Source organism: Cnephaeus nilssonii, assembly GCF_951640355.1.
Source record: "Cnephaeus nilssonii genome assembly, chromosome: 7".
Classification (NCBI taxonomy): domain Eukaryota; kingdom Metazoa; phylum Chordata; class Mammalia; order Chiroptera; family Vespertilionidae; genus Cnephaeus; species Cnephaeus nilssonii.
The window spans coordinates 68,630,629-68,702,717 of NC_137078.1; positions in this window are offsets into that span (position 1 = coordinate 68,630,629).

Here is a 72,089-nt window from a genome sequence, read left to right on the forward strand (position 1 = left end):
CTACATAAAACTAAACCATTTTTGCCCAGTGAAGGAAACCATCAACAAAATGAAAAGACAACTTACTGAGACAACATACTCACTAATGATAAATCTGATAAGGGGTTAATTATCCAAAATAAATAAAGGGCTCACATAACCTAATGCCAAAAAAATTCAAACAATCAGATTCAAAAATGGGCAGAGGACATGAATAGACATTTCTCCAAAGAAGGCAAATAGATGGCCAACAGATATATGAAAAGATGCTCAATATCACTAATCATCAAGGAGATGTAAATTAAAATCACAATGAGCTATCACCTCACATCTGTAAGAATGGATACCGTCGATAAGTCAACAAACAAGTGATGGCCAGATGTGGAGAAAAGGGAACCCTCATGTACTACTGATAGGATTATAAATTGATGCAGCCACTATAGAAAACAGTATGAAGGTTCCTCAAAAAACTAAAAATAGAACTACCCTATGACTTAGCAATTCCAATTCTGGGTATTTATCTGAAGAATTCCCCTTTGTTTTAAATCAAGAGATGTTGCTTTGCTGATTTAAAAAGAAAAATCAAAAAGCTATATGTCCATAACTTTGCTCTTTAAAAATAAGTTCATGGATGCCTTAGCTGGTTTGGCTCAGTAGATAGAGCCTCGGCCTGTGAACAAAAGGGTCCCAGGTTCGAATCCAGTCAAGGGCACATACCTCGGTTGCAGGGTTTTCCTCAGCCTGAGCCCTGATCAGGGCTCACACAGGAGGCAATCAATGGATGTGTCTCTCTCACATGGGTGTTTCTCTCTGTCTTTCCCACTCTCTTCCACTTTCTCTAAATATCAATGGAATCCTCGGGGGAGGATAAAAAAATTTTTTTTTTAAATAAAGAAATTCAGGGAGAAGGAAGATGGTGGCATAGATACAGAACAACCATCATCCAGAACCGCTGGAAAACTGGCTGAATGGAAGTCCTACTACTAGAGAAATAAGGAAGAAAGCACACTGAGACTGATAGGAGGTGCAGAGGTACGAAATGGGCTGGTCCAGTACCAAGTGTGCCGCTTTTTTTTTTTTTTTAATATATTTTATTGATTTTTTACAGAGAGGAAGAGAGAGGGATAGAGAGTCAGAAACATCGATGAGAGAGAAACATCGATCAGCTGCCTCTTGCACACCCCCTACTGGGGATGTGCCCGCAACCAAGGTACATGCCCTTGACCGGAATCGAACCTGGGACCCTTGATTCCGCAGGTTGACGCTCTATCCACTGAGCCAAACCGGTTTCGGCCCAAGTGTGCCGCTTTTTTAATCAGGATGGAGAACCTCTCTGCACAGGCCATGCAGAGGAGCAAGGGGTCCCAGCCCCACACCAGACCCCAAGGGGTCCCAAAGCTAGGAAAAGAAGTCCCTATGGGCAGTAAGGATTACAGGCTGTAAAACCCAATGCAGATTGGGGCTCAGTAACACAGAGGCTGCTGGAGACCCAGCTGTTCCTCTTAAAAGACCTATACCACAAACTGAACTTACAAGGTCCTGCTTCCTCTGAGCTCCAACACCAGGGCAAGGCTCTAAGGGACACAGACACACATGATGAGGAACTGGATTGTTTGGCATCAGAGCAGGAATTCAGGGGCAGCTTTCTCCCAGACGGGGGTGCTCACAGGGATCATTGTTCTGATGACGGGACCTCCCCAGTCGCAGGGCTGACTGCCAGCCATTTCTGTTTGTTCTGCCCTGGTGATTCCCTAAGACTCTGGCTCATCCAATTTACAGCCCCACCTTAGCTGTGTACAGCTGCTTTTGCATATGGATGGCCTGTTCTTGCTCAGGCTAAAATCTCTCAAACCAATTGCGGCTGGGTCAGGGAGCCCCAAACCTATCAATAAAAGGCCCAAGAGCCAGCACCAGCACCAGCCTGCCTTGCTTCATAGCTGGGCCTCACCTGGGCACTTCCATACCCAATACAAAAAGGAGGAATCTGCAAATCTCTCTGTAGCTCCAGCTGGGTGGCCCCAGGCAGTAGGTGACTTTGCACCTCCCTAGAGACCAAAAAGCCAGTGTACCCAGTGGTCAGTGTCAGAACATACCAGATTACAACTCTACACATCCGTAAGCAACACACTCAAGGGGCAGACTCAGTGAGCACCAAAGCTCCACGGAAGCAAGTCCTGCTCCATAGGGGTATCTTCTGCACAGCAGCTCTCCCACTGTAGTCATAACTGGTCCTCACAGCCAATTGGCCTGGAGTTCAATTCCTCTCAGTGACACCAACAGCAATCAAGTCTTAACTACAAGACTGTGCTCACAGCCCACAAAGGGGTGCACCTAGAGCTCCCAGTTCAGGTTACTGGGGAAGCTGAGCCACTAGGCCCTATACATGGCCACTCTACCAACTCAAGGAGACATAGCAACTCTACCCAATGCATAAAAACAAACACAGGGAAGCAGCCAAAATGTGGAGACAAAGAAACATGTCACAAATGAAAGAAATGAAAGAAAGCAAACTACTGGATATAGAGTTCAAAACCATGTTTATAAGGTTACTCAAGAATCTTCTAGAAACCTCCAAAAAAGATGAAAAAGGACCAGTCAGAAATTAAGTATACACTGTCTGAAATAAAGAATAGCATACAGGGATTCAACAGTAGAGTAGAGGATTCTGAGAATCAAATCAATGATTTGAAATATGAGGAAGCAAAAAACACCCAACCAGAAAAGAAAAAAGAGAAAAGAATCCTAAAATATGAAGATAGTGTAAGGAGTCTCTGGGACAACTTCAAGTATACTAACACTCGCATCATGGGGATGCCAGAAGAAGAGAGAGAGCAAGATATTGAAAACCTACTTGAAGAAATAGTGACAGAGTACTTCCCCTACCTGGTGACAGAAATACAGAAATAGACTTGCAAGTGCAGAAAGCACAAAGAGTCCCAAACAAGAGGAACCCAAAGAGGACCACACCAAGACACACCATAATTAAAATGCCAAGGGCTAAAGACAAAGAAAGAATCTTAAAAGCAGCAAGAGAAAAGCAGTTAGTTACCTACAAGGGAATGCCCATACGACTGTCAGCTGATTTGTCAACAGAAACTATGCAGTAGAGAAGGGAGTGGCAAGAAATATTCAAAGTGATGAATATCAACCAAGATTACTCTATCCAGCAAAGCTATCATTTAGAATTGAAGGTCAGATAAAGAGCTCCACAGACAAGAAAAAGCTAAAGGAGTTCATCACGACCAAACCAGTATTATATGAAATGTTAAAGGGTATTCTTTAAGAAGAGGAAGAAGAAGAAGAAAAAGATAAAAAATATAAACAACAAAATGGCAACAAATACATACCTATCAACAATTGAGTCTAAAAATCAAAATAAACAAATAAGAAATTGAATGAACAGAATAAACTGGTGAATAAAATAGAATTAGAGGCATGGAAATGGAACAGACTGACGATTTTCAGAGGGAAGGGGGTGTAGAGGCAGAAAGAGATTAAACAAAGATCTTATATGCATATATGCATTACCTATGGACCCAGACAATAGGGTGGCGAAGGCCTGGGGTGGGGTTGGAACTGTGTGGAGGAGGACAATGGGGGGGAAAAAGAGGGACATCTGTAATGATCTCAACAATAAAGATTTTAAAAAAAGAAGTACAAATTGGTAGTTGCAAAATAGTCATGGGGAAGTAAAGTTCAGCATAGGGAATATAGTTAATAATATTGTAATAACTATATATGGTGCCAGGTAGATACTGGAAATAATGGGGGAACACTTTATAAAGTATATGATTGTCTCACCCAGTGGTCGGCAAACCACGGCTCATGAGCCACATGCGGCTCTTTGGCCCCTTGAGTGTTCTAACACCACTTCTTCAAAATACACTCACCCAGGCCGAAAACCGACTTCTGCACATGGGCCACGAAGTTTCAATCGCACTGTACATGCGTGCCCACACGTGGTATTTTGTGGAAGAGCCACACTCAAGGAGCCAAAGAGCCGCATGTGGCTCGCGAGCCTCGGTTTGCCGACCACTGGTCTAACCAATATGCTGTATACCTGAAACTAATCCTATCTAATAAAGAGGGAATATGCTAATTGACCATCACTCCATCACAAAGATGGCTGCACCCACTGCTGAGGCCAAGTTCCCATAAGGAGCCTTAACGAGCAATCAACAGGGACCTGAGGCTATGCCCTCCCCCGCCCCCTTGGGGCTTGAAAGGGGATCTCAGGCCGCATCCCCCCACCCAGCAGGGCTTGACAGGGGACCTCAAGTTGCGCTTCCCTGATGCTGGGCTAGGGGACCTCAGGCTGCTCTCCCCCCGCCCCAGCGCCAGGCCGGGGGACCTCAGGCCGCACCCCCCACCAGGTGGGGCTTGACAGGGGACCTCAGGCCATGCCCCCCACCCAGCAGGACTTGACAGGGGACCTCAAGGTGCGCTTCCTGTCCTGGTACTGGGCTAGGGGAGCTCAGGCTGCTCCCCCCACCCCAGCGCCAGGCCGGGGGACCTCAGGCTGCACCCCCCACCTGGCAGGGCTTGACAGGGGACCTCAAGGTGTGCTTCCCATCCTGGGGCTGGGCTAGGGGACCTCAGGCCATGCCCCCCACCAGGTGGGGCTTGACAGGGGACCTCAAGCCACACCTCCTGCCTTGGCACCAGGCCAGGGGACCTGAGGCCACACACCCCCACCCAGCAGGGCTTGGTGGGGGACCTCAAGGTGCGCTTCCTGTCCTGGTGCTGGGCTAGGGGACCTCAGGCTGCTCCCACCACCCCAGTGCCAGGACTGGGGACCTCAGGCCGTGCCCCCCACCAGATGGGGCTTGACAGGGGACCTCAGGCCGCAACCCCTTCCCCAGCACTGGGCCAGGGGACCTGAGGCTGCGCCCCTGCTTGGTGGGGCTTCACAGGGGACCTCAGGCCGTGCTCCCCACCCAGCAGGGCTTGATGGGGGACCTCAAGGTGCATCCCCAGTGCTGGGTCGGGGGAACTCAGGCTGCGTCCCCCACCCAGCGGGGCTTGATGTGGGACCTCAGGCCATGCCCCCCACCCAGCGGGGCTTGACAGGGGATCTCAGACCGTGTCCCCCACAAGGCACGTGCCCCGCCCCGGTCTGGGCTGGGGTACCTCAGGCCAGCCCCCCGTCCTGGCGCCGGGCCAGGGGACCTGAGGCTATGTGCCCTGCCCAGCAGGGCTTGACAAGTGTGGGACTGGCCGAGTCTGGATCTAGCCCAATGGGGGGGGGGGGGGGGGGGCGGCCGGGTCTGGGTCTCATGTGATTTTGAGGCACATGTGAGTGTGTTAGAGAGTGGGAATTTTTAAGCATGCTTCCTCCTACTCGACTTGGCCTTGCCCATTCCAGAGAGGCCGTGGACTATGCCCCAGATAGAGTTGTCAGTGCTGACACCAGGCCAGGCCTTGAAATATGGTCTCATGGCCCCTTCCCAGCATGTAAGCCTTCTTTCATAGATCACTGTCAGCTTTCTTAAGAACAAGATGACCCTGTAAATAACATGGCCATCAAGGGCATGACCCTGACGTTACTTGGGAAAAACTGTTTTGTCTTGGGTTGCTTGCTCTGCAAAAACAGGATGTGGTAAATGTGCTTAAAAGTGGTCCTGCACAAAGGGTCGGGGCTGCTCTCTGGACTCCCTGCATGGAGAAAGGCAGAGCAGTCACCAGCCGGCTAATAAAGGCTCCCTACATTTTAATTTGGTCTGGACTCCAGTGGTCATTCACTCGCGTTCGCTCCATAACAGGTGGGCGGGGACTTGACTTTGGGTCCCATAGTGCGCCCCAGACTCTGACAGGAGGAAGGTTTTCATATATATTTTACTAATTTTCTTTCATCTCTAACACTTCTATTATAGAGAAAGGGCAAATAGCAATATTATTTCCTCTAATTAATCCCTGTTTAATGTGCATGAATTTCGTGCACCGGGCCACTAGTATAAAATAATATTGAATGTAAACTGTAATTAAAAAATAAAATGTTTAAAAAAGAAAAAAAAGAAGCTTAGCCCTAGGCGGTTTGGCTCAGTGGATAGAATGTCTGCCTGCTGACCAAAGGATCCCAGGTTCGATTAAAGTCAAGGGCATGTACCTCAGTTTCAGGGTCCTCCCTCGGCCAGGCCCTGGTCAGGGCTAATGCAGGAGGCAATCAATCGATGTGTTTCTCTCACATTGATATTTCTCTCTGTCTTTCCCTCTTCCACTCTCTCTAAAAATCAATGGAAAAATATCCTCGGGTGAGGATTAAAAATAAAATAAAATAAAATAAATAAGAAGTTCAAATATAAAATACCATTCTAATCAGCTCTATTATCCTGAAATGTTCCAGAAAGCCCCAAAATATTATCACTTCACAGTTATCTCCTCACAGAAGCCACAGACCGTACAGTAGTTGAATAATATAAATACAAGAGAGCATCTTAAAAACTCAGGCACTTTTAAATTCTTTCCTGGTGATTATGCCTTCAATAATATAATTTTCTATTTCTTTCTTTCCTAAAAGAGTAATTGCATGATATACTTATAATGGACATACTTAGAGAGTGAGGAGTTGGGGGGCAGTTGGAAATCATGTTAAATCTCTTACTTCTAAATATACTGTACTTATAAACTTGTAATGGTAAATGTGCAAAATTAGAAAAGCTGTACACAAAATAATTTGAATATATGTAAGAATTTGATAAGTATGGTTCAAATAAAGCTTAAACAGTTTGAAATACTTACTTTCTTTATTTAAATGCCACATAATTATTTACATTTATGACTAATTAAAACTTTATAAAACTTGCTTTATAAAAATAGCATCAGAATTAAGAAATTTGGTGATTCCCATCCATGATTACTTTATTTTTCATCAGAAGCAGTTTTCTTAGATTTAGAAAACTAATATGAAAAAAAATGGATTTTAAGCCCTTATTTATCATTTTTAAAACTCTGAGGTATTTAAAAGTCAAACTTGATTTTTAGGAAATTCCATATACATAGGTATTTTTAAAATTATATTTCCTAGACTATTTCTTCTCTTTGGCATTAAATATTTATAATACTCAAGATAGCTGGCAGTAGTAGTAAGCAGCATATCCACTTTAGACCTGAAATGCTTAAGAACCAGAGATTTCTATTGGCCTACCAAACAGGTAACACCTGAGTAATAAAAAGAGGGAAAATGTTGTTGTTTTTTTAAATGGAAGGCAGAAGGAACCAAAGATCTAGGATTTATTCTATAGGCCAATCTCTTCTACTTAACCACAGCAATGAAAGGATAGACAAAGTCTAGAGCAGAAAAAAAAAAAAAATCCAGAAAGCTAGAGATTAAAAGTTTACAGATTTTACTAATTTCTAGTTTCTTTTAAATAGAGAATGGATTGATACGTAAAAAGATAAAGAGCTTGAAAACATTAAAATCAGCAATATAATAACATTTACCTTGCTAGAGCAGAAGCAAAGGAATTTATCTATTCTGACAATACTTAACCCTCTTTTTGAAAACCAATTTTATTGAAACTTCTAAAGTTCCAAAGTATGTACTGTTCAAAGCAGATACTGACAGGATAAGGGTGCTTTTGTCACTCTAATAAGAAAATTCATTCTCACAGTTTTAAGTGCAGAGGTAGTGTTTTCAAGGGTGGTTGGCAACGTTTTTTTAATTGCTCGTTTTAAATTGTTGACAATATTACAGATGTCCCACATTCTTACCCCTGCCTCCCTCCACCCTGCACCTGATGCCCTAGGCCCATGGTCGGCAAACTGCGGTTCGCGAGCCACACGCGGCTCTTTGGCCCCTTGAGTGTGGCTCTTCCACAAAATACCACGGCCTGGACGAGTCTATTTTGAAGAAGTGGCGTTAGAAGAAGTTTAAGTTTAAAAATTTGGCTCTCAAAAGAAATTTCAATCGTTGTACTGTTGATATTTGGCTCTGTTGACTAATGAGTTTGCCAACCACTGCCTTAGGCCTTCACCACATTATTGTCTGTGTCTATGGGCTATGCATATATGAATATATATTCATTGGTTGATCTCTTCCCATCCTTCCATCCTCCTCCCCTCTGAGATCTATCAGTCTGTTCCATAGATGCATGCCTCTGGTCCTATTTTGTTCCTCATTTTATTTTGTTCTTCAGATTAAACTTACAAGTGTGATTGTGGTATTTGTCTTTCTCTGACTGGCTTATTTTGCTTAGCATAATAATCTCCAGATCCATCCATGTTGTTGCAAAGAAAAGATTTCCTTCTTTTATACAGTCACATAGTATTCCATTGTGTAAATGTACCACAACTCTTTGATCCACTCATCTACTGATGGGCACTTGTACTGTTTCCAGATCTTAGCTATTGTAAATAGAACATAGGGGTGCATATCTTCTTTCTGATTGGTGTTTCCAGATTCTTAGGATGTATACCCAGAAGTGGGATCACTGGGTCAAAGGCAGTTCCATTTTTAATTTGAGGAAATTCCATACTATTTTCCACAGTGGCTGCACCAGTATAAATTCCCACCAACAGTGCACATTCTCTCCAGCACTCGTGGTGGGCATGAGGTGATATACCCTCCTGGTTTTTATCTGCATCTCTCTGATGAGTAGTAACACTGAACATCTTTTCATGTCTATTGGCCATCAGAATGTCCTCTTTGGAGAAGTGTCTATTTAGATCCTTTGCCCATTTTTTAATTGGGTTGTCTTCTCAGTGTTGTTTTATTAGTTTTTCCTTATGTATTTTGAAAAGTAACCCCTTATATTTGCAAATATGTTTTCCCATATAGTTGGCTGCCTTTTCATTTTGTTGATAGCTTGTTTTTTTTGTTTTGTTTTGTTTTGCTCTGCAAGTGTTTCAATTTGATGTAGTCCCGTTTGTTTGAAAGTACAGATGTACAAATAGTAAAGAAAAATTTCTCACTCATTCTCTCCTTGTTTGAGAAGATATTCTGGTTCACTAATTAGTTAAAACACTCATTGAGGACATAACACTTCATATTTTTAAAAAATATATGCAAAACCTCGATTTCTATTGAGATCCTTAATTGAAGAAATTTAGCCAATTAAAAAAACTACTGATCTAGTCACAAAACACAAATCTCCAAGTGACAGAAAAGATATAATCAGTGTAACACAATTTAAAATTAGTCCTAACTCTGCAAATGTTTATGTAAAACAAAGGAAAATATCTCTTTCTTAGGACCTTACTAAATAAGCTTCTAGGAATTAATAAAAAGAGTAACTTAGATCATAATTCCCTCCTCAAAATATAGGGGAAAGTTGTTTTTACAAAGTTGAATCTTAGACTACTTTTATATTAAAAGACCCACTCTCTTCAGAGAAAAGAACAAACATTATCCAACCCCTTTATTAAACCACTTGATTCTTCATCCAGTTCTATAAGAGTGACGTTGAGCTTCATATCAAAGACCCCACAAAACGATATACCTAAACTGAGATAAGGCCTTTCAGTCTTTTATAGGAAAGTTCAAAACATTTTCAACCATTTTTATCAGGCTGCAAACATTTCATTAGGATCTCTCATAATCATTGCTATTCTTGTGGTGGACACTGGTAATGACATTAGTAAAATAGAAAGTTAGAATAATACTGCTTTGGATAATATTTCCAATTTTAATTAAAAGTATTTTAAGTTCTTAATGTATTTATGACATTAGAACACAAGTCCCAACCATACACATTTATAAAGTTGCTTTCCCCCAGTACCTGGGGTAGCTACATGATCAGACAGGCTCTGTAAACATATATGAAGCTGCATGTCTCAAGGAATAGAAAGTATTAATTAATCCAGTGAGTTAGTTAGAATTTCTACTCTATCATGTAAATTATTTACATCTTCAGAACCCTACTGAGTAAAGATTTAGTATCACCATTTTAAAGATGAATAAAACTGAGGCTCGGAGAAGCACTATTATACAATAAGTGATAAAGTTGTAATTTTAAATCTTATCTGTTTAATTCTAAAACCCATGTCACATTTACTCTGTCATGTTTCCTAAAGAGACAGACACCTCCAAATGAAGTTTTAAATGAGCTTATTCCATCATCAATTCACCAATTCTGTTTGTATTGTATTCAATTTAGGAAATTTTGTTTTGTAAAATATCAAAATTTTCTCCATATTCCCCTTCATTTGTGTCAACATCCTCAGCTTCCAATAGCCTAAATTCAAATATTTAAATCATAAAAATGTATAGATAAAAAAAATGTTTCATTCATTTGGCCCACAAATAGATATCAAATGCCTACTACCCAGCAAGAATATGTTAACTGCTATTTTTGTCTCTACTACCTATCACTAATTTACTCCATGAGTATATAGAGATGTCTAAGATGAGAAACTTCATTAACCCCATGATTAGAGTAATTAGAAACAAATGAGCACTTATTAATACATTTGTCTGAAAACTAAGGTATGTATTACCTCTTCCTCTAAGTAAGAATATTGGTGTTATTTTAAGTTCTTGGTGTGCCATCCCCTCCTATCATTAAGGAGATTTTATATCCAGGAAATAAAGCCAGGAGGCAGAGTAGAGTAGTCCTATCAGTATGGAAGTTAGAGCCAGGAGGACTTGGGTTATTATTGGTTGTGAAATCTTAGCTACACTACTTAATCTTTCTGAACCCTAATTTTCTCAGATGTAAAACTTCAATAATCATATCCCCTTGCAAGAATTTTGTGAGAATTAAACAAGATATATATAAAAAGCCTGAAAGAAACAAATGGCAAAATATTGGCTTACTGAAATAACTAACTTTAATTTAAATCACTAAAATACCTGATTATTTAGTTAACTATAAGCTTTCTTTTTTAAGAGTCAAGTTGTTGGACAGGGAGAAAAATTCTGACATTCATGTCCTTGTTTTAAAGTACAATATTTAAAAGAAGAAACCTTTTTTTGTCAATATGACCTTCCTAAGTTATCTATATGCTTGACCAAAAAAGTTTGTGCCCCTGTACTCCTTCAATAAATCCTTAAAATACACTTTATATAAGACATGTCCCATGAACACAATTCGGACAATTCTACATTCTCCAGAACTTGATGTCTACCTTTCTTCTGATAGCAAATCAATTATATCAATGAAGAAAAATTAAAAAGAAGAATGTCTAATATTACTTTATGTTTAAAGCTTGCTTTTATATGTAAAGTATATATAATACATTTGAATTATTTTATATTCAACCTTCGGTGGAACTAGGGAAATATTTATTAGGCTTTTCAGATATATTATCTCTATTATTACAACTATCCTACAAATATTCTTCATTTTTCAGAGGAAGAAACTGATCAGAATATTTGAATCCAAGGTCAACATCTAGTAAGTAACAGAAACAGAATTTAAACAAGGATCTGAGCCATATTTCTTTCCTCTTCTCCTTTGCTAATGTATGCTTAGCTTAGAATATTTCCTGTACAGCAGGAATTTTCATAGTGGCTATTATTTCTTCAGTATGTTGTATATTTCAATACAAATAGAAAGCCAAATAATAAATCTAAATAATGCTAAAATGGCCAAAAAAACTACCATCTTACTAATTATTTGCAGATCTTAAGCAAGTTGCTTAACTTGCCTGTGCCAAAACTTCTTCACGTATTTATTAAATAGAGATACTACCTTAGAAAGTAGTTATAATGCTGAAGTAGATTAAGACATATAAAGCACTTAGTACAATGTCTGCCACATAATAAACACTCCATAAATGTTAGCTATTGCTAATTAGATGAAAATTCACCTGAAGGACATATTTTGTATCAGATTACTTCAGCCAGCAATACTGATAGCTGGACACCTAATCCAAAATCAGTCAATCCTACACTGGCTTATCATCTATGACATGACCTGATGGGAAAAGATGATGTGTGTCAATCAGATTCTCTCTCTCTCTCTCTCTCTCTCTCTCTCTCTCTCTCTCTCTCTCTCTCTCAATAATATATTAAGACACAAAGATTAATCCAGTTAATAGTAATTCAGAAGATAAATGGTTTGGCTCCTGCCTTGATCAATTTTCACTCATTGAGGTTACCAATAATGCTAAATCTAATGTTTCAGTCATCCTTTCAATACCACTAGGCAGCATTCAATCTGTTGAGTAGGCCATTTATCTTGAAACATTCGTTTGGTTGCCCTCTATCTCTCTGGTTGTACATTCTCAGTCTCTTTGGAAGGCACTAAAATATTGCAGCTACTCAACATTTCATCCCAGGCCTCTTCTCACCACACTCTTTACTCTCCCTCTTGGGAATTTCACCCACACTATGAGTTCAGTAATTATTTCTATGCTAGCTCAGACTTTTCGTGTTCATTCAACTGCCTTGTCAATCTCTCCACTTATTTGGATATCTCAAAGATAACTCAGACTCAATATGTCCAAAACCAAACTCATGATCTTCCCTCTCAAACCTAGGCCAGGTTCCTCCCAAAGCTCCCTATCTCCATAATGGTACCACCAACTATCCAGGGGCACAAATTAGAAAATTAGAAGTATGCCTGATACTTCCTTCTTCTTCATCTCCTTTTTTCATGAAGTCCTATTAATTTTGTCTCTTCAACATTTCTCAATTCCTTCTCTCCATCTCCACTGCTACCTTCTAACAATTCTCCGTATGTCCACTCTTGTATCTTCTGTGCTTTCCACACTGTAGTCAGAGTTTTATTTTTTTTTTTCTAATCATGTCATGCTCCCACTTAAAAACTGTCTATGGCTTCCTATTATTCTTAGAAATTTTAAATCAAAATTTATATCATAGCTTGTAAGACCCTGCAAGATCTGCTTCAGCTTACCTCTTTTCTCCTCCTACTGTTTTATATCCTTTTAGTTCCTTAAATAACAGCACATCATGTTTCCTCCTACCTTAGGGTCTTTGTACATGGTTTTCCTCTCCTGGCCCACTCTTTGCCCTTCTCTTTATTTACTCAGTCATGATTATAACTCCGCTAAAATGCCATTTCTTCAGAGAAGGCTTCTTAAACCTCTAGACAATATCAGATCATTTAGTTATTCATTTAACAATACTTATTAATAACCTACTCTATACCAGGTACAGTTCTGGACATGTGGGATTGATAAAAACCACAAAGACCCTTGACTTCATGGATCTTACATTCTGGCGGAAGAAGACAGGCAATAAGCAATAAAAATAATAAGTAGATTAGATAATATATTTGAAGGCAGTAAGTCTATGGGAGGGTTAGAGGAAGAACAAGAGAACAAAATTACAAGCAGGGAGTTTCCAGTGCCTAACTTGTTTCCTGGCATCGAGTTAGCACTCAATATTTATTGAGTAAATGAATGAATTTATTGAGTAAATGAATGAATAAAGGAATAAGCATGTTCAAGTTATGAGAGAACTTAAACTATGAAATGAGTAGAGGAACTACTTTTTGGAAGAAACAAAGATGCCACAAAAGAAAGAGAAAGCATGCAGGTCTTGGGAGATAACGGTCGCTTGAAGCATTCTTGATAGTTTCATAGTTTCTAGTTCCAGTCACTGGATGGTCTTACCAAAACCTCTCTCCCCAACCCCCAAGGACTGGATAATTCAAATGGGTCACTCTTGTAACCAAAATACCTAATCAGGACACATATACAAGATCATGTATACCACTTCTATCGCCCACCACCACTCATATCCCCAAAGCCACTGCTTTTCTGCACACACCCAGCTATCACTTGTACTGAGGATCCAGTTCTTCCGTCCCCCACCCATTTTAGGGACAAACTCCTTCTCACAGACACACAGGACTTGCTGTCTTCTATGATCCTGTAAGACTTAGGTCACTATCTCTCCAAGCACAGCCATATCTACAAGGGGGTCACCTCAGGAGTATGATCCTGGGTCTCTCTTCCTGTGAGTCTTCTTGCCTCTTAAAGACTACCCTCCACCCATAGGATTCTGAATGACCCCCTTGGATTCTGAATGACCTTCAAGCTCACTGATCCCCATTCACACTCAGGCTCCAGCCTCCTCTGGCAGGGTTCTGAAGGCCTGGAGCTCTGGTCCTGTTATGTACCCCCATGAGGATACTTTTCCCTAAGGCACCAGACTTCCTCAAAACACAAATACTCGGTGTATATCCCCTTCCATGGCACTGCTTGATATTAAGTAACACTCCTCTTAAATACACCTGCCTCCTCAGAATCAGAGCCACGCTCCCCAAACCATGCCCCTTCGGGGAGCCCTCACATTTCCCCACAGGGCTGTGGATATCCTCTCCATGACACAGCCTGCCCCAAGGATGAGCCCCCCAGCAGTCCTGTGTCCTCCCTGAGCTCCCAGCCCTTTCTAGGTCCATGTTCACTCAGGGGTGTGCACACTCCTCCGCACACCCCTGCGCCACCAGGACCCCGAGGTCCCCGCTGGCCGCTCCAGGGGTAGGCACCCCCCTTGACCCCTGACCCAGAGGTCATAGCCCCATTGCGCAAATACACAGCGGCGCCTCCTCGGGCGCAGGGCCACGCACAAGTCCCCGGTCCCCCTCAGGCCCAGGACTGAGGTGCAGCCTCGGCGCTTCCCCTGGCCGAACGCCCCCACAGACCTGCCTCAAGCGCCGTCTGGCTCCGCTCCGCCATTTCTTGCTGTCCCTCCGCCTCTGAGCCCACCCGAAAACCGCGGGGCAGTGGGGAGCGGGCGATAGGAGCTGCGGGCCAAAGGGAGCTCGCTCAGGAAGACGCGGCGCGACGGTTGCCAGGGCAACGGGCGTCCGACTGGAGGGTGACTGGCGCGTGGCGAGGCGGGGTGCGGGAGGGCGGAGGGGGGGCGCGCGGAGGGGAACGGGGACTGGTAGGGGGAACGGCAGGGCGGGAGGGAGCGGCGCTCGCCCGAGGCCCCGCCCCCGAGGCCCCGCCCCCTCGGGGCCCAGGCGTCCTAGGGGCTGGGATTCCGCTGCTCTCCTTCCCCGGAGCCCGGCGTCCTGGCTAGTGAGCAGGCTCCGCCCCCTCTGGGGCGCGGGGACCTGACGTGCTGGGACGGCCTTCTAGGCGTCCTCGTGCTGACCACCGAACCGGGTGGGCTGGCTTTTCTCCGGGTGCTACTCAACTTGGGGAGCTTGGGAAAGGCTTCTTGATTCCCCAGCGCTTTTCCACCTGACCCACCACCGGGTGCCTGGCCTGGTGGAGGTGCTGGGTAATATGTCTTCAGCTGAAATGCCCTAAGAATCAGTGATTCTGTGCCCACACCACCCAAGCACTCAGAGGTCCCATGTTCCTTGTGCATCACTGTTCTAACACTTAATGGTGTTTTATGCAGTATTCACTTCTCTTTTCCTCAATTGATGGTGAGCTCCCCTGATGCCTGGGGTCCATCGCTTCATCTTTGTATTCAGCATAGTGCTGTCACAGGGTGCTCAATGTTTATGGAATGAAAAATGATTCCTAAGTTCACTACTGCACATTCCTACCAGTTTTACTGAGCGCTTAATTTTTCAACAAGTACCTTGCTAGTTAGGCCCCCACTTCTCAAGGGGCTCACCGAGAAAGGAAAAGAGATAATGGCTTTGATAGAGGTTACGTAGTATTCTAGGTGCTACAGGATCATAGAGATGAAACTAAATTTGGAGGGTGGGAGTAACCAGTGAAGACTTAAGAGAGGAGTGGATACCCTAGCTGAGTCTTGAAGAATGAATAGCTGTCAGCCAGGCAAAGAAGAGGAGGAGCAGCCGGGAAAGGGCTTGGGTGCTGGCAATGTGTTTGGGAGGTAAACCCATGAAACAGAAGTGAGGTGGAGAGAGTGAAAGAGGGATGGGGGAAAAGACCAAGAAAAAAATGTGCCATTGAGCTGATTGCTTTAGTAACTGTGCTGAATCTCAGTGGAGAACCTCTGAACAACCACGTAGAATGTGTGTCAGCATTGTCCCACGAAAGAACAAGGAAACTGGGTCATTTACCTCTTAATTTCCATCCCCATTGACTGAGGGTTACCTCCATCCCCTAGTTTGAAAGCTTACACATGTCCTGGTTATGTGTACCCAGGGCTAAGCAGCCTTATAGAGTTTGTGAGAAAGTCTTGAGGCAGGAAAGCAGAGGGACCAGAAAGCTTTGGGGGTGAGTTGCTGGCAACATGCAAAGGACTGTTGACTCACCTGCACTGAAGTTAGGGACAAGGTGTGGGCACCACAAGAATCTTCTATAGGAAGTTACATGAAAATACCCATTGGAAATAGCCCTCACATTTGAGCAGTTTAAAATTCACAAGCCATGCCAATATCAAACATCAAGTTAAAAATACGGAAGTTCCCCAAGTCAACCTTAATGACTGGGAAAGACTATGAGAGCTGTAGGAATTAACTTCATTGAATACAGGAAGATGGACAAAGGGAATCTGAGGAGCCAGGTTTCTATTCGAACTCAGACCTCAAAGCTTTATAATGTTGGACAAATAAATCACTTATAGCCATGAAGCTTCAGTGTCCTTTTCCAACCAACTGAGACAAAGGCCCTGCCTACCACTAAGAGTGCTCTAAGTCATAAATGGGGTGATAGGTTAAAAAGGATTTGACAAGTATAATTCCAGTAAATACAGAAGCCAACACATTTTAGAATGATTTGCTTAAACATTCCTTGATCTCTCTTCTGAGACAGACTGTGTGCAGATTCTGGAGATAAAGAGGTGAGTATAACACTGTCCATGGTTCTTAGGAGCTCACAGTCCAAAAGGGAAAAGAGATTAAATCGGTAATTATACCCTAATATGATCAGTGTTCTGATAGAGGAAAAGCATGGGTGGCTGTGGGAGCACAAAGGAAGAGCACACAACCAGCCTGGTGGAAAGGAATAGGTAAAGTGATGTTCAAGGAAAGCTTCCTGGAGGAAAGGGCATTTGATTTTCAAGGCCAAGTAGGATTAAGCTGGGCAAAGAAAATTGAGGTACAGGGAGAAAGGAGAACACATGTATGGGGTACTTGATCCTGAAAGTGATAGAAACCCATTGACAGGTGTTTAAGCAGGTCAAGGAGCTGGTTAGCTGCTCTGATTGCTATGTAGAGAGTAGATTAGAGCCAGGAAAATTGGGAGGCTGCGTATTAAATACTCTATACAAGTGTATGCATCACATAAAGGTTCTCATCAAATGATCATTTGAAAAGTCGACAAATATGTTTGTATAAAACTGCACTGTTCAATTTATCTTAAATAAATTTTAAAAATCAGTTACTAAGTCAGATTAGCCACATATCTAGTACTCAATAGCCACATGCAGCTAGTGGCTACTGTGTTGAACAGCATATACAAGGCAGGGCAAAAGTAGGCTTACAATTGTTCGAGTGGAAACTAATACAATAATTAATAAATGATAATACAAGAATAAACTCTTTGGTTTGCATCCTCAAATCTGTAAACCTACTTTTGTCCCACCCTGAATACAGAGATGGACACTGCAGAAGGTTCTGTTGGACAACGTTGATAGATAAATGCCACCTTGGTAGTGGAAATGGAATGCCTGGGAAAATCAGTTCTGATGCTAACAGAACTAGGTTTAGTTCTGCATCAACTCCTCTTCAGGGAGCAGTGTAGGCGAGAGGGTAGACTTCACTCTTGCAGGAGTCCTCAGAGACTTTCCTTTTGTTGTGTGAAATAGCACAGCATGGGAAGTGGGATAGGAATGCCTGCCCCCACGTGGGCCATGAAAGTTGGTTTTCCCATGCTACCATTCAGAATGTCCCTGGGTGGTCTGCCTTCCCCAAGGATCTCCTGTGGTTTTTGTCTCCATAGACAGCCTCCCACCTACCACAGAGCTAGGGTGCCTTCCTTCTGACAAAACAGTCCCTGTAGGATTCAACCATTCCTTATGTAAACATTAAAGTAACACCTTTCATGTTACTTTTATGCATTGAGTTAGATGCAGTATGGAATGAGAGAAACATTCAAGTTATAATCGCATTTCTCAAATGTACTAACTCATTCAATTCTCAGAGCAACATTGTAAAATTGGTATTAATGTTATCATCCTGTACAAAAGGTGAAATTGGAATGAGTTTAAGAAACGTACACAAAGTCACTCGGTCAGAAAGTAGTAGACCCAGGGAAGACTGGAATGATGCTTAAGAAATTCACCTATGTTATCTCATGTCATTCACATCAAAACCATGCCTTTGATGTGTACAAACTAATTGGGAAGAAAAGATTAACACATACAAATCCAGTTTACAATTAATTTCCAAACATTATGGTAAGAACAGTGATGCAGATATGCTCAGAAATGTGTAGGTACATCAAAGAGGGATGCCATTGCTGGGCACCAGGGAAGGTTTTGTGGGAATATTGACCCTTGAGCTGAGTATTAAAGGATGAGGCAGAGGGAAGGGGAGGGGGTTAGGGGGAGGGTTGGTTAGCCAAATGAGGTGTAGGGTGAGGAAAAGAGAGGTGAAAATACTCTTTAATACAGCTTGTCATTTGTATTTTTACTGTGCTGATATTGGTTTGGCATTCTAGAAATGTTATCAGTCTTTTGTTATTTGATTTATAAGTTTTGTTAAAAAATAAAAAGGGGTCGCCCTAACTGGTTTGGCTCAGTGGATAGATCATCAGCCTGCAGAATGAAGGGTCCCAAGTTCGATTCAGATCAAGGGCACATGCCCAGGCTGCCAGCTTGATCCCTAGTAGGGGGCAAGCCGATCAATGATTCTCTCTCTATTTCTCTCCCTCTCTCCCTTCCTCTCTAAAATTAATAAAAAATATATTTTAAAAAAATTAAAAGGGGAAAAAAGTCCTGCCTTATGCCAAGGCTATCAAAGAATTATCTGAAGATTTCTTCTTAACCTGGATAAAGTATTGAAATGTTAAAACATGACTGAACTCAAAGAGAAATATTCTCACATTGAAAAGAAGAGAATCAAATGGTGCAAAGTCACTCTGACCAGAATGATCTTTCTTCAGATATCTCCCTGACTGACTGATTTCATTCAGGTCTCATCCCAAATGTTTCATTATTAGAGAGGTCTTCCCTGGCAACGCTGTTTAAATATTTCATAGTTTTTATAGTATTGTGAATGGTATCTTATGTTCTCTAATTTTTTTCTACTTGCTTTGCTCATGTAGACAAATGCTGTTAATTTCTTAAGTTATATTATAATTGTAAAATATACTGAACTCTCATATTATATCACACTAGAGGCCCCGTGCACAAAATTCATGTACTCACAGGGGTCCCTCAGCCCAGCCTGTGCCCTCTCACAGTCCAAGAGCCCTCGGGGGATGTCCTAAGCCTGCAGTCAGACATCCTTAGCACTGCTGCAGAGGCAGGAGAGGCTCCCGCCAGCTGCTGAGCTCGCCAGCAGTGAGCCCAGCTCAGGGCTTCTGGCTGAGCGGCACTCCCCACATGGGAGCGCACTGACCACCAGGGAGCAGCTCCTGCATTGAGAGTGTGCCCCTGGTGATCAGTGTGTGTCATAGCAACTGGTTGTTCCACTGCTTAGTTGATTTGCATATTAGCCTTTTATTATATAGTATAGTTTTTTATTGTTTCAGATTTCCTTTAACCCATAAGAAAAATCAACAGCAAAATGGTAGCTATACTTTTAATGTTTCCTGAATTATTGCTTTGGCCAGAGCCTTTAGTATTGTGTAGTTTACCACTGGGATTCTCGCCTTTTCCTGATATTAAAAGAACTGCATGTAAAGCTTTTCCATTAAAAATAGATTTTGAAAGAAAGTATTGGTCAAATTGAGGAAAGTTTTAAGGAATTTTTCAATTAAAAATGGATATTAAATTTTAAATTAAAACTTTTGTTTGCATCTACTAAGATAATCATGTGTTTTTTTCTTCTTTAATGTAGTGAAACAAATGGATAGACTTTCTGATATTAAAACATCTTTGCCTTTCTGGAATAAATACTATTCGATCACAGTTTACTTTCTTAATGCATTGTTGAATTCAGCTATTTTATTTAAAATGCTAATATATGTGTTAGAAAATAAAATAGGCCATCTAAGACTAAAGAATCCTAGGGAGAACATTTTTTTTCTTATTTCAAGTTCTTTAATGGTTACTATCTTATATTTGTATTTTCCTTGAGCCAATTTTGGCACTTTATATTTTTCAGAAGTTTATCAGTCTCATTATGTTTTAAGTTTTTATGTTACTCTTTTTAAAATCACTTTTGTGTCTGTATATATTTCCTTTTTTTTCATTGTGAATTTCAATTTCAAAATCAACAGCATTTGTCCACATGAGCAAAATATACAAGTGGCTTAAACAAAATAAAATATTTCTTTTTTCTTAAGTTGAAGGAGTCTGGAGATACTTCAGGGCTGTTATGATGCCCTAAGTGTCAGGGATCGAACTAGGTGTGTCTTGGTGCTCTAGCTTGCATGGTTTCCATCTTTGTCCAAGATGACTACTGAAGTTCTAGCCATTACTTCTTGCTGGTTGTATTTCAGCCAGCTAGAAGAAGGAATGTCTTTTAAGAGTACATACACGTTACATCCCATTGAGCAGAATTTGCTCACAAAAGGACTCCTAGCTAAAGAAAAGATGGAAAATGAATCTCTGTTATGGGCAGTTGTATAGCCAGATTAGGGCTGGGTACATAATTGGCAGGGTCCAGTGCAAAATAAAAATGTGGGGCCTCTTGTTCAAACATCATTTAGAATTTCAAGGTGGCAACATCAGAGCCTTAAATTAATCTCAGGAGTGTCTGGGCACTGCACAGGTCACAGACCCATGAAACTGATCCTAGCCTCAGGCGCTCTAAACATTGGGATTCTCAATTTAATGAAGAGGAGAAGAAAAACAAACACTATTGAGGAACAGCTGGAAGTCTATGCCTCATTATTTAATTTAATCATTTCTGCCTTTATTTTTTTCCTTCTGGTTTCTTAAAGTTTACTCTGTCCCTAGTTTTTAGTTCCTGAATTGAACATTTAGTTAATTGGTTTCCTACTTTCTGAAAAATATGTTGTATATTTCCTTCCATGTACTTAAATAAGTATTATTGCCATTTTACAAATGAGAAGAATAAGGGCAAAGAAGTTGAATAACAAAGTCAAACTCAAAGAGTTAATAATTGACACAGTTGGGGCATGAGCCCAGGCAGCTTGTCTCTGAATGCCATGTTTTTAACTACTACAATGTACTATCACTCTACATTGTGTATACATTTTAATTACACCTGTCACTGAGTTATAACTTATTTTCCTAGCTCTCTCTTTCCAATTGTGAAGACTTACTAAATTAAAAATGTTCAAGTCTAAACTATAGTTTTTAGAGATATAGGCTTGGGTGGTACAACCATACAGAAACACAGAAGTGATCATTGTAAAATCAGGTAGGCAGGAAATTGTGATGAGGATAGGGCACATGGAGGAATTTTTACTGTACAGTGCCTAGAAAAGTTCTGTTGATCTGCTTGGTGTTATAAAGATGTATGCCTTATAAGAATTCATGAAGCTATACATTTTTGTATTTTATTTTACAATAAAAGAAATGTTTTTCTGTTCAAACGCACACCTCCATCTTAACCATTTTTCTTCATATTCCAGGTTTAAGACTGCCTATAATATATTATAACAATTGTCACTATTTAATAAGTTTCATTCTTATTTCAACCTCATAATAGCTCCCTGAAACAGACTTTATCCCTACTTTACTAACCAAGAAACAGAGAAAAGTCGTGTAAGTTGCCTGATGTAACACAGCTAATAAGTAGAAGAGTTAAGATTCAAAACAAATCGTACTCCAAAGTCTATGCCTCATTATTTAATTTAATCATTTCTGCCTTTATTTTTCTCCTTCTGGTTTCCTTCTGATTTACTCCAAAGATCATGCTTTTCATTAATATATTGCATTAGCTCCCAGACTTTTCCATATTGAATTCTCAAATCATATCGATAACATAAAGGCAGCCTGATATGATGGACAGAGTAGTGTATCAATGATAGTGGGGGTGGGGATGTATCTGGATGAGTCAGACTTGGTATTGGCTTGAGGAAACTCAGTCTAGTGGAAAAGACATTGTTGCAATTTAAACTGAAAAACCTGTCCCATTATTAGCTCCTAATCAGGGTAAGTCATGTCATTACAGAAAATGTAATTGGCAATGGACACTACTCTGGGTAGCAAAGAGGAAGAGCCTTCGACAGCTGGTCTGGTGGATGGATATGAAATACAAACCAATGCTTTCTTAGCACAGTAATTCCAAGGGCTACTGTTCTGAAAGGAGCAAAGATAAATACATGGCAATAGAAGGAAAAGGATGTCCTTGGCAAATCTTTATTGTGTCCAAGAAATATGAGCATCACACACCTCATCTTTGGTGAGATGTAATTACTTCTTAGGTGAACTAATGAGGAAGTTAATAGTGATATCCTTCTCTTAGGAATAGGCAATGACTGAGAAGAGTAGGAGCTGAGGGAAAATTGGCCCAAACAAGTTATATACAAAGTTCAGAGAGGCAGATTTTCTTTCTTTGAAGATGAAGAAAGAGTAGATTCCCAAAGCAGGGAATGAGAGCATAGGCCTCAGGGATTTGGAAAAAGATGGGGTTAAGACGAAAGGTCAGGGAAACTGAGAAGGGGAAACGGTCCCAAGGATGGAAATTCCCACATAGGCCACCCTCTTTTGAAGGCTCAAGTTTGAAAAGTTTCACTTTTTCTGTAAAAGGGACTGCTAAAGATGGTAGGTTCTAGTCTCTGTTTCTCTCACTCCTTGTGAAAAGCTACCTCTATAAGAAACTTTCTATTTTTTGTGTGTAGTTTCTCATTGGGGTGAGATTAGTAGGGTTAGGGACTCCAAAAAGGGTCAGACTTCACCAAACCCTTGGTATTTAGTGACTGCAGTGGAGACTTCATTATAACCATATATAAATTTATTTTTTAATTCAGATATTGCACCATGTATTTTTTTATGCCATAGTTTCTCCACTTCATGTCATTTCATGAGAATTTTCTCATGCCATAAGGTACTCTTTGAAAATATTATTCCTGTTGCTGCAAAATATAGATCTTAGGGATGCATCATAACTAATTAAACCATTTCCTTCTTCTTGGCTATTTTAGTCAAACAAGTCTTATTTTTTAAAATATATTTTTATTGATATCAGAGAGGAAGGGAGAGAGAGAGAGAGAGTTAGAAACATCAATGATAAAAGAGAATCATTGATCAGCTGCCTCCTGCATGCCCCCTACTGGGGATCGAATCCGCAACCCAGGTATGTGTGCTGACCAGGAATCCAACCGATGACCTCTTGGTTCCTGGGTTGATGCTCAACCACTGAGCAACACCAGCTGGGCCTATTTTTTTTTAATATTATAAATAAGGCTGCAGTGAACATCCTTGTACATATATCTTTGCTCATCAGCTCTGATCTTATCTTTGGTTTGAATTTCTAGATATTACGTCACTGGGTCAGAGGGGATGAACTTTTCAAGACTCTTGAAACATGTTGACAAATTGTTTTCCCCCAAAGACCTCATCCCTTTATGCTCCCACCAGCAGAGTGTGCAAGTGCCTGCCACATGATACCCTTGACAACTTTCTGGCTGTGATATTTATTGTGGGAGGCGGGGGGAGCAGGAGCGGGGAGGAAGTTTTACCCAATTAGCCAGAACACATGAAGTGATAGAGCTTAACCATCTGCCAAGAAGAAATTTGAGAAGTTTGGTTTAAACATGGCAAACATGATTGCACTTGTCACAAATGGGGCACCTGCAGGCAAAGCGGGGGGCGGGGAGGGTGGGGCGGGAATTGTTTTCAACACTTTATTTCTATCAGGAGAGAAGGGTTATATATCTCAGACTTCATGTCTCTTGCAAGAGAGTATGTAGTAGGAACCAGCTGTACTGAGTTCTCTGTGGTTTAATGGAGGAACAGATCAAGATCTCCAATTTTCATGCCCTTAACTGGTACTTATTTATGGGATATTTTGGAAGAAGACAAAGTAAGGTATGAACACCTAGTTTATTTTAATGATATTAGATGACTTGATGGTTTAAACTTCTTAAGAACTAAAACAAAAGACTTGGAGCTAAAGGACTCTAAAACACCCATTTTGCTAGGTCCCCCAGTGTCATTAAGATTCGACTTTCTTAGTGATCTGACAAATACCTAAACACACTGAGCTTGAAACTGTAGTCAGGCTGTTTCTGACTTCTTCAAGGAAGACATTTAGGTTGAACAAGAGTCCTAGAACATCATTTTCCAGGACTCAAAAGAATAAAAAATGTTAGAGATCTAGAGTTACATGGTAGGAATGGTGTGACAGTTTCAGAAGAGATTCACAGATTATGATGCCAATGGACCTAAATTTTCAGAATTGCTGTTAGAATGCATATCATAAGGTGTGTCCAAATTAATAAGCATCTCTTCTATTAGTTTTAAGAGGAAGTGATTGATATGGAAAGTTAACTGTGTCCAATAAAAAGTCATAGTAAAATTGTGGATGCAAGTATATAAATCCCAGAACTATCTGGAAATTTATGGCTATGTAATGAAACACTAGGCCATATCTTTTTTTCATAAAATATGCAAAAAGAAAGCTGAATATCACAATCAGTAATATAAATCTGTAATTAGAATTGCAATGTTCTCTGATTTATACACAGCACTGTTTTCAAGAATTGTGCAGTCCAATAAAAACATATCTTCACTGAGTTCATCAAAATAGATCAATGGCTAATATTAACTGGGCCTAAAACTATATATTTCTTTCCTAATTAATAAATATGATTAATTTTTCAAAACATTTATATTATATTTTCATATATCTTAATTACATATTTTTGAACAACCTAAAGTTTTTACTTCCCATCGTTGTATTATAGAATGTGATATGTATAGGTGATGTACTATGATATACACAAACTTTGAAGTGCAATAAGTCTAGGTACGAATCCTGGCTCCATCAATCTATAAAGTTTTTTTCTTGGCCTTTAGTGTCCAACATGACCTAGCTAGGCCTGCCTTTCCAATCTCACCTGACTCGCTGTGCTCCAGCCACCCAGGTTCCTCAAGCACCTCAAGCTTGTTTTCCTTTTTCAGCCTTCATTGTTCCCTCTGCTTAAACTGCTCTTCCTCATATCTTCACATCATTTGCTCTCTCACTTCATTCACATCTCTTTTTCAAATGTCACCTCCTCAGAGAAAACTTCCCTGACCACTAAATCAAAATAGCTCCCAGTTTCATTCACTCATTATCATGTAACCCTACTTTTTTCTTTACTATCTAAAATCATAAATTATATTTAATTATTTGCCTACTTATTTATTTATCCACCCTCCTCCCCAGTAAGCTCTATGACAACAGGAACCTTCTGACACATAGTGGGTACTTAATAAATAAGTTGAATGAACAATTGAATAAATGAATGAACAAATGAAAGCTATGCTAACTCTACATACAAGTATTTGGGGAGTACAAAAAAAGTATGCCTAACTTAAACTTGCAGCTGAATTGGGGCATGATCACAGGAGATTTTCTAGAGTAAGGTAAAATGTGAGCTGAGTTTTGAAGGACACGTAGGGAAGAAGGGAAGGATCCTAGGGAAAGGAAACAGAGATTTGAGGAGCAGAAGGTAAAAGAAACACAGCTTGAATACTCAGGAAACTGCAGATAATCTGGAATGACTCAACAATAATAGCAGAAAGTGGCTTCTATATGGTTGAAGGAGTTGGGTATAGTCTCTGAAGCCCTATAAAAGATTTGAGCCCAAAGGTGCTAAAACCATCCTTTCTTGCCCAGTCCGCATGGCTCAGTGGTTGAGCATCAACCTATAAACCAGGAGGTCATGGTTCAATTCCCGTTCAGGGACATGCCTGGGTTGCAGGCTCAATCCCCAGTGTGGGGCATGCAGGAGGCAGCCAATCAACGATTCTCTCTCATCATTGATGTTTCTCTCTCCCTTCCTTTCTGAAATTAATAAAAATATTTTTAATTAAAAATCAATAAAAACATCCTCTCGGTAAATGCACCGAAAGGTGATCAAAATAATCTAGAATTTCCTTCCAGGAGAGTTTTCAGCAAGATGGAAAATTAAAAACAATGTTTCTTAGGGAGTCTTCTTTTTTAAAATTCTCTGTGCTCTGCACCTACCTGCCACACCTACTCTCCAACTAAGATCTGACAGAGACTCAAGCCAGCTACCTATCAGGACATCTAATGAGATCCATGATTATAAACCAGATTCTCTGATGGGATTAGAGACAGATTTTATATGGTGAGTTCATCTTACATTAAAAAATATCCAATAACTGCTATTGTTGCTATTTGTGTCTTGGCAGATGTTTTAACTGGTAGTTCCCCCACTTCCACCTGCCCTACAATAACTGATTGCAAAAGATACACTTTCACATATATATTTTTTCATTGCTCCTACAATTGCCATTTTAAGAGCCACATGTTCTCTGTATTTGGAGGGAGAAAGGATACATGTTGCTTTGCAGCAGGTAAAATGGTCCAAACAAAAACCACATCCATACTCCAAGGAGTTTGTAATCCAAAAGCAAGAATGGGCATGCTATGGAACACTGCAGAACAATACCCACACAATACAGGCAGATGGAGCATCATATGGCCAACACAACTGGAATTTTTTGTAAACTATCCCCAAAACATTGCTGGTCTTTGAACACTTCCCCGGTTCAAAGTATAGAACACCATCTATTATCAATAAACTCTGAAAAGCCAAATGAGATGTTTAAAGTAGTCTTGAGTAAAGGTCATATTCCAAAAGTGTGCAGACTTAAAAAATAAAGCTATCTGACAAGAAGCAAACTACTGCCCATGCATATCACCCTCCCCTCAATGGTAACACATTCCAGAACCTTGTTGTCAGGCAAATACAGTTAGTTGATTTTTTCTGATAAGATGCTACTAACCAATGCTTAAATAAAGATCTAAGGTAGCATCATTTGATGGCAAAAAGGAAAGACTTTAGGAATTATTCATTTGGCTATGTTCATCAACCATTAACACCCTAGTGCTATTATTGACTGGTTTGTTGCTAACATTTGGGGACTGTAAATATAGAGGTAACTGGGATGTGATGGAAAAATCATTGGGATTAGAGTCAGATCAGCTTTTTTTTTTTTTTTTTCCCCAATTTTTTTTTATTAAGGTATTATATGTGTACATATCTTGCCATTGCCCCCCCACCCCACTCCCATATATGCCCTCACCCCCCAGAGTTTTGCGTCCATTGGTTATGCTTATATGCATGCATACAAGTCCTTTGATTGATCTCTTATCTCCCCCATCTCTCCCTAACCTTCCCCCTGTAATTTGACAGTCTGTTTGATGCTTTACTGTCTCTGCAGATCAGCTTTTGATTCCCAAAGCGTCACCTCATCTTTCCAAACTTTTCTAAACAGTAAAATTGGAGTAATTAATTGTATCTACTTCACTAGAATGTTTAGAAATTAAATGAGATAGTAGACATTAAGGCATTTCCTAAACCAGCAAGCATCAAACCAATGTTAGATATTGTTATGTAACATTCATTGCTTCTGTGTTCTCCTAAATTCCCATGGAAGCTCTTCAAATGACTCCACAAGCATTTTTATTTGTTGTTGTTTTTAATAGATTTTACTTTATAACTGTTTTAGATTTACAGAAAAATTGAGAAGATAGTATAGAGACTTCCCATATACCTGTACCCTAATATTAACATATTAGTATGGTACATTTGTTAAAATAAATGAACCAATATTATGAACTAACTAAAATCCAAAGTTCACTCAGATTTCCTTAGATTTCCCTAATGTCCTATATCCCATGCAATATACCACATTACATTTAGTTGACATATCTCCTTACATTAATCTTCACTTTAACATCTTCTTAGACTTTCCTTGTTTTTGATGATCTTGATAGTTTGGGGAATATTGCACAAGTATTTTGGAGGATGCCCCTCTATCGCAATTTGTCTGATGTTTTTCTCATGATTACACTGTGTTTATGGGTTTGGGAGAAGATGATCACAGAGGTAAAGTGCCATTTACATCACATCATATCAAGGGTACATACTATCAATATGATTATGATATTGATGTTGGCCTTGAATGTGGCTGAGGTAGTATTTGTCAGGTTTCTCTACTGTAAAATTACTCTCTTTCCCTCTTTCTGTTCTTTAATCTGTGGAGGAAGTCACCAGATGCAGTCCACACTTAAGAAGTGAGGAGTTATACTTCCCCTCTCTGGTTTTATTTTTTATCCCCCTCACCCCCCCCCCCACCCCCTCAAAAAGCGCAGTATTTCCAATGGCACACAGCTTGGCCACTTGCAATAGGGAATTTGGGGGCTCAAAAATATTTCAAAAGAGTAGAAATGAGCTCACGCTTTTTTGGAAGAAAAACTATAGTAAGAATAGTTTTCTCTCTGTGCCTTGAAAATCAGTCATTTCCCATTTTTAACTTAAGGAAAAAAAAATGTGTTTACTTTGTTAGATTGGCCATTGAATGCTTGAGGGAGCCTGTCCTCTTTATATAGTCCTGTTTATTTTTTCTTCTATTTTCTTGTCTGCACTTTCTTTAAAAGGAGAGCTCATACATTCATTTCTATTTTAGATTTTTCCATCATGCTACTTCAAATATGTTGCCTGTATAATTTTCTGAGATAAAAAATTAGAATTCAATCTTCTTTCTGAGGGAATATTACCTTTGAAGTTCAGGGAGGCATCAGAATCAAAGTGAAACCTACAATTTACTTCCTTACAACAAATTCTCAGAAGATAAAACTAACAAGATACAAAAGGAAAAATCTGTTTCAAACTGATAATAAACATGCTGTAATGAGTAGAAATAAAGAAAACATGAGGAAGTCATGAATAAAAGTTACTTGCTTTACAACTGCATATCCCTGAACCTTAACGATGCAGGGCAGCCAAAGTATCCAAATCTCCAAGGTCTGATTCAGCTTTTCCTGGGCAAATTTCATTTCTCAAATGCTAGCTTCTGTGGCAGAATAAAAACACAGTGAACATACAATTATATACTATTACAGTGAAATCTGACACAAAGAATTAAATGGACTAAACTAAGTCAATAATATTTGTTTTAAAAGAAAGCTATATGAAGACAGGTAACATTTTTCTAAAGATAATCATGTGGATACACAATTCTCACCATTTTCCCTATCAAAAATATACACATATCCAGGAAAGAAATTTGGCATTCAGCTAACATACCATTAAGACAATCTCTTTTTTTAACAAAAAATAATGAAAATTAAAATTTTCTTAGTCACAGCGTAAAGGGAAGGATACTGATTTGGAATTGGAAAGACTTGAACTCAAATTCTAACCTCACCACTTACTAGCTGCATAATTTTACTTGAAAGTTGAGTTACTCAACTTTCCTGAATCTCAGTTTCTCATCTATAAGAGACATACCAGGCCTATCCTGTGTATTATTATTACAATCCTATATAATAAAAGCCTAATATGTTAAGTGTCTGGTCGACCAGTCGGCCGTTCAACCAATCATATTACGACCGGTCGGCCGTAATATGCTAATGATATGCTAAGGCTGCTCACTATGATGTGCATTGACCACCAGGGTGCAGACAGTTGACAGACTGATCAGTCACTATGATGTGCACTGACCACTGGGGGGCAGACGCTCCAACCAGTAGGTTAGCTTGCTGCTGGGGTCCAGCCTATTGGGACTGAGCGAGACAGGCCGGACACACCCTGGAGCCCTCCTGCAGTCCCTTCCCAGCTGGCCAACCTCCCGTGTCCCTCCCCAACCCTGATCGTGCACCAGTGGGGTCCCTTGGCCTGGCCTGCGCCCTGTCACAATCTGGGACCCCCTCAGGAGATGTTGGAGAGCCAGTTTCAGCCTGGTCCCACAGACCAGGCCAAGGGACCCCACTGGTGCACGAATTCGTGCACCAGGCCTCTAGTTAGGTATAATGTAGTTTAGATGCATAGCAAAAACCTAATTAACACATAGCAGGCTCTAAATTAGAGAGAGAATATATTATTATTATTATTATTATTATTATTAAATATATTTTTATTTCAGAGAGGGAGAGAGAAATAGAAATACCAATGATGAGAGAGAATCATTGATCAGCTGCCTCCTGCATGCCCCACACTGGGGATCAAGACTGCAAACTAGGCATGAATTCGGGACCCTTCAGTCCACAGGCTGACATTCTATCCACTGAGCAAAACCAGCTAGAGCAAGAATATATTATTCTGATTCTCACATAGTTTATAATCTAGTGGAAGAAATGGATATGAATCAAGAAATTAACCAAAAAATAAAAATACTAAGCTTATCAAAATAATTAATTCTATAAAGTGACTTAGAAAAAGGTTTCCCTGAGAAAGCGTCAACTGAGGTAAAAGAAGTCATTACAATAAAGCCCTGAGGAAGAGGGATTAAGACAAGGGAAACAGAATATGCAAAATTCCTGTGATCGGGGAGATGAAGATGCTTTTAAGGATGTGGAGTTGAGTGCAGGCTCAAGGGACAGCAATATGGGAGGGGTGGCAGGAGCCAGTACCAGCAGGGTCATATAGGCCATTGGAAGGATTGTGGTCATTGCCATACGCACAATGCAAAACCACTGAAAGGTTTTGAGCAGAGCAGTGACATTATCACATTTTTAAAAGGCTCACTCAGGCTGCTGTGGGAATAGAGTGCAGGGACAGGAGAGGATACAGGAAGGCCTGAGGAGGTCAAGGCCACAGGCTAAACAGTGTATGAGGGAAACACGAGCAGAATAAATGGAGAATTGGCTGGCCCATCTTCCTCCAAGTTTGTGTTTTCTAATCTTACATCTATATATATAAAAGGCTAAAATGCTAAGTGTCCCTATGCCTGTGCAACCAGTCGCTATGATGCACACTGACCACAGGGGCCAAACGCTCAATGCAGGAGCTGCTGTGATGCTCACTGGCCATTTACACAGGAACAGCACTGCAGACCTGGCGCCAACAAAGCAACACTCGGTTTCCCCCAAATGGGACACAGAATAAACAGAAAATAAAATACCGATTCAGGGACTCTCAGAAAACACCTACAAGGCAGCATGTAGATCCCTCCCTCCACTCCCATTTCCCCCTCACTGACTCAGGGGGCCTGGCTGCCAATGCGCTCACACCAGACTCTTCCAGGAGCAGGTGCTAATTCAAACAGCCTCATTAACAATCTGTGGGGCCCCTGTACTCATTATAGTGGGGTTTTAACTATATCCAGTTTCCACAATTCAACAGCTTCTATTTTTAACCCATAATGGCAGGATCTACAGGAAAAGGAACGAACAGAATCTAATATTCTCCCATGTCCCCTCCTAGTGTTCCAGAGGAAACGAACGTGTCAAAAAAAAAAAAAACACAAAAAAAACCCACAAGAAAATACATTAGATCAGCTACATAAATTGCAAAGAAATACCAATGAAATGCTACAGAGCCTCAGAAGTGGAAAGTGTATCAGGAAAAACTTCTTGGAGGTGGCATCTGAAATGAACCTTACAGGACTTGTCTGACTTTAAAAGGAGCTAATGTAGTAGGGGGATATACTTTGAGGGAGGAATGGCATAAGCAAAGGCATGGAGGCAGAAACAACTTAGGCATTCCAACTAATAGATGTGTTATAATGCGGATTTTTTTCAATTGACGGAGTTACACATATGTTGATATATATGTGATTTGATATGTATGCTATTTTGTTGTATTGACAATAAGCTTCAAAACTTCATACGTCAAATTTGCTGAAGGTGTTAACATCATAGATATTTTTACACTTAAAAATGTTGATTTTCGTGCCAAAAAAAAGAACATTTGTGGGAAGTTTTAATTCATTATTTTATTTTGAAGATAAGTGCTGCTGAATACTTCAGGAAGCTTATGGTGAACATGCTCCTTCTCAAGATACTTGTGGACGCTGGTTTAAATGCTTTAAAAGTGATGATTTCGATGTGAAAGACAAAGAATGTCCAGGTCAACCAAACAACTTTGAAGAGCAACAATTACAAGCATTATTGGATGAAGAGGCATGTCAAACTCAAAAACAACTTGCAGGAAGATTAAACGTTGCTCAACAAACAATTTCCGATTGTTTACAAGCAATGGGAAAGATTTTAAAGGAAGGAAAATGGGTGCCACATCAACTGAACGAAAGACAAATGGAAAACCGAAAAATCGTCATTAAAATGTTGCTTCAATGGCATGAAAGAAAGTCTTTTTTACATCGAATTGTGACTGGTGATGAAAAGTGGATTTATTTTGAGAATCCCAAATGCACAAAATCATGGGTTGATCCAGGTAAACCATCAACATCGGCTACAAGGCCAAATCGCTTTGGAAAGAAGACAATGCTCTGCGTTTGGTGGTATCAGGAAGGTGTGGTGTATCTAAAACCAGGTGAAACCATTAATACTGATCACTACTGACAACAAATAATCAATTTGAACCATGCTTTGGTCCTGAAACCACCAGAATGGGCCAGAAGACACGGCAAAGTAATTTTGCTTCATGGTGATGCACCATCACACACTTCAAAAACAGTTAAAGACACGTTAAAAGATCTTGCCTGGGAAGTATTAACCCACCCGCCGTATTCACCAGATCTTGCTCCTTCAGATTACCACTTGTTCCGATGGATGGCACATACACTTTCTGAGCAGCACTTCAAAACGTATGAAGAAGTGGAAAATTGGGTCTCAAAACAAGAAAAGTTCTACTGGGACTGTATCCACAAATTACCTGAAAGATGGGGAAATGTGTAGCTAGCAATGGACATTACTTTGAATAAAGCACTTTTGATATTTCTCTTGAAATTATCGTGTTTTCTTCTATTACAAAACCCGGCATTATTAACTGGTACACCTAGTGGATGAATAAGTCAGTCTCCAACCTCAAAGAGCTCATAGTCTAGTGGGGAGACTGACACACAAACTCAAACTGACAGAGCAGAGTGACAGCTCTGTGCAGGGGCTATGGGAGTCCAGTAGAGGCCCCAAGCTAGGGCTGACCAGGTGGTAATGGTAGAAGGTGAAGAGGTTAGGGCAAGATTCTAGGGTAGCAGAGAAAATGCTAACTGTATGGCCCATAGCAGTAAAATTGCCAGTCAGAGAAAATCATACTCCACACATAGGATAGGACCTAAGAGTGAAGAACATGATGAAAATAAACACTGGCTTTGTAGCAGAGAGAGTAAGAGAGGTGGCCAGGAGCAGGAATCAGAGAGAAAAATGGCATGATTCTAAAATTTACAGGTGGTGCCATTTAGTGTCATGAGGAAGCCTGGGGTTGGCTGTGAAACTGGTGGCTGAAATGGCGGGAAATTGAGTCATTGGAAATGAGATGTTCAAGGATTGGTGAGATTAAATGATTTAAAAGATTACTATTGTCTATTGATTACTCTGAGGGAAGAGATAGAAAAAAGACTATGTGAAAGAGGTCAATGAGTCAGGTATAAAAATCACCCAGAAAGGTGGGATTGTGTTCTGGAGGGCAGTAGATGATTTAAGTGTTTGAAATGTCCTATATACTTAACATTGAGCAACTGCTTTACATTCATTATAGAGTCTCTAATTGTGTTGGTTAGGATATTGGTTTGGTTGCCGTGACAGGAAGGTCCGGAATAAGTGGCCTATATTAGATGAAGGTTTATTCCTCGGCCCTGTAAATCTGAGTTGGTAGTCCATGGCCAAAATGACAACACACATAATCATCCAGGTGCCAGGGTCTTTCTGTTTAGTTCTCCTGCCAATTTACACCTTAGCTCCCAGTGTAACATATGAATCCCTATCAGCTAGAAGGAAGACTCAATGGATAGCATGGCCCAGAGTCACTAAGAGTGATCAAGATTCAAGGGGAAGGCAATTAGATTCACCTCTTGGTAAGGGGGTAGCGAGGTCACACTGCAGAAGAGCAGGTGTGGTGGGAGATATTGTTTAGCCACATTTGGATAATATAATCTACCACATGTTATAATACATGACCTTGAACAGAATGTTGCTCAGCTTAATAAATATGAGTAATCAGCAGAACAAATGGCCTTGAATAAAATGGATTCTATTTACTTATTTTATTCATTTTAATCTATAGAACAACCCTGTAAGGTAGATTTAATCCACACCCTCGGTTTACAGATAAGGGAAGTAGGCAACCTCCTTAAGATCCCTGAAATAGTTCATTGTGGAGCTGGGATTTGAACCTACGCCTTTTTGACTCCCAAGCTTGTGCTCTTTCCTGGCAAGGCACAGCCTCTCATGACATCCAGGGAGAATGCAAAAGAAAAGAGAGAGTCACCTTTGCTATCACAAGGACTTAATAAGCATTTGTCAAATAGAACTGAATTAAATCAAACTACTAGAGGAGAATCTTAGAAACAAAATCTGAAAGATGTATATAAAACTAAAGTTACCTTTGAAAGAAACACATAAACTAGCTAATGAAATAAGCTCTATCTATGTGAATATTTCTTTATTCACTGGTATCTGCACAACATATATTTACTTCTTAAAGTTATTTATTCCCTGCTCCATTCTAAAAGGTTTCAGGCATAAGTGTTGGAGTAGATATGTCCATAAAATGAAATAATAGAGATTTCAGTTAGCACCTGGGAAATGACCAGTAAATGGTAGCCACTGCCATTGGTAAGAGCAATGGGCAGAGAGCCCCGAGAACTGTTATTCCTGACTCCACTTCTCACCAGCTGTGTGAACCTGGGCAGATCACTGAGCTTCTCTGGACCTGACTTTTACTCCTTGCCAGTAAAATGAGGAGGATACCAATGATCTCTAAGATCCCTTGCAGCACTAAAACCTAATGAAGACTGAGGACTCTTTTTCTGTCATTTCTTGCATGTCATGAAACACTGAGTTATTTTCTACCATTAAGCAATTAATTATTGAATCTATTAAGTGTAAACTGTAACTGTTAAAGAGCAACTAAGAATAGTTGAAACTGTTAGAGCAAAGGCTCTAATCAAATGTTTCTGAACATATGCTCATGGGCTTACTTGAAAACAGCGCTTATTCATTGTTCTCATTAAAATCTCATGTGATGAAGCATTAGAAGATGTACAAATTCTGTTACATTCATAATAGTCAATGGCATTACAGCGTAGCCTCATTCTGACAATGGAATACACCATTTACTTCACGGTTATGTAGAGTCGGTCTTTTTTTTTAAAAAGCATCTCTAAGATCCAGGGACATAGAAGCATGGAACAGACTGTAGAACCTCAGAGGGAAGGCGGAGGAGGGTGGGTGGGTGGGAAGAGATCAACCAAGGAACTTGTATGCATATATGTATACACAGACAACAGGGTGGTGAATGCCTGGGGTGGGAGGGAGGGTTGTGTGTGTGGGAGGGCAGGCTAGAAGAGTTCAATGGGGGGGGAGGAGACATATGTAATACTTTCAACAATAAAGATTTAAATAAAATGTAAAATGCACCTCTAACAAGCTTCAATGTTCAGTCTTTTACCTTCTAACTCCTAATTGCTCTTCAAAACCCAATTTCAGAGTCATTTTTTCCAGGAACTTCCCAGGCCCTCCCTCCTTCCTACCTACTCCTTTTCTTCTAGGCTGGTTTTGCTGCCCTTACTCTGTACTCTCACAGTCCCTGGTGCTTCTCTCTATTTTAGCCCTTGTTACACTGTGTTACAGAGTACTGTCACGATCTGTCATTTCTTCATCTCTGTCTGCTCAGGCTGTTATCTTCTCAAGAACAGAAGACAACTCTAGTGCCAGTGGTTAGCATGAGCCCTAGGCCTAGTAGGCGCTCAATGAATACCTGCAGAATGAATGAGTCCCTTTCCCTTTCAGGAGATGTTGATGATGAAGACTCTAGATGCATTTTCTATCTTACATCAAATTCCCAAATTTCTCAAATATCCATACTTTCACACATGCCTATTCTTCTATTGATGTGCATAGTTGGAGTCTTTTTTTAATGGTCCCAAGTGTATTAAGTGATTCCTTTACACACTTTTCCATTAACATTAAAAAATCATCTTCATAACAACCTATGAGGTAAGTACTAGTATCTCTATTATTCAGAAACTAAGGCTCAGAGAATTAAAGAAACTTGACAGAGACCACAGGGCTCCTGAAAGACAGAGGAAGGATTAATCTGACTCCACCTAATACCACACTGCCCTCCCTACCCCCAGGAAGGAGAGGGGGGGGAATGGGGAAGGAAAAAAGTGGGAGTAGGAGGTGGAGGTGGGGTCTCATGCTTACTAACTCTGAATTTTAGCCCTTTACCTGAAGGTTAAGCAACACGTGCTCCCCAATATAACTACTACCCCCCTCCCTTCCCAATCATTATTTGAGCCAGGAGGTTGCACAGATGCTCTTGTTAAGTTGTTTCTCATTAAGAGAGAAATAGGGCGGAGACAGAGGAATAGTGTGACAAATCAAATCCTCAGGTCCAACCAACCAGATGAACAAAGAAACACAGGTGCCCTTATAATTAAGGTGCATAATGAGCTTGTAATGCCTTTGTGTGAAGATTCAGGACTTTTAAGGAAAAATAATATTACTTAAAACAGGAACTGTCTTTCGAAGGAAGAAAGTAAGTTTCTATGCTCTTACTAATCACTTTGCTACATGACATTGGCTATCCTAGAGCCACAATATGACTAGTAATTGTAAAATTATCACAGATTTTATTTATGGTTTGTATAGGGAAGGAATGTGATTAATATTATACTTTGGAGAATTTAACATAACTCCAAAACACTTATATGTATGTCTGTGTCTAAAATATATTTTCAATTGGTAAGAAACAGTTTTGTTGGTTTTTTTTGCAGGTTGCATGGTTCTTAATTCTAGGTAATATGCTTTCTTTATGAGATTTTTCATAAGTAGTATTACCTTGCCATATTTGATTATAAAATTGAAGATATATTGTTTATCTTTGTTTGGATTTCTCAATTGTTTTCGAAAGACCTTATAAATCCAGAGAATACATGAGAAAGTAAAATCCTAATTATGCCAGATCCTTTTCTTTAAAGAATTCATAGATGAATTGATCTTGCTAAAGTTAAGACAGAAAGAATTGGCATTTTTTTATATCTTGTGTCTGGGTTTGACGTCTGTTTTAGTAATATAAGCACATGTAAATGCTACATGGGTTTCTTTTAAATGGAGGCAGCTTCCTACTATAAATTCTGACAGATTGTGCATTTACATAACCTTTTGGCATTAATAACAGTATGTTCAGATCTCAATATAAGGGATGTGTACTAAAATCTTTATAATAGTGTAAAATAGAACTTAAAATTTATAAAATGTGTAATCAGTTTTAAAAATGCTAAGTATAGTAGGCACTATTTTTATTGCTTTCTGTGTTAACTCATTTGATACTCAGAGCAATCTCCGTGAAATCAGTTCTAATATTATGCCCATCTCACAGACAAAAAAACTGAGGCACAAAGAGGTTAAGTAACTTACCCAGAATCATAGAGCTAGTAAGTGGTAGTGCTGAGATTCAAGCCAAAGCAGGCTTTAGAGCCCATGCTCTTACTAAAATAGCCAAATTAGGTTGCTTAGAGAGGTGATTTGAGTAATAAAATAAAGCAAAATATGCTACAAGGGTTGTGTCTAAATTATTAAAAATGACATATCAAGTGTGTATATCTGTCTACCTATCACCTATCTATGTATCTATCTATCTACCATCATCTAATCTGGTAGTGTGTTAGGCTAAGTGCTTTAAGCCCCCCACCCTTGCATTTAATCCTCACAATCACATTATGATATGATATATTCACCTAGCTATATAAACTTGGGCAAGTTATTTACCTTCCTTTAATTTAAGCCTCAATTTCCTCATCAGTTGTGGGTATGATACTGTATACAGAGTACTTACTTAGTATAGTGCCCAGAACAAAGTAAACTCTCAATGAAAGTTATTATTATCATTACTGTTTTCAGGCTTAGAAAACCCAAATAACTTGTTCGAGATGACATACCTTAAAGAAGGCAGAGCTAAGATTTGGAACCCAGGTCTGATTAATACCCAAACTACAGTGGTTAAGACTATGTTCTGTACTGTGCTAAACTGATTGAATTCTTGCTTGCTAGCCCTTGTCACAATGTTTCACTCATTGTAGGTACTTTGGTAACAATCAGAGATAGTGATACATTAAAAAATTGAGACTCCAAAATAATAAATATTTACTATTGACATTTTTAAAAATACAGAAAAGCAAAAGAGGAAAAAATAAAAATCACTCATAATCCCACCTTCCAAAATAATCACTGTTTCCCTTTCAAAAATAGGATCATACTGAGCATACAATAGTGTTAACTGCCTTTCTCACTTTGAAATATATTGTGAATATATTTCCATGCTAAATAAATATTCATCGACTAGATCATTCTCAATGTCTGCAGAATACTGCCTTGTATAGATGATCAGTCTCCTTTGTTGATCATTAAAGACTACAGTTTTTCCATATTTCAACAAATGCTGTAGTAAACAAATATAGTCACGTCTTTGAACATGTTAATGATTATTTCCTTAAGATAAATTTATGAAAGTGGAACTGCTGAGTCAAAGGATATGAATTAGCAGGATTTTGAGTTAGAATATCTCCATGTGCCCAGGAACAAAACTCTTTTGTATTACATGGTCAAAGGACACAGTGGGGAAAACAGCCCTTTTAGCCATTAGAGATTATTCCATTTTAAGGCTGTGCGAAGAATGAAATCAATTAAAACTTGAATTAAATGAGATAATCCATGGAAAGTGCATATAATAAGTGCTCAATAACTAATAGCTACTTTTATGTTTGTGTCTTTTGTCATTCCAAGTCCTTTAAACTACTTAGGCTTCCTCTTTAGTTTATTTGGGTCAGTTTGAAGGTCTGAATGGATGAACTCCCCAAAACAGGGGAAAACTTCAGAATCCCGAAGTAAAGCAATATCCCAAGGGTCAGTTTTACCTCCTGATTCTCTTGATACCTGGGGCAGGTCTTCTCTGGACCCTAAAGCCTTTACCTAGAAAGAGGCACCAGATAAGATGACTGCTTTAACATTTCCCTTCTAGCACTATGATGCTAAGTAAGTTTACTTCACCTCAAAAAAAAAAAAATCTTCATTTCCTGTATTTTTAATCAAGGTAGATTTTCTTTCGGCAGTAATGGCATTCTCAACAACCCAAAGATCTTCAAGTCTCTGAGCCCCTAGAGTGGAAGTTTTATCAGTGAGGGCCAAAGAAGCGCCTTTCCTATTTTTAATGATCACATTACCCAGCATGGGACTAATACTTCTGTGGTTTAGGAGGCTACAAAGTAACTAAAACATTTTTACCCCAAATCACATTGCACCAAAGTCGTGGCCATCAGTGATGTCAATCTCTGTCTCCATTTTTCATTTCGGACATATCTTAGACACCAACCAACTGGCCAGATATGGCTCAAGGACCCACTTAAGGTGCCCACACTCCCTGCCAGGGAAAGACCACCTTTCTAATGCGTCTTTGCCCAAAGGGTAAGGTTTATTCTAAGGGTGCCAAATTGGTCACGCTTGTAAAACCTCAGGACCCACGTGTTTTTGCCCAAATGCTGTTGTAGTGTTGGTGGACTTGAACTGCAAAGAATTTTACTTCGCTTGAAATTTAAGCACAGGGAGAAAAGGCAGATTTATCCATTCAATTTTTTGAGCACAGCCTTGATGCCGAGCCCAGAACTAGGCGCTAGGGACACCAAGGTAACTGGACTCCCAAGGATCAGTCCTCGGCCGCCCGCGTCAGGCGCCCCCTGGAGGTGGCGGTGAGGTTGAGGGTGGCGACAACGGCCGGGGTAGCGAAGCGACTGCGCTGCGCTGAGCCGGCAAGACCGCCAGGAGCGAGGCAGCGAGCGCGGCGCGACTCCGCGGACCTCCTGCCGCCGGCCGCGCCGCGCCCAGCCTCCGCCAACTCGAGCCGGACTCGCCTCCCTCCGAGAAGATGCGCCTCAAGAACCAGGTAGCGGCTCCCCGGGCCTGCTCGGCGCCCCAGACGCCCCACCCACCTGCCGTCCGGGCGTTGGCGGCCGCGCGGCCACGTGGCGGCGACTAAGCTGCTCTGGTCCCCCAGCCCGGCCACCTCCACTCTCCGGAGTGGGTCCTTGTAGAGGGAGTCCCCTCCGCCCCCCCCCACCCCCATCCCCGGCTCCTCTGGCCGGGGGCCTCCCGAGGACCTTCTCTCCGCTGCCCGTTGGGCAGCTCTGGCCCAGGTCACTCCCTCTCCGCCTCCCAGACTTCCGGGGCCCCAGAGGAGACAACCGAAACGCGGGTCAGCACGTGCACCCCTCCACCCGGCCCTGCAGCCCGGAGAAGCCACCGCCCCGCGCCACGCCCCTTTGCATCTCTCCCGAGCTTGTCCTCCGGGTGGTTTTGCTGAACTGTCTGGTGGCGCCAAAAAGTCCTGGAGGCTTCCCGTGAGCAGGACCCCAGGGTGCTGGGCGAGTGAACGCGGATCCTCAGAGGGCCCCTCCTCGTGATTCCAGCTAATTGTGGAGAAGCAGCACCCTCCCATGCTTTTCCCCATTAGAGCCCGCTGTGGACCTGGGACTTGGGGTATTTCTAGGTGGCACCCACAGGGTGTTTCTCTTGTATTTAAGCGGTGCTCTTGTTTAGCAGAGGGAAAAGGAGGCTCAGGGATTGGGGGTTGGGGGAAGGGGTATATTTGTGTGTTGTATATTGTTGTCTCTCTTTGGGCAAGAGGTTGTCAAACGTTTGGGATTTAGTAAACGTGCGTCCTAAAGTCTTGAACCTGCCAAAGAATAGTCTGTTCTAAAAGGGAGAGAGCCCCTCTCCCCCAACATCTGTTAAGGGATTTAGAGAGACCACAGGGAAACCGAGGGGAGGGCCTTCTAGAAAACAACTCCAGTTTGGGGGGAAATGAGTCATATTGATTCCCAAGGTGTAAGCTGGTAATTCTCAAGGGTAATTCTCATAATATCTTTTCTCTGGAGAATCAAATACCCACCTCCCCAACAGGTTAGCACCAGTCCTGTGGGTTCCTGAAAGCCTACCTGTGCCCCTTACCTAGCTGCTTTATTTCAGTAGAACCCCTTCTGCATTTGTGCACCTCGTTTTTTATAATAATTGCAAATTGACACTGAACAAGCTTTAACCTCAGTCATTTCAGAATAAGTTTGATGGTTTAAGTGAGAAGTGAATGGAGTTCCATTCATGAAGGAAGTCATCTGTGTGAAGTGTTTTGTAAATGTGAGTGGGTTGAGTTTAAAACACTGAATAAAATTAATGTAACAAGGAATCAAAAGGTTCAATCCAGGATGTTTGCCTCCTGGCTTCTCTAAGACATTGACGGTGCCATGCTGTTCAGAGCCCGTGGCTCTTCCGTAGAGTGGACCGTGGGACTGTGGTTGACCAAGAGCAAGGAGTGGTTGGATTCCTTTGGTTCATTTACAAAGCACTAACCCTATTGTGGGGTTGATGGGGTTGTGACCCACACACCTAAACAGAGGATTTCCTCCCTCTCCTAACTACTCTAAAAATACATGAAGGATTTCCATGCAGTTGAAGAATTTGTAAGTAATCCTCTTTAATTATCAGTAGTATTCGCCTCTGAAACCTTTGCTTGCTTGTTAAGATAAGATACTTGGGGATGTTTGTAATAGAGGTGGGATTGTGAGTTTGAACTAGTGGCTTCACTAATACTACTACTTAGTGTGTGTTTTGAATTAACAGAAAACTCCTTACCATTTGTGTACTAGTAGAGGTGATACAGTTTCACATGAGGGATTCTAATTCAGATATTCTTGGTTCAGGTCTGATCCCACCACTCAGTTGTTGTATGACCTTCCATGCATAATTAATGTCTTGGTCCTCATCTACTCCCCACCCCCTTTTATTTCAAATAGACCAATGGGGATAATACCAACATTTGACATGAGAATTAAATGAAATATCATATGTACAGTGCCTGGCATGTGGGCACTCAGTAAATACTCCTATTGTTAACCATCCATAAACAGTAGCTATTACCATTACTGCTGTTATATCTGAGTACCTATAGTTGGGAAGAGAGATTGACTGCCAAGGGGCACAAGGGAACTCTGGAATGGTGGGAATATGCTATATTTTGATTGTTGTGTTGACTATAAGGGTGCATCCCTTGTCAAAACTCATCGAACAGTTAAGATCTGTACATTTAATTACATCTCAAAATTAATTGAAAAAATTAACCTCCAAATGTGTTAAGTAGGTATCTTTTGGGAAGTGGGAGCTGATATAACAGCCTAATGCTGCATATTCCAGTGATTCACTTCCAGAGATTCCTCCACATATATGCATATCTTTATAAATTCATGTTGGGTCATAGGGAAGGTAGAGAGAAGGAGCACTAATTTTTCAGGTTGTTTTCAGGAGTGATGGTCCATGCAGAAGAATGATTGGCTTGTGCCTGGATTATATTTAATTTGGAACTTGCATGTTATATTAGTTTTTACTAGTAGCTTTTTTTTCTGGTTTTAACATTTTCTCTTTTTTTCTTTATTGATTAAGATATTACATATGTGTCCTTATCCCCCCATTGTCCCCCACCCCAGTCATGCCCCCTGGTGTCTGTGTCCATTGGTTAGGCTTATATTCATGCATACAAGTCCTTTGGTTGATCTCTCCCACTTACCCCCACCCTCCCCTACCTTCCCTGTGAGGTTTGACGGTCTGATTGATGCTTCTCTGTCTCTGGATCTGTTTTTGTTCATCAGTTTGTGTTGTTCATAATATTCCACAAATGAGTGAGATCATGTGATATTTATCTTTCTCTGACTGGCTTATTTCGCTTAGCATAATGTTCTCCAATTCCATCCATGCTGTTGCAAATGGTAAGAGTTCCTTCTTTTTTACCACAGTGTAGTATTCCATTGTGTAGATGTACCACAGTTTTTTAATCCACTCAAATGCTGATAGGCACTTAAGCTGTTTCCAAATCTTAGCAATGGTAAATTGTGCTGCTATGAACATAGGGGTGCATATATCCTTTCTGATTGATGTTTCTAGTTTCTTGGGACATATTCCTAGAAGTGAGATCCCTGGGTCAAATGTGAATTCCATTTTTAGTTTTCTGAGGAAACTCCATACTGTTCTCCACAGTGGCTGCACCAGTCTGCATTCCCACCAGCAGTGCATGAGGGTTCCTTTTCCTCTGCATCCCCTCTAGCACTTGGTGTTTGTTGATTGGTTGATGATAGCCATTCTGACAGGTGTGAGATGGTACCTCGTTGTTTTAATTTGCATCTCTCGGATGATTAGTGACTTTGAGCATGTTTTCATATGTCTCTTGGCCTTATGTCCTCTTTCGAAAGGGGTCTATTTATGTCATTTGCCCATTTTTGGATTGGGTTGTTTATCTTCCTTTTGTTAAGTTGTATGAGTTCTCTGAAATGTTGGGGATTAAACCCTTATCAGTGATTACATTGGCAAATATGTTCTCCCATGCAGTGGGCTTTCTTATTGTTTTGTTGATGGTTTCTTTTGCTTTACAGAAGCTTTTTATTTTGATGTAATCCCATTTGTTTATTTTCTCTTTAGTTTCCATTACCCTAGGAGCTGTATCTGTGAAGATATTGCTTCAGCATATGTCTGAGATTTTGCTGCCTGTGGATTACTCTAGTATTTTTATGGTTTCCCATTTTATGTTTAAGTTCTTTATTCATTTTGAGTTTTTTCTTGTGTATGGTGTAAGTTGGTGGTCTAGTTTCATTTTTTGCATGTATCTGTCCAATTTTATCAACACCATTTATTGAAGAGACTGTCTTGACTCCATTGTATGTTCTTGCCTCCTTTGTCAAATATTAATTGAGCATAGTGGTTTAGGTTGATTTCTGGGTTCTCTATTCTATTCCATTGGTCTATATGTCTGTTCTTGTGCCAGTACAAGGCAGTTTTGAGAACAATGGCTTTGTAATACAGCTTGATATCTGTTATGGAGATCCCTCCTACTTTGTTCTTCTTTCTCAGGATTGCTGCAGCGATTCGGGGTCTTTTTTATTCCAGATGAATTTTTGGAGAGTTTGTTCTAGGTCTGTGAAATATGCCGTTGGTATTTCAATGGGGAGTGCATTGAATCTATAGATTGCTTTGGATAGTATGGACATTTTAATGATGTTGATTCTACCAATCCATGAACATGGTATGTTTTTCCATCTGTTTATGTCTTCCTCTATTTCTTTTTCCACTTTCTTGTAGTTTTCCAAGTACAGGTCTTTTACCTCCTTAGTTAAGTTTATTCCTAGGTTTCTAGATTTTTTTGTTGCGATGGTAAATGGGATTGTATTTTTTGTCTCTCTGTAAGTTCACTATTGGTCTATAAAAATGCCATAGAATTCTTGGTGTTAATTTTGTATCCTGCTACATTGCCGAATTCATTTATTAAGTCTAATAATTTTTTGATGGAGTCTTTAGGGTTTTGTATGTACAGTATCAAGTCATCTGCGAATAATGACAGTTTTATGTCTTCTTTTCCAATTTGGATACCTTTTATTTCTTCTTCTTGTCTAATTGCTATGGCTAGCACTTACAGAACTATGTTGAACAGGAGTGGTGAAAGTGGGCATCCCTGTCTCATTCCTGTTCTTAGCTGAAATGGTTTTAGTTTTTGCCCATTGAGTATGATGTTGGCTGTGGGTTTGTCATATATGACTTTTATTATGTTGAGGTATGATCCTTCTATTCCCACCTCGCTGAGAGTTTTTATCAAAAATGGGTTTTGCATTTTGTCAAATGCTTTTTCTGCATCAATTGATATGACTATGTGATATTTATCTCTCAATTTGTTTATGTGATGTATCACGTTTATTGATTTGCAGATATTGTATCATCCTTGCATCCCTGGGATAAATCCTACTTGGTCATGGTGTATGATCTTTCTGATGTAATGCTGGATCCAATTTGCTAGAATTTTGTTGAGGATTTTGGCATCTATGTTCATGAGGGATATTGGTCTGTAACTCTCTTTCATTGTGTTGTCTTTATCATTGTGTTGTTCTGAGGTGGGTCTCTTGTAGACAGCATATATATGGGCCATATTGTTTTAACTGTCTTTTGATTAGAGCATTTAGTCTGTTTACGTTTAAAGTTTTTATTAATAGGTACTTGTTTGTAACCATTGTTATTTTTTGTGCCTGTGTTCCTTCTTCCCTTTTTATTTCTTCTTTTTACACCAGTCCCTTTAGCATTTCTGGTTTGGTAGTGATAAACTCCCTTAGTTTTTTTTTTTGTTGTTGTTGTTGTTTTTTGTCTGTGAAGCTCCTTATTTCTCCTTCAATTTTGAATGATAGCCTTGCTGGATAGAGTATTCTTGGATTCAGTCCCTTGTTTTGCATCACTTTGTAAATTTCCTTCCATTCCTTTCTGGCCTGATGTGTTTCTATTGAGGAATCATTTGATAATCTAATGGAGATCCCTTGTACGTAACTTTCTGTCTCTCTCTTACAGCCTTTAAGATTCTCTCTTTGTCCTGAACATTTGCCATTGTAATTACAATATGTCTTGATGTGGGTCTTTTCAGGTTCATCTGGTTTGGGACTCTCTGTGCTTGTGTTACTTTTTTCTTCCACACATCAGGGAAGTTTTCTGACATTATTTTTTCAAATAGGTTTTCTAACCCTTGTTCCTCTTCCTGTCGTTCTGGCACCCCTATTATTCATGTTGTCCCAAAGCTCCCTTAGGCTCTCCTCCTGTCTTTTAATTTTTTTCTCCAATTGCAGTTCAGTTTTGGTGTGTTTTGCTTCCCTGTCTTCTAATTCGCTAATTCAGTCCACCGCTTCTCCTAGTCTACTGTTGAAACTTTCCATGGTGTTTTTTTTTTATTGCAGATATATCACTCTTTATTTCTTCTTGATTCTTACATAAATTGTTGGGTTTTTTTCATCCATCCGGTTTATGAACTATAGGACCCTTATTCTGAATTATTTTTCTGACATATTGCATGCCTCTGTTTCCCTTATCTGTTTTTCTGGCAATTCCTCCTTTTCTTTCCTTTGGGGGTTTCTTTGTCTCCCCATTTTTGCTCTCACCAAATAATCTAGGTGTTGAATCATGCAGGGGTTGTTCCCCAGGCGGCAATGGCTCCTTGGGCGGCAGCTGCTGCTCAGGTGGTTGCAGCAGCAGCTGCTCCTCAGTTGGTGGCAGCTCCTCTGATGGACGCTGCTTGCAGCAGTGGTGGCTCCTCTGGTGGCGGGGGCAGGCTGCTTGCATAGCTACTGCTCCTTGGACAGGGGTGGGCTGCTTGTGTGGCTGTTGCTCCTCAGACGGGGGTGGGCTGCTCACACAGGGGTGGGTAGCTTGCAGGGCTGCTCACTCCTCTGATGGGAATAAACTGCTCACGGGGCTGCTGTTCCTCAGATGGGGGCGGGCTGCTCACATGGCTGCTGCTCCTCAGATGGGTGCAGGCTGCGTGCGGCTGCTGCTCCTCGGATGAGGGTGGGCTGCTCATGCAGCTGCTGCTCCTCGGGTGGGTGTGGGCTGCGTGCGGCTGCTGCTCCTCAGAACAAGCCAGGCTGCTCACCTGGCTGTTGCTCGTGTGGTTGCAGTGCCCTGGGAAGCTGTTTGTACTTCGTCAATTCGGGGTGGCTGTTATTTGATTTATTTGCTCATTCTATCTGCTCTGGGACAAGATTCGGGACACATCCGTCTATTCTCCCGCCATTTTGTCTCCTCTTTACTAGTAGCATTTAAAAAACTAGATTCAAATGTTTTATTTGATCAGGAGTTCTCACTTGCATAATATAGGATGGGGCAAAAGTAGGTTTATAGTTGTTCATATGTAAAATAATGCAATTAATGAATAACACGAAAATAAATTTTGTTTTGTGTACTCACAGCTATAAACCTACTTTTGCCCTGCCATGTATGTCTATCCAGTAAGCACAGTTTCTGAAAGGTCATAGTAATTTTATATCCCTTTCCTTGCTTTCAATAAATTCTTTGCATTGTTGGTAGTTAAGTGAAATACTCAAATTGCTTTTACCAGACACATATAAATGCTAATACATGCTACCTGTTATTATTAAAGTTGGTATGTTTATAAACATCTTTCATTTGAAGGTCAGAGATCAATACTCTACAGATTTTGATATCAATATAGTTGGTGTGAAAGTCTATGAAGTGGAGATAAGTGACTAATTAATAAAATATCCTATCTAATAAAAGAGTGATATGCAAATTGACTGTCACTCCAACACACAAGATGGCTGCCCCCATGTGGTCAAAGATGGCTGCCCCCATGTGGACACAGATGGCTACCACAAGGTGGCCAGCAGGGGAGGGCAGTTGGGAGGGACCAGGCCTGCAAGGGAGGGCAGTTGGGGGCGATCAAGCCTTCAGGGGAGGGCAGTTAGCTGTGACCAGGCCGTCAGAGGAGGGAAGTTGGGGGCGACCGGGCCTGCAGGGAAAGGCAGTTTGGGGGGGACCCAGGCCTGCAGGGGAGAGCAGTTTGGGGGACCAGGCCTGCAGGGGAGGGCAGTTTGGGGGGACCCAGGCCTGCAGGGGAGGGCAATTGGGGGGGGGACCAGACCAGCAGGGGGGAGCAGTTAGGTGCGATGAGCCTGGCAGGGGAGGGCAGTTAGGGGTGACTGGGTCTGCAGGGGAGGGAAGTTGAGGGGGACCAGGCCATCAGGGGAGGGCAGTTAGGTGCAATCGGGTTAGCAGAGGAGCAGTTAGGCATCAATCAGGCTGGCAAGGGAGTGGTTAGGGGGTGATCAGGCTGGCAGGCAGAAGTGGTTAGGGGCGATCAGGAAGGCAGGCAGGTGAGCAGTTGGGAGCCAGCAGTCCTGGATTGTGAGAGGGCAGTCGGACATCCCTCAAGGGGTCCCAGATTGGAGAGGGTGCAGGCTGGGCTGAGGGACACACACACCCATGCATGAATTTTGTGCACTGGGCCTCTAGTTATAAAAATAAAATCTCACTTATTCAAACAGTATTCATAAACTTTTCAATGTTAACTCTTAGGAAGACAGGCAAAAATAACAATGGAAACAAAACTTTAATGAGAAGCAAAAAATGTGCCACAAAGAGTATGTGTACTTGTTTACTCATAGGAAAGCTCCTGAACTTTCCCCCAAGCCTTTTGATTCCTACTTGAGACATAGTTCTAACATATACTTAGTTACCTAATTTCTCAGCCTATGGCAGATTAGAAGACTTGGTGGATAGGAGATATACTAGAAGTTTCAGTAAATGTTAGCTGGAAGTGGGGGACAAGCAAATTACAAAAGTAAGTTTGTTTCTATTTTGTTTGTTGGTTTATTTATATATTTTTTAGATTCCACGTATGAATGAAATCATGTGGTATTTTTCTGTCTCTGTCTGACTTATTTTACTTAGTATAATATCCTCTAGGTCCATCCATGCTGTCCCAAATGTTAAATTTTCAGTCTTTTTATAGCTGAGTAATATTCCATTATATATATGTATCACATCTTCTTTATCCATCCATCTATCAGTGGATACTTAGTTTGCTTCCATATCTTGGCTATTGTAAATAATGCCGCAGTGAGCATAAAAAATCCTTTTGAATTAGTATTTGGGTTTCTTGGAATAAATGCCAAGAAGTAAGATATGAGAATTAGTCTTACTATTATATAGAAGCAATAATTGAAATATAGTACTTAAGAATTATCTATTTTGTTGGAAATTTTAATTTTATTATTTAAAATGGTTGCATTAATGTATACTCTGTTTTAAAAGGGGAATAGCATATAATGATGCATTTTAGAAACATTTCCATTCGATATAATTAGAATATAAATTTTGGTTTGTTAAGAGGCAAGCTTCAGTTATCTGGAAAGTGTACTTAATATGGAATGATTTATTCCCTCGTGAGACTGCATAAATGAAGAATCCATTGTCATTGGAAACTGAATTTTAAAAATTGTATTGTTCTTTTGTTGCTACGATATGAGACAAATCATACATGATGTATTAGTTTGCTAGTGCCTCCATAACAAATACCACAGACTGGGTGGCTTAAACAATAGAAATCTTTTTCTGCAAAGTCCTGGAGGCTAGAAGTCCAAGATCAAGGTATTGGCAGAGTTTCTCTGGGGCCTCTGTCCTTGGCAGGTAGGTGGCTAACTTCTCTATCTGTCTTCACAAGGTCTTTTCTCTTGTGTGTTTCTGTGTTCTAATCTCTTATTCATATAAAGACATCAGGCCTACTGGATTAGCACCCACTCATATGACTTCCCTTTTCCTTAATTACTACTTCTCCAAAGGCCCTATCTCCAAATACAGTCATATTCTGAGGTACTAGAAGTTAAAACCTCAGCATATGAATTTTGTGGAGATACGGTTCAGCTCACAACACATGGTATCTAGTAAAAAGCTAACAAGTCAGATTTTAATTCTTGATTTGGAGCAATTCAATTTGGATCTAAATGTAGTTCTTTGTTGCAGTGAGAAACCCAAGCATATTCATCAGGTACCAACACACACACACACACACACACACACACACACACACACACAAAACTTTTATGTGCGAGGCTGATTACCACTGAAGCAGAGTTAAGGTCACTGTCCAAACAAACTGAGTTAATGTGTGACTGGATCCACTAAAAATCTTGTCCTTCACTGATTAAGAAAAACGACTGTACAGTGGCTTCCTAAAGCTTCTGACTGTATAACACTTTTGGTGATGGAGGTAGGAAGGTTTGGCTTTCTGGAAAGAAACCATTTACCTCTTTAATGCCTTCATACCCAGTTATGTCATTTGAGCTCTTTGTTTGCCTTTCCAGGTATCTGTGCAACAAAATAATTACACTAGTCCCTCAAGGCATATTTTCTATATATTCAAGCCATGAATTTTTGGATCCAAATTTGCTACACAGGCAACCTTTGTTCACTCAAATTAGAGCCTGGTGATAGTTTACTCAGAGGCGTGTGTTTAAACTGCCTACTTCAGGGTTTATTCCCCTTACCTGTTTGAAGTTCATCTCAGCTCCACCTGTTTATGCATCAGGATGTGATATTTTATCTAAAGAAGAGGAAAATAATCTCTAAACGTATGGTGTGCAAAAAATGGTTCCCAAATGCATTCTGTGTGTTACTACCAGTTTGTGCTAATTTGCACAGCCTCTAAACAACTGGCAAAGTGGCTAGTGTTGACGTTGCAGCTACCACAGAGTCCCCAGTTGCTTTAGGAATTTTTGCATTTTATTAGCGTAATGACAGAGTTTACAGTTATCCACAGTATGTTAATTACAAACACTTATTATCTATAGTACCAGCTTGATGCTTGATCTTATATTTCCTTTCATAGAAATGTTACAGCTTTTACATTTAATTATAATGGGGATTAATCATCACTTATATGAGTTTTCACCTACAAGCAAAACATTTGGAACAAATTATAGTTGAGATAAAGCTATTAGATTTAAAATACGCCTACATAGCTTTCTTTTTTAACTTTTAAATTTTCCATTAACTAAAACTTGCTAATGTCATTGAGGCTACTGAAGTGATTTCACTTGACTGATTAAATGATAGATTGGTTCATTCATTCATTCATTCATTCATTCAAGTAATAATTTTTTGAGTGTCCAGTATGGGCCAGTCTAAGTTGTAGATGCTTGGGCTACATCAGTGAACAAAACTAACATCCCTGTCCGTAGGGGCACAAGAAAAGGTAGATATTAAAAATAGCCATAACAGACCGGCCGGTGTGGCTCAGTGGTTGAGCGTCGACCTATGAACCAGGAGTTCATGGTTCGATTCCTGGTCAGGGCACATGCCCAGGTTGCAGGCTCGATCCCCAGTGTGGGGCATGCAGGAGGCAGCCGATCAGTGATTCTCTCTCATCATTGCTGTTTCTATCTCTCTATCCCTCTCCCTTCCTATCTGAAATCAATAAAAATATTTTTAAAATAGCCATAATGGATGGGTGCATTATGTAGCATGTTAGAAGTTTATAAGTGCTGTAGGGGAAAAAGTAGAGTAGGATAAAGAGGCTTAGGAACTTGGTTGGGGATTGCAATCTTTAATAGGGTGGGCATTGAGAAGGTGGTATTTGCACAAACTTGATGGAGGTGAAGAAGCTAGCCATGTGGCTATCTGGAGAATAAACAGAGGAAAGGCCCTAAGGCAAGAATATACCTAGAAGGGTTCACGGAATAGCAAGGATGTCAGTGTGGCTAGAGAGGAGTGAAAAAGAAAGAGAAAAGATTATAAATGAGATTATAAGATTTGTATGGTGAAGAAATATTGTCATGGCTCATTATCCACCAATGAGTAGGTAAACACTTGACTTTTATGCTAAGTACAATGTTTGCAAATGTTTGTTGAATGTTCTTTGGCAAATGAATTGGTACTTATAAGAATTGGTCCTGAGCCACAATAGAAAATGGAATAGACTTCTAGAATTTTTGTTAATTCTGCTAGTGACAAAGGTTAGATGTAGAGTTGGGAAAGGAGAAGGGCGGGAAACTAACACAGAGATGCTGGTGTGTAGGTGTCTAAGTCCTGCCTGACCGTTGTCACATCAACGTAACTAGGAATTAATTTCTCACTTAGACTTAGCCATTTGGTACTGGAAATTTTTTTTCAGTTTGACTTTTGTCTTCATGACTTGAACTTTTTACCAGAAAGAAAAAATTCCAGTGTAGGGGATACTCTTGATTTGAAAGTTTGAGGTCTGTCAATCTCAGGAGACTTATACAATATACTGGCATTATGCTTGTTTACTTCTTATAGAATGGACCTCATAATTATTATATTTGTGTATTTTGTTTACAGTTTTTAAAGTATTTTTGCATATAATACCTCATTTGACCCTCACCAAAAATCTACGTGAAGAGGTAGACAACCATTATTACATTTTGGACAAGGTATCTTCCATTTCACCTCTAGATCTATTCTCTACTCTTTTGTTCATCCTTTCTATGACTTGGAAGCTGACATTTTTCAATTGCATCAGTGAGCTCTTGCTTCTGGAAGGATTCAACCAATGCTGGCACTGGTAGAATATTTGAAGGCAAAAGAAAAAGTAAGTTTCAGGTATTTTTTCCCCAGCTCCCTCTCTGCTAAGGCTACTGGTTAGTAGTGGCTGTGTGAAGGCCACAGCCTCTATCCATCCTATAGCTAGAGTTCACCTCTCTCTCTCTCTCTCTCTCTCTCTCTCTCTCTCTCTCTCCCCTCCCCTCCCCTCCCCTCCCCTCCCCTCCCTTTCCCTTCCCTTCCCTCCCCTCCCCTCCTCTCCTTTCCTGGCCCAAGGATTAGTATTGGGTCTCCACTATTGCTAGTCCCAAGGTGCTTCATCATCCCTTGATGAATTTTCTTCATTAAACCTACTTCAATTTTACTCTTTGAGTGTGCCTCTGTTTCCTGATTGAGGCCCTGACTGATACAGAGCCTTAAAGATGACAACCTAGTGAAGTTGGACAACTTGCCCAATGATAGAAATCTATTAAATGATAGAGTAGGGAATTGAATCTTGGTTTTGTGACTCAGAGGCATGATCAATTTTTAATATACCACAAAAATATATCCCAATTGGTGTATACTGATGGGACATTATTGATTACTATTTTATGAATCATAGGAGGGCTTTTACAAAGAGCAGGGCTCTTTAAAAAGAAACACTATTCCCTTTCCTGTCCCCCGGAAACAATCAAACAAACAAACACCTAAACATGTATTTCATGAGAGAAGTATAGAGACAAAATCGGGAAGCATTTAGACTGTTTGCTTTTGGTTATTCATGGTGATGAAAATAGTTAATAATCTGTGATTCCTATTTCCATCTCTCTACTGTTTTACTATAAAGTCCTCTTTACTCTGCTCTACTTTCTAGTCTCTTCCCCTCCAATTGCTCACCAACACAAAGTATTGTCTCTAAAATGTAGAACTGACCCTATCACTTCCCTGTCCCCAGCTATCCACCAGATAAAGCCTAAGCTTATTGGTTTATCATTCTCCACCTATCCTTACCCTTGCCATATCTAACCTCATGGCTCTCCATTTCCTCCCAATGAAATACTACATTTGCTTCAATATTATTTTCAGTTGACCAAAAATGCTTTCATTTGCTTCTGCCTATATGATTTGCTGTTTTCTGTGCCTACAATATCACCAACTTTGCCCCTAGCTCCATCATCTGTCAAGAGAACCACTTACCCATCAAAGTTCTATTGGAAAACATCCCATGAAACCTTTTGGACCCTGCAGGCCAAGGTGCCAGACTTGAGGAAAGAAGCCCAACTCCTTGAGAGAAGAAACTGGGTCTCATTCATCATTGTATTTCCTGAGTCTTGGGGCCTGGTCTAGGGTCCTGCCCTTAGTGGACAATCAACAAATGTTTATTGAGCAAATGACTCAGTTGAGGCTCCTTCAACCAAAACCTTTGCAAGAAAAGTTTTGAAGTTGTTTTTACTGATTTAAATTAAAATGTCAGAAAAAATAGGAAGAGGATGGGATCAAGGAAGATTAAAAGCAAAAGTTTTGAGTTGCTATCAACTAGAGAGTTCCTAAATAGGGAGTCCATGCTATGGAGTCATGTTTTTGCTGCTAGAGGCCTGAGTAGGACCTTGAACAACTTTGCTCTTTCATCCAACCTTTGGACACCTGTGGTTAACGTGTTGGTTTACTCTGCGATTTTAGAAGAGATTTTCCTCCTTCTAATCCCTGAAGGTTGGTTGGCCATCTTTTCCCTACATCGCTGATATTAAATGTCATTTTGTTCTCATAGCGTGAGTTTCTAAACAAAGGGTCATCTGGGAAGCATCAGTTTTGAGGATCTCCTTTAGGTCATTGGAACTAGTGTTCCTGAAAGTGCCTGACTGTAACAATAGAAGTCACATCCCAAGTCTGTCTTACAAGGAAGAGTTTTGTTCTACAAACTCTCCCTTTCTACTCAGGCTATCACTTGTTGAAGGGAAAAATGATACTAACTGTAATGCTATACTGTAATTTGAGGTCAAATTACTATGTTGTTTAGAGACACGTGACAGAGCTCAAGAAACGTTAGTATACATAGAACAATTTATTGTGTGTTGAAATAGTATTTCTTTCCCCCTTTAAGGGCATGATCTATTTTGGGATATATATTATGCAAGGTTAGAATCCTATCTAATAAAAGAGTAATATGCAAATTGACCATACCTCCACTACACAACAAGCCACGCCCACCAGCCAATCAGGAGTGCGTATGCAAATTAACCCAACCAAGATGGCTGCAGCCATGGAGCAAACAGGAGGCTTGGGTTTCCCTGGCAATGGAGGAAGCCAAGCTTCCTGCACACCCTGGCCGGCCCTGGACTCCACTCAAGGCTACAAAGTTTCAGTTATAGAAGATAAATAAATCCCAACAAAAATGGCTGCGGCCAAGGAGTGAGCAGGAGGCTTGGGTTTCCCTGGCAATGGAGGAAGCCAAGCTTCCTGCACACCCTGGTCGGCCCAGGCCTCCGCTCAATGCTACAAAGTTTCAATTATAGAAGATAAATAAATCCCAGATACCAGGGCCTCTGCTTGGGTCGCCAAGGGGCGTGGCTGGCCTGCAAACCACCACAGGCCCCTCGCCCAGGCCACCCCATGCCTCAAGGGAACCCCCACCCTGATCCGGGACACCCTTCAGGGCAAACCAGCCGGCCCCCACCTGTGCATCAGGCCTCTAGCCTATCTAATAAAAGAGTAATATGCAAATTGACTATCACTCCAACACACAAGATAGCTGCCCCCATGTGGTCAAAGATGGCCACCACAAGATGGCCAGCAGGGGAGAACAGTTGGGAGGGACCAGGTCTGCAAGGGAGGGCAGTTAGGGGCAATCAGGCTGGCAGAGAAGCAGTTAGGCATCAATCAGGCTGGCAGGGGAGTGGTTAGGGGGTGATCAGGCTGGCAGGCAGAAGTGGTTAGGGGCAATCAGGAAGGCAGGCAGGTGAGCAGTTGGGGGCCAGCAGTCCTGGATTGTGAGAGTGCAGGCTGGGCTGAGGGACACACACACCCCCATGCACGAATTTCGTGCACCGGGCCTCTAGTATTCTTATAATAAAATAATTTCAAGTGACAAAGTGGTACCAAAACATTTTTAACCAATTTAAAGTAAGCTTGAATTTTATTTTCTGACTTTTGTTTTGGAAGAGTCACAGTCTACATGGGGGAAATGATCAAAATAAACTAAAATTTAGTGATCTGTCCTTGAGCTATAAAATGGTGCTATATAGAGTCACAGTGGTCTATGGTTTGCTTTTCTAGATAAGTTCTGTTCTATGGGAGATACTCTCTAATCCATAAGCTAGAGAACAGACATAATAAATTGCCAAATAAAATTGGAATAGCCAATACTATAATTTTCAAAATAACTATGGAAAATTGGACGTATATGAGATGAAGTGACATTCTGGAGGGATGAGGACAGGGTAGGGCATATCAGAAGAAAAACCAAACCACAGAAATGTTTGTGAGTAGCAGCATTATTACCTTATGTTTGTAGAGCACCCACCCTATCACTTTTATCTTACATTTTTTTACATAGGGTTGTATAAAAGGAGCACAAAAATTAAAGAATAAAAAGTAAAAATGGAACTCTGAATTAATAGTAAGAATTCTGAGATAAGTGTTCTTTTTTATTAAATATTTTGGTGTGACATTGGTTAATAAGATCACATAGGTTTAAAGTGTACAATTCTATGATACATGATCTGATATTGCTTGCATTGTGTGCCCATCACCCACAGTCAAATCGTTTTCTGTCATATATTTGGCACCCTTTTCCCTTTCTTTACTGCCCCCTTCCCTCTGGTAACCACCATACTGTTGTCTCTGTCTATGAATTTCAGTTTTATATCCTATACATGAGTGAAATCATATGGTTCTTAGCTTTTTCTGACTGACTTATTTTGCTTATCATAATATTCTCAAGGTCCATCCATGTTGTCACAAATGGCAGTATTTTATCTTTTCTATGGCTGAATAGTATTCCATCCAAAAGATTAATACAACAAAAATCTGGTTCATTAAAAATATTAATAAAATTGACACCCCCTGGCTACACTCACTAAGGAAAAAAGAGAAAAGACTTATACAAACAAAATCAGAAATGAAAGAGGAGAAATTATCACAGATATAACAATGATCATACTAGAATACTATAAAACACTATACACCACCAAATTCATTAGCCTAGAAGGAACAGATAAGTTCCTAGAAATATGTAACCTTTCTAGACTGAATCATGAAGTACTGAAAAATCTAAGTAGACTGATCAATAGTGAGAAAATTGAAACAATCATCATAAACTCCCCAAAAATAAAAGTTCAGGACCAAATGATTTCATTAGTGAATTCTACCAAACATTCAAAAAAGATTTGATTTCTATCCTTCTCAAACTCTGTAAAAACTGAAGAAGTGGCAATACTTTCTAATACATTTTATGAGGTCAATATAACCCTGATACCCAAACCTGACAAGGACAACACACACACAAAACAACTCCTGACCAATGCAGATGTAGTAAGCCTAAGACTTAGTGTCTAGACCAGCGGTCGCCAACCAGTGGTCCGCGGACCACTGGTGGTCCATGAGGTCTGAAAGGTTGGCGACCACTGGTCTAGACCAGTCCCGTGGGGTAGAAAAAGATGGAGAGAAGGACCAAGAAGAAATGCAAGCAATGAATAATGCATGCAAAATGTCAGCAATTTGTGTTCTAGCTACATGGATATCTTGAAGATGCAATCATCACAACAACCCTACAATAAAAATTATACACCTACAGCAACAGAAGACTATATTGCCATAGGGAATCTCCCATCCTTCATCCTTCATCCTTCATGTTTCTCCCATGTGAAGCCTTGCCAAACAAATCCAGCCCATGTTTCTCTCACTCTCCTTTGAACTCTGAAATCTGTTTATTCCATTCATTTGACAATTAGTAATACCTTTTTACATTTCATCTTTATTACGTCATTTAACTTTTTGTGTATTTCAGCCTTGCATCTACAACTAATTGTAAGTTCCTTGAGGGCAGTGAACATTGATTTAACTGCTTTGAAGCCTTCTCAAGAGCCAGCTGGAGACATAGGAGATATTTCGCATATGTTTGCTAAGTGCAACAATTGACTGGCAATTGAGCTGCAGAAAGGCATGGAGTACCTGGAGGTGGTTCCAAAGAGCAGCCAGGCAGCATGGGCATGAACTGCAGAGTTACAGTCCTGCTAGGCTGCCCACAGGCTCTGTGACTTAGGGAGGTGGCTTAGTCTCTCTTAGCCTCCTCCTTTACCTTTTTCCCTCTACTCTGTAAAACAAGGTGATGACACAATCTTTACAGGTTGTTGTAAGGATCACGTGAGATAGATATCAACAATGAAGTCACTGTCCTTATTGTTATTCTCCATAGAAATGACCCTCTGACTTGGAACAATCAGAAGTGCAGAGTAAGATTAGAGCAGACTTTTATCCTGGAGAAGAGTGGAATATGTTTCTTATTTGTTGGATTACATAAAAGATCCTCTTGGTTTGAATGCTACTCTGGAGTTAGACTGCCTGATTTGAATTTTGGCCACCACTGTTTGCTGTGCAACATTGGGCAAATCAACTTAAACTCTGCGCACCACAATTTTATAATCTGTAAAATGAAAATAATATTTACTGCATAACATTATTGTAAGGAGAAAGTGAAATAACCTCTATAAAGTGCTTATTAGCACAGTGCCAGGCATATAGTAAGGCTCCTGGTAGCTGGTTTATTTGTTGCTACTTGTATCAGTTACCTATAACTATGTATAGTATAACTAATCACTCTAAAACTCAGTGATTTAAAATAGTGAGAGTTTATTACTGTTCATGAGTATACAAATCAGCTGGGCAGTTCTTTTGAACTCAGCTGGGATCATCCATACATTTGCAGTCAGCTCTGGGGCAGACAGGCAACTTTGTTGATCTTGGCGAGGCTCTCTCGCATGTGTGGGGTCGACAGACTATAGGCTGTTCTAGAATGGCCTTGACTGGGCTTAAGGGGCTGTTTTCCATGTGGTCTTCATCTAGAAGGACAATTAGGACTTATTCACAGGCATTTGGGCAGGATTCTAAGAGAAAGCAAGTCAAAGTAAGCAAGAACTGATACAGTGGGATACCCACTATGTGCTATTGGCAAAAGTAAGTCATAAGGCCAGCACAAATATAGGCAAATATAGGGGAAATGGATTGCATCTCTTGATAAGAAGATCTACAAAGTCACATTGAAAGGGCATGAATACAAGGAGGTGTAAAGATTTTGGCCAGGCCCAGTCGTCATGGCTCAGTGGTTGAGCATCAACCTATGAACCAGGAGGTCACAGTTTGATTCCTGGTCAAGGCATATGCCCAGGTTGCAGGCTCAATCCCCATTGTGGGGCGTGCAGGAGGCAATCAATCAATGATTCTCATCATTGATGCCTCTATCTCTCTCTCCCTGTCCCTTCTGCTCTGAATCAATAAAAAAAATATTTTAGAAAAAAAGAAAAAGAAAGAAAGAAAGAAAGAGAAAGAGAAAGTAAGAAAGAAGAGAGAGAGAGAGAGAGAGAGAGAGAGAGAGAGAAAGAAAGAAAGAAAGAAAGAAAGAAAGAAAGAAAGAAAGAAAGAAAGAAAGAAAGGAAGAAAGAAAGGTAGATTATGGCCAGTTTAGCAATTGCTCTACCACACCACTCTTACATTTCTTCTGAAATCATAGAAACAAATACTTGTACCATGGTTTGCAGATTACAAAGATCTTTTGCTTATAACCACTGAGTCTTACAATGTGACTGTGAGTTAAGTATTCTTGAGATTTTAGTAGATGCTAGGTACTATCTTAGGCACATACTTCTATTTTACATTTTCTTACCCTTCCAGCACACACTGATTGCTAACATTTGGGCAGTAAGGTTTCCTCCTCAGCCTACTTGTCTCCTGACTCTTCAAGGGTCATGTTATTTACTTTCATGGTTTCAATGTTCCACTTTTATGTAGGGACATTGTTACTCTAGCCTAAACCTCCCAGAGCTCTGTTTTTCTATGTCTAGTTGCTTGTCAGCTAAAGCTTCATAGTTGTCATATGACCACTTCAAACTCAGCATGCCCAGATGTGTAACCAGATGTGCTCTTTTAAAATATGATTATGCTGATAATTCCCAATAAAAATGCTATGAAAATACAAAATACATGTAGTAATTGTTTGGCCCTTCTATGACCTTTATGTATGACTTTTAACCCCTTAAAATTAAAAGAGACACTGTAATTAACATTCTGAGAAATAATCTCTGGACAAAAGCATTTTTTATTTGTCCTTAATCTTGGGTTGGTACGTAGGGTCCTGGATATAGATTGGGTAGCCAATGAGGTTAGGAAATTTGATTTTTTTATTTAGGGTTTTAGTGGTGCTACTAAATATAACATGTCCCATTTTTCCTTTTCCCTCAAACTGTCTCATTGATGTAACATGAAACCAAATAGAACAGTGCCCAACAGCTTGAAAGAGTGAATATCATGTGTTGAAAAGGAATATCACAGTATCACCTGATAAAAATAGCCTGAACCCACAGCAAGCAGAGATTGGTGCACTCTAGAAAAGTGCATGTTTTTGAAAGGTTTTATTCACTGTTTTACCCCCAAGAAATTGATAGGTGTTTGCAAAAGTGCTAACAAGTAAAGGATTGATAAAGGGGGGGGGGGGGAGGATAACCTTTAAAAATGGTGATCAAGTAATTAGTTGTTAAAAAAGGAGCAGCAATAATGTGTTTATCAAGGCTTTGTACTTTTCCATTTGACCAACCAAATATGTTCATATTTCTGAGCATTGAGGTAGAGTTTTGACAAAGACAAGATTAAGAAGCCTGAAGAGGAAGTGACCACGTTATTTATTTAATCAATAGGTCTTAACCAAGGAATCACATCATCTATTCATTCAACAGGCATTAACCAAGAAAACACTCTACCTTGGGTATCCAGAGGATACCAAGGTAAAACAGATATAGATTCTCAAGGAGTTTCCTACCATGTAGAGAAGACACAGCTTTGCATATGAGTATGCATATAAATATTACCATGTTGAAAGGAACAGGTATCATCAGAAAGATAGAGTGACATGGAGTTTGTATGTTCTGCCATTTATTTATCTGACAAAAATTCAGTACCTCTTGCATCTAGGCACTGTAGTAGGGGACATAGCTTACATTCTAGTAAGGCATATATATAACAAGGTAATAAACTATTAAATAAAATAATGCAGTTTCAGATCACCAGTAAATGCTATGCCGAAAATAAAATGGGTTAAAGGTGGGTGTTGGTTCAGGTAGGTGTTGGTTCAGGTAGGGAGGGTGTTGGGGAAATAAAGGTCTTCCTGAAATAAAAGACTAGACATGGGAGAATAAGAAGTGTGTTTGGGGAAGAACAGTCCAGTTGGACTGGTTTGGAGGTGGGTGAAATGGGGTAATAAGGCTCAGGGGAGTTGGTGAACTTGACCTAGTATTTCTGAAGAGTTCTCAAGTGGGAGAAAGCAGGATGAGGCTGGGACCAATGGCTGGAGGTTTCGGGGGTTAACATCTGTGTTGTCTAGTAGTAGACAGAAAGGCTTCTGGCACTGTGTTAGAACAGCATGGTCAAGTGCCTGTGAACTCCACAGGGGTGCAGGAATGTTGTCTTTTTCATCTCCATATCCTTGTTGCCTGTCTCAGTATATGGCATATAGTAGATGATCAAGAGTTGATTTTTGAATTGCATTCCTGAATATCACACATGTGGTTGTGTGAAATCTCTGGATCTTCTTGCAAGTATTCCATTGAGATGGCTCTGAATCTAAATGGAGGTCTACACTAAGTTTTCCTGAAAAGGATGGCCTATTCTGTTTTAGCATCCCCTTTTTCATTTCATATGCATTTTTTCTTTCCAGGATCAAGAGTGGTTTTGTTGTTCATAGAGCTGTATCTGATTTAAACAGGGCATGGTAATCTAATTTCTATTTATTTCACTGCCCCACAAACATTTATTTATTTCAGAGAGAGTCATTTACCCAGGGTTTCACAGATAGTAATCACTGAGGCCTTGTGTCTCTAAGACCAGGCTCTTTCTACCACATCCTGCTGTCTTATATGAAGCAGATTTCATTTCATGCCAGCTCTGTTTATGGATTTCTGTGACATAGTTCAATTCCTTTAGCAGCAGCAGCATTTTACCAGCTAAGAGGACTGCCTGCTGTTGATGAAGACCTAGTCACTGTGCTAATGAGGACACCTTACTCTCTGTCCCCTGGTTAATGAAGCCCTCCTGGACCTCTCTGGGCCCCATTCTTCTCTCTAGTCTCTGGTTGCCTATAGCATTATACCCTGACCCCACACCTTCTCACACTTAGCTTGTTTTCTTATTGTTTCTTCTGCTTGAGTCTTGTCTCCTTAAATGGTTGCATGTTCTTCTAACCCAAGAGCTATGTTTTAAACCAGGAACTCCATTAGTGTTATGTGCATCACTAGACATGGGTGCTTATGAACTGCTTTCTTGATTCTTAATCACTCATGAGTGAAAGGAAAGTTACAATGAATTCCTTCAGGACAGGGATCATATCATCAAAAGTATTTGTATTCCTAGCCACCAGTATCTGGCCCAGAGTAGGTGCTCAATAAATGTGTTTTGGATATGTGGCCTTGGTTTCTGTACACTGTTGCAGTTTGTTCTTGGCATCTCTGTTTAGCAGCATTCCTTTTAGTGACATTACTTACTTCACCACCCGAGTATTTTAAACATTTCTAAGTCCTTTCTATTTTCGTGTTATGGCTGTTATTAATTAACTAGAGGCCCAGTGTGCGATATCGCGCGAGACCTAGACCTGCCGTGCTGGTGGGACCCAGACTGACTCAGGACCCAGAGTCAAGTCCCCACGCATGCAGCCCCGCCCACCCGCGTGCACCTTGCCCTGCATGCTGCCTCTGGTCGTTATGGCATGACAGCGTTAGGGCAAAGGGTTTTTTTGTTTGTTTGTTTTTAATATATTTTATTGATTTTTTACAGAGAGGAAGGGAGAGAGATAGCGTTAGAAACATCAATGAGAGAGAAAACATCGATCAGCTGCCTCCTGCATACCTCCCACTGGGGATGTGCCCGCAACCAAGGTATGTGCCCCTGACCGGAACCGAACCCGGGACCCTTCAGTCCGCAGGCCGACGCTCTATCCACTGAGCCAAACCGGTTTCGGCCAAAGGGATTTTTATAATAGAGATATCTTCTATGAAGTTTTGTGATTTCTTTTTCCTCTTAGATGAATTTGCTAAGTACATAATTGTTACAGGGAAAGCTAGACCAGGCTGGAATTGGTATATTGGCTGCCCCTACTTTGCCAGACAAGATGGAAGGTGACTACAACCCTTTGCTTCGACACCTAGTCTCCCTCTAGCCTCACAAGACCTGGGGGTGGAGGGTATTACTCCAACTTTACCGAGGAAAAAAAATCAAGTTGGGATGTCAGCTCAGGGACCTTACTTCATATTTGGTCATTTCCCATCCTCTGTATCTTTAAACATTTTAGAAACTTAGAAATTTTGTGGGTGGGAGTAAGGAAGGATATTTGACAAATTCTCTCTTATTGTTAATTAAAAGCTCACCTTGATTGTGAGACCCCCCCCCAAGAAAAGCTATTTTAATCTCTAATAAGACACAAATGCTCTATTGATTTTTTTTAAAGCAAAGTAACAAAAACCTATGTCCCTCTTTTTGTGAAAAATCATTATTACTAGGTGTTGTGGTCTGCAAGATGCTAAATAAGGATTCTAGCTAAAATGCTTTGCAAAACTATTTCAATGCAAAATCAATAATATACATGAAAAATTTATGAAAAGATGAATTAAGGGTAAAACAACTTACCTTTTAGTGAATACACACACAGAGAAAACATTAACATGCAATGTTAACTTCAGTTATCCGCTGGGCTTTGAGATGTAGTGGCTTTGTAAGTGAGGGAAATATCAAGAGCCTCATCTGAATCTAATGGTGGCCATGACCAAACCAGACAGGTCACGTGTACCAAAGACCTAAAGTGCTTAGAAAAGTAGAGCTGTTACTAGGGGCCAGACTCTGGACTTCCCAGGTAAGACTCCTGAACCTTCAGTTGCCTTCTGGACATCTTTAGTGGACCACATGAATAAGACTATGAAATGGTATTTGGCTAGTTATGGCTGCAAGGCATCCTGGGTCACCAGCATGGTAGGAGGGAGAGATGAGTGAGCTTGGTGGCCTTCAGTCCAGGTAACTCACTTTGAGAGGCTGTACTGGTAACATTCAAGATCAAAGGTTTTGGGGCCATGGCTGTGCATGCAGCAGGCCCGGCTGGGCTAGGCTTCTTTAGTTTATGGGGAAGCAGACTCAGATGTGGTCCAGAATGCAGGATGGAGTGCCCTTGGGATCTCCACCAGGGGAGTGGCGAGGAGGGGAGGGAAAGTGAAGGGAGGAAGGAAGAAGAGGGGAGGGGAGGAAGCAGGATCAGGCAGGGGAGGAAGTCGGCCGCAGTACAGTCTCAGTGGAGGCCTCAGCCAACCTGAGTAGAGCTGAAGCTGAGATAGCCCTTGAGAAGTGTTCTGAGTTGGGGTAAGGGTGCCAGGTCTTTCTACCCTATATGGACCAGGCTCTGGATGTGGGATGCCCCAAGAAGGGGGAATGACCTTGGGGGAGAGAGCACTCTTCAGTCAGCTGAGGGCTGTCCAGGGCACTCAGTCCTTCAGTCCTGAAGGAGGATCTGGGTGGCTCATCATAGCTTCTACGGCAGCAGCAACTTCACGGGGTTAGTGGGAAGCAGACACATGCAAAAGCACACTGTAAAGTGCTAAACAAATGTAAGGTTTTAGTTGCTGTTAATATTAATAGTAACATCAGTGGTGCTTAGTAAATACTTCTTTAACGGAGCTGAGTCTATTTTCTTAGAATGGTCTGTAGTAAGAATCATGAAGTTGGCATATACCCTTGTTTTTATTCCTCTCACTTCCCCAAAGACACCCTTTCCCCTTGCTCTTTGGTTATTAATCTTGTCTTAAAAGTGCTTAGGCCATCCTATTTTAAAACCTCTAGGGTTGGTTTGATTTTATTTCCTTTCCACTGAAATGACTGTTCTGAACTCTGACCTTAATCCGGGATGGTTAGAGCAGCTGGAAGCACTTTCTTGACTATCTATCCATCTTCACACTTTATATTCCACATAGGCTCAGAGAAATCCTAAGTCCTAGTGCAGTTTTTAACCACTGCTACATTAACTATTCCTATCGGTGAGGTTAATTAAACATAATTGAGGGCCAGCCCTGGCATGCCTGACTTTGTACTAACCCCTGGAGTCAGTTCTGTCAGCCTGTAGGGCTCAGACATGAGAACACCTTGGCGAAAGCCATCAGTGTGAAAGATGAGATCAAGGATATTGAGCAACTCTGGGTCAATTCCGGGGAACAGCTGCTTATACAAAGAAGTGTGCATGGGAGTTCAAAGGTGTAATACATTGTTGATTTCACACTCATGCCCACACACATACACACACACTCACACTGATGCACTCAGTGATTCTGTGAATTCATCATATGATTTCTCTCAAACATATATGTATGTGCATATATTTTTAACTCACAAACCGTGTGTCACTTTCCTACCTAAATGTCTTCTGTAGCCCCCCGCCTAACATCTCCACCATAAAAATCTAGTCTTAACAAAGCTCTTTTAATTCCCTGAATATACTAGGATATTTTATGCTGCTTGTCTTTGTGCCTGCTAGTTCCTTTTCCCAAAAAGCCTTCTCATTCCCAAGCATCCTTTAGGTTTCAGTTCAAATGTCACCTCGACCAGGCAGCCTTCCTTGGCTTCCCCACAATGCCACAATGACCCTTCCCACTCTTCACTGCCTTTCCTCCAAGACAGTGAGCTGCCAGGTGGGAGGAAAATGAATTCCTGGATCTGCTGGAGAGGTGAGAGGGTCAGGGTGGAGAGAGGGTGGGAGAAGTTATATGCAAACCCCCTTTAATTAAAACTTAGATCCTGTAGAATCAATACTCATGTATATGTATCTCTAAAAGTGTGACTTGATGTACCTGATATTTGATTTTGTTCTTCATTTTAAGAGGAACCAAGAACCACCTTTTTGCTCCAAGGATTAGAAGAGCTTTTAATGGAGAGGCTTTCTGACGAGAGTAAAACTTTCCCCTGACTGCCCTCTGGTGGAGGTGCTGAAAGAGCCCAGCAATGATAGACAAAACATCATAAACCTCGTTCTCCAGGTTGAGAGAGCAGTGTCTTGGATGGTTGTCCCTTGTTCTTTTCAGTCGACCTACCGTATGTAAATAATTTCAGATTTTTAAAGAAATACAGTATAGCAAGACATGCCCCAAACTGAATTCAGTTTGTTTCTGGGGAATCAGTCAGTTCAAGAATGCTAGGTTACCCGGAGTGAAGGTTATGAATGGCATCTGTAGTTAAGAGAGGTCTCTGCTGGATGAAGTGATAGATGCTCCCCAGCTCTAACTAATATGTCTTCACAAGCTGAAGAGAGCACTATTAAGGCAAAATACTTTAAGTTCTGTTCGCCCAAGACAGTGGTTCCTGCCATGCCCAGGAATCACCAGCTGAGCTATGTTAAAACGCTGATTTCTGAGCCTCTCTTCCAGGTTCTGATCTAATGGGTCAGGGCTGGAGCTCAGGAATCTGCATTTTAATAAGCACCAGAGGGGGATTCTAAAGGATGTGGCCCTCACACACATTACAACGAGTTTTATAGAGCCATTTACACACTTTTTTCTGACTAGGGCAATTCTGATTCAGATATTCTGATGCACTGTCCCATGAGAACATTCTTTTTAAACCTCATGTCCTGATTTTTGGCTAAAAAGACACGGTCTTCATTTTTGTACATGGGATTACAGTTTAGAATTAGCATTCCATCTGTAACTATGGAACAGACTTCCCTTCCTCTTTTCCTCCCTCCTTCCCGTTCTGTGTATCTACCTACCTGTTAACCTGGCTGTCTACCTATGTACTGCTGTACCGACCCACCTGTATTTATGAATCAGTCTATGCACTGTGCCTTGTGCCTAGTGAGCCAACGTGAACCACAGGAGGAGCCACCCTGTTGAAACAGTGGTTACCCTGGAACTTTGGCATTTTTATGGGGAAAGGTAAAAGGCACTGGCCAGGAGGTAACCTAACCTGGAGAATAATACCAACTATCATTTCTTGAGCACCTACCAGGTGGCAGGCACTCTACAAGGCTTCTTAGGTACATTGTTACTAACACAGCAAAGTAGTTCACAGGTGAGGAAACTGGAAACTGAAAGAGATTATGTAACCACCGAAGTCATCCAGAGTCATGGAGGTTGAACTATAATTTGAACCCAGGATCTAGGTGTGTCTCACTCCCAAGCTCCCTTTCTCTGGATGAACATATCTCTAGCTACCTGCAGGTGGGCACCAAAGCTCATCAGACTTTTCTAGGTCCACCTGTCAGTTTCATTCTCATTAAAAACAGAATTTTAGGAGAAAACTCCATTTTCAGGAAAGTAAGTTAGCAAATCAGGAATTTCTCCAGGGCACTGCTACTAACATCTTTCAAGTTTCTGGGAAATCTAAAAATCAATTGTATTGAAGTAAAAAGAATGCTTACTGTGATTTTTTAAGAGGTTTCTGAAGGTTATTTTAAGACCAAACTGGGCAGCCATGTATTTTAATTTTGTATTTTATAGGGAACCTGCTGCATTGTTGACACTGCTGAAAGGTCAATAACAACTTGTTTGATATTTCAAGTTAATTGTGAGTCTCTGCATGTTTGCATAGCTGAACCTTTATTGCTAAAGGTCCCTTATAAATGTTGCATTGCCTTCAGTGTTTGGGGCTGCCTTGAATGCCTTGTATGACAGTGGAAATGCATTTGTTGTAGTGAAAAGACATTTGATTTAACACAGTATAGCTCATTTTCCTGTAGCCATCAGAATGTTCTAAAAATAAAATTTTTAATTTTCTGATTATAAAAGAAACTTGGTAAAGCGTTAAAAATATAAAACAGTATAAACCAGCCTAGATGGTTTGCTCAGTGGATAGATCATCGGCCTGTGGAATGAAGGATCCCGGGTTCAATTCCAGTCAAGGGCACATGCCCAGGTTGTGGGCTCAATCCCCAGTGGAGGGTATGCAGGAGGCAGCCAATCAATGATTCTCTTTCATCATTGTTGTTTCTATCTCTCTCTCCCTCTCCCTTCCTCTCTGAAATAAAAATATATTTTAAAAAAAGAAGATAAATCACCCATAATCTTCTTATCCATGAGTAATGGTAGTAATAATTTTTAAATGTTCTTTAAGTAAGGCATGCTTACTGGGTGTCAGCCACTGTTGGTAAAATAGGTGACACATTTCTAATTTTATAGATTTGGTAACTAAGGCTTAGGAAGGTTAAATAATTGTCCTCTTAAGTGGTAAGTAGTAAAGCCTGGTTATAACATTGTGTTCTTTCCTAGTTCCAAAGCCAGTACTCTTTTTGTGCTTCTCCCACATAATCACTGTTAACATTCTAGTATGTTTCCTCCAAGTCTTTTTTTATGCATTTTTTTTTTCATGGCTGACATCATACGGTGAACACAACTTTCGACTCTTTCGTTTTCCCTTAGCATAATGGGATAAGCACTTTTCTTGTATGATCGGGCTCTGCCCCCATCTCTGAATTCATCTCATACGTCTTTCCGCCTTTCGTGCTATACTCTAGTCCAGGCGTCCTCAAACTACGGCCCGCGGGCCACATGTGGGTGTTTTTGCCGTTTTATTTTTTTACTTCAAAATAAGATATGTGCAGTGTGCATAGGAATTTGTTCATAGTTTTTTTTAAACTATAGTCCGGCCCTCCAACGTTCTGAGGGACAGTGAACTGGCCCCCTGTTTAAAAAGTTTGAGGACCCCTGTTCTAGTCACACTGGAACAAGCCAAAAATGTTCTTGCCTGGGATCTTTGCACTGGCCACTGCTTCTACCATTCTTGTCTCAACTCTTAAAATAATTAGTACTTTCTCATCCTTTAGGCCTCAGCTCAAATGTACAGGCTTTCCCTAAAAATCTGTCTCAAGTAGGTCCTGCTCTCTTTCTTAGGTTCCCATGAGCTTCCTTCATGCCACTCATTACAACTTACAAGTTGTAAGAACATTAGTTTATTTTATTTGTATCCTGTGTCACCTTTATTTTTGTAGGTCTGGCCTATGCCTATACATAATTCTGTACTTTCTGAACATTTTTGTATATAAAACACTTTATTATTGTTTTCTTAAATTTTGTTTTTCAATAACAATTGACATTTAATATCATCTTATATTAGTTTTAGGTGTATATCATAGTGGTTAGACAATTATATAATTTATAAGTGAGCCCCCTAAAAATTCAAGTGCTCACCTGGCACCATACATAGTTATATTAATATTAGAGGCCCTGTATGAATTTGTGCATAGGTGGGGTCCAGCTGGCCTGCCCCAATGGGGGCCAATTGAGCCAGGCCGGTCGGGGGAGGGAGGGGATGAGGGAGGTCATCCGCCCCCAGGGCCGTGGGAAGTCGACCAGCCCCATCCCCAACTGGGGGTGGGGCCAGCTGGGGAGAGAGGCCGGGGGAGGTTGGGGGGGGGGCGCCAATTGGGCCCCTGATCTGGCCAGTTGGCCACCACAGTGCATGTCATAGCGACCGGTCGTTCCAGTCATTTTGGTCATTCCGTTGTTCTGGTCGCTTGGCTTTTATATATATAATAGATATATAGATTATTGACTATATTCCCTATGCTGTACTTTACATTCCCATGGCTATTTTGTAACTACCAATTTGTACTTCTTAATTCCTTCACCTTTTTCACCCCACCACCCAACCCTGCTTCTCATCTGGCAACCATCAGTTTGTTCTCCACAATTATGAGTCTGTTTCAGCTTTGTTTTTTTGTGTGTGTGGTTTTTTTTTCTTTAGATTCCACATATAAGTGAAATCATATGGTATTTGTCTTTTTCTGTCTGCTGTTATTTATGGCTGAGTAATATTCCATTGTATATATGGACCACTTCTTTATCCACTTGTCTATTGGTGGGCACTCGGGTTGCTTACATATCTTGCCTATTGTAAATAATGCTGCAGTGAACACAGGGGTGCATATATCTTTTTGAAGTAGTGTCTTGGGTTTCTTTGGATATATACTCACAAGTGGAATTTTGGGGTCTTAAGGCAGATCCTTTTTTAATTTTTTTAGGAACCTCCATACTGGTTTTCATAGTGGGTGCACCAGCCTGCATTCTCACCAGCAGTGGACAAGGGTTCCTTTTTCTCCACCTCCTCACCAACACTTGTTATTTGTTGATTTATTAATGATAGCCATTCTGACAGGTGTGAGGTGATATCTCATTGTGGTTTTGATTTTTCATTTCTCTAATGATTAATGACATTGTGCATTTCTTCATGTGTCTATTGGTCATTTGTATGTCCTCTTTGGAGAAGTGTCTATTCAGGTCCTCTGCCCATTTTCAATTGGATTATGTTTTTGATGTTGATCTGTATGAGTTCTTTGTAAGTTTTAGATATTAATCCCTTATCAGATGTATCATTGGTAAATATGTTCTCCCATTCATTTTCATTTTGTTGATGGTTTCCTTTGCTGTGAAAAATCTTTTTAGTTTGTTGTAGTTCCATTTGTTTATTATTTATTTTGTTTCCCTTGCCTGAGGAGAATACTTCTTTCATTATGATGATTGTTTTGCAGTTCAAATACTTGGTTAAACTGCAAGAAAAATTGTAAGGCTCTTGCAGGTCTCTCTGCCCCCTTGCCAGCTTGATCAGTTTTTAAAGTCCTAGCTAAGTTTACATTCATGAATCCATCACCTCAATAAAGTAGTTTAAAAATGAAGGAATTCGCCCATCTGGTGTTGCTCAGTGGTTGAGCATCAACCTATGAACCAGAGGTCACTGTTGGATTCCCTGTCAGGGCACAAGTCCAGGATGTGGGCTTGATCCCTAGCAGGGGGTGTGCAGGAGGTAGCCAATCAATGACTCTCCCTCATTGATGTTTCTATCTCTCTCTTCCTTCATGAAATAAATGAAATATATATATATGTATATATATATATATATATATATATATATATATATATATATATATACACACACACATATATATATACACACACATATATATATAAAGAACAAAGGAAAAAATAAAATAATTTATTAAAAATTAATAAATTCATTAAATGGACAAAAAAGAAAAGGGTTAGCTATTTTGATGGGTAACGCAAATGATGCCTGCTCATTGTAGGTGCCCAGGACATTTTTGTTGAATGAAAAAGGAATCTCATTTGATAAGTGGATGATATAAAGTTGACATTTGGCTGGAGTTCCAAGAACATCCAAATCCTTTTCTGACCCCCTTTTCTGTCAGGCCACACAGAGAAAGGTAAGTGCAGAGAACAATGACAAGCAGAAACACACAGATGAATTCCACCCTTAGCCCTTATCATCTGGACTGGACCTTGCAAAGAATTTCTTTCCTGGGGCTGGGGGTGCCCAGAGCATATAATCAGGGTTGCCCCTTACCCCTTTTCCCCTACATCTGCATCGAAATGGTGAAGACCTGTTTAGAACAAAAGAAGACTGTTTGCCCTATCATTGCTGGTATAGACCTATCCAATATCGTCTCCTTGACAGATGAGGCACCATTTTTTATTCACATATATTAACTGGACAAAGAATGTATATTTGACAATATTTAATGTGTGGCATAGTAAACAACTTTGTCCTCTGAGGTCATGATCCAATAAAAAGCTTTTGAACCTGACTGGATGAATACGTACAAGCTTCCTTGTTAGATGCGCATTGGAGGGGAGACAGATAGCAAGACCTTCCCTTTCTCAGTATGGTTTTCATGTACATGTTTTTAAATATATTTGTGAGGTTAGATATTTTCCACATGTTTGTTAACCCGTTGTAGGTCCTTTTTTGTGTAACTGTTCATGTGTTTTGTCTTGTCTGTGTCTATATGGTTATCTTTTGTAATACATATATATGAGTGCTTTAAATACAAAAATAGTAATTCCTGTGTTTTATATCTATGATAAATGTGTTTCTGTCCTATATTAGACTTACTGAAGTTTTTAATTTACATGTAGTAAGTTATATCAATATTTTCCCTGTTAATTGCTTTTATGCCTAGAAAAGTCCAAGATTGGATAAATGGTTACTCATATTTTTTTTCTTATTTTATGTTAGATTAACATATTTTGTTTAGAAGTTTCCTTTTAATTGAATAAAGGAATGTTAAAATTGAGTTGTATAAACCTGGTTCTGAAGTACCTTCCCCCAAATCGGTGTGAACTTTTTGCCAATTTGGTTTTGGAAAAAATAGATTTCAAAATGAGGCATAACTAGATAAGCTTTAAAGGTATTTCTTTGTTTAGCTCCTTTTTTTTTTTTAATTTATGCTCTCCCTGCTATCTCCTGGAATGGTATGCAGAGGAACCCTTTAGCATACTAATATAATAAGGATGCTTTTTATGGCTTAAAGAGATCTTGGGAATCCTTGGGAAATTGTTCAGTGACTCTCTGCAACAGAATTAATGTTTTTAAGCCAGAAGCCTGCATTCTGTGTAAGGGATACATTTTCAGAGCTCTTCTTGCTGTGAGCTCTCCAAACCCCTCCCTCCTACTGTCCTGGGAGCGCTGCAACTCTAACCCTCCCCCACCCCGATAATTGGATTGGGGCCAGAATTTCTTTGTTGTTTGCTTTTCAAAGAGGGAGGTTGCGCGTTATATTCTGGAAGGGGTGGGGGCTGCCTTAGCACGAGTCCATTGTCTCTGGGGGCTCTGCAGATCCAAGGCCAGTTCTTCATTGTGGGTCCCTCAAGTCACTCCTTGGCCTTGGCTCTTCTTCAGCTCAAGGGAGAGAATCCCAAATGCTTATTGTCCTGTCTGCTTTTCCAAAGGAAAATGCTATTACCAAGGAAGAGGGTGGGCATGGAGGAACAATCAGTTATCTGTGTGGGATTAAAACTAAAGAAAAAGCGCCCAAAGTTTAAGAATTTATTTCATCATTCGCCCTGGCCGGGTGGCTCAGTTGGTTGGAGCCTCATCCTATACACAAAAAGGTTGTGAGGTTCAGTTTCGGGTCAGGGCACATTCCTAGGTTGGGGGTTCAATCCCTGGTGAGAGTGTGTACCAGAGGAACCGACCAATGTTTCTCCCTCAATCGATGTTTCTCTCTCCCTCTCTGTCTCCCTCCCTTCTTCCCTC